This window comes from Mangifera indica, chromosome 4, assembly GCF_011075055.1.
Source record: "Mangifera indica cultivar Alphonso chromosome 4, CATAS_Mindica_2.1, whole genome shotgun sequence".
Taxonomy (NCBI): domain Eukaryota; kingdom Viridiplantae; phylum Streptophyta; class Magnoliopsida; order Sapindales; family Anacardiaceae; genus Mangifera; species Mangifera indica.
In genome coordinates, this window is record NC_058140.1 from 16,971,690 (window position 1) to 17,041,137 (window position 69,448).

The window sequence follows — 69,448 nt, forward strand, 5'->3', positions numbered from 1 at the left end:
TTATACGAAAACACAACCATCAAACTCTGTACATTTGAAATTCATGAAATATATAATAATTTCTTTGCATAAACAGTCAAATATCAATATCAAGCAGGAAAACATCATGATACACAGTTTATTAACATTTTTCTTATTTTTATAACAAAAATTAAGAAAATTTTTATAAATATTAATTGATATCTTCAGTTGGTTGATAAAACAACAGCATAAATTGATTATTTTTACCTAAACATATCTTAAATAATTAATCAGTATTATAATTATAATAAAATTATATATAATTTTTAATTATTTAATTATATAATAATGTATTATTATTTATATATAAAAATTATGGAAATAAGGCTACTGGTATAATTAATTACCGATAAAAGAAAGTGTTATAAAAAAAAAAAAGGGAAGGGTGTTGTGTCCTTTTCAATTGCAGTAGGCCCCGGTTAGAGTGATCTAGGAAAAGGGAATTGCAGTGGGCCTGTTTATCATCACGAGGCAATTTTTTCTATTTATGGGCTTTATTTCCCAGGTAAATTTATAGGTACGGACAAATAAATATGACATCATAAATTTATTGGGCCTGGGATCTTAGTCCCATCCAATGTTTTTTTTCTTGATAAAGTAACATTATTAAATTTTCAAAATTTAAATATTTGTCTGTTATTTACTTTTATTAATGTTATTTTGTCAATTTAATTATAAATTTATTTTTTAAAAAAATTGGTAATAATTAAATTAATAAAAAAACACGTATGAATTTGATAAGGAGAAAGTATTTTTTAGAATTAACAATGAAAATTTGTCAAAAACTAAATTTCGGTGGGAATAAATTTTTCGCCAAATTATTAAAACACCACCGCTTGAAAAACAGGGTAGGGTAGGTGAAACAGATTTAAATGAGAATGGCCGTTGAAGGCAACTATTCGTCCGGCTCCTTCACCTACTTCTATCCCTTCACAATTGTTACTGTTATTCTAGAAACTCTGGGTATTTTTTTTTTTTTTTAATGGCCAAAAGATCGTCATCACCAGAGGAATTATGAAATCTTGTGGTGACTACTCAATTCCCTCCCAATCAGGTGTTTTTTAAAATCTTGTGTTTCTCTATCTTTAGTAATTGTCTGGACGATTTTTGTATGAATTCATCAAATTCAGATAAAAATCATCTAGACAATGAGTCTTTGATTATGAGATAATTCGTTTTATGTCAAAGACGAAAATCAACTTTTTATCTCTTTGTCGGATTAAGATAATTCATCTTCATTTGACGAAAACTACAACCAAAAGAGAAGATTGGTTATTTTTTAAGATGGTGGGAAGGTGGTCGACAATCAAAGCAAAGATGTTGTTGAAGGAAAAGAAACCCTAAAAGTGAAAATATTAATTTTTAAACTTTAAATGAAGAGAAAATTGTTAATTTTTAATATTTAAAGAAAAAATGTAATAAATTTTTAATTTTTTAAATATTTTTATTAAATAATGATTTTCATTTGACCCTAACTAAAATATTTAATAAAAATTAGTTTATAAATAAATATTTAAATTTTTTAAAATTAAAAAATGATATTTTGAAATTCCATTGTGCATTGGGTGGGATATAATCTTTTGTCCTTCTTTCAAAAATTCTAACTAGTTGACGTGATACAAACCTTGTTGGTCTTTGGTATCTCTTTCGCACTAGTTTCTAAGCAAATCTAAATTTTATAAATTTTATTATTTGATTAATGAATCATTGAATTGAATTATATTGCTTTTTTTTTCTTAATAAGCAAGAATATTATAAATAAAACAAACAAAAACCTATAATGAAGAATCAGAAAACAAACAAAGTTTACATTAACAAAACGACAACATTATAATAAAATTTACAAACTTAACCAAAATTATATATTGTTACAATTACTCACACTTTATAAATAGATTCATTCTACTTAAATAGATAAATATTACTAAAACACATCAAGAAAAAATTAATGTAATAAAAAATGAATTTTAATTAATTTCAAATTCTAGCAATTATAATTTTACAAAATAACTTTAATTCACTTTTAAGAAAAATAGAGTTTTTTTAAAATAGTAAAAATCTTTAAAACTCTATATTATTTAAATAAAAATGTAACTGTTCATAATAAAAACTGCATGACAGTAAAATGCTTACTTTACTTAAAAAAACTTTAACAAAAGACACAAAATAGTACTCTAAACAACACTAATTAACATAGATTTCGAATTTTCAAAATTGCAATTTAGTCTCTAAACACGAGCATGTTGCAATATTATATTTTTTCCGTTAGGGTAATAAGTTTCTATTCAAATTTGTTGGGGCAAAATTATTTTTTATTGAAAATTAAGCTTATGTCCACTTTCTTCAGTTTCATAATTATTTGTGATTTTTATATAATTAAATATATAAATAATATATTATCATATGATCGTGTGTTTTAAAATTAAAATTAAAAAAAAAAAAAAGCAATGGGTATAACAGAAACTTCTCCACAAAATTTTTTTAGCACTGCTAAATGCCACCCTGAACAATGTAATACACGGCCACAATAAATTTCAGTATTAATACACAAATGCAGCAAGTGTCCCCTAAAAAACACCCAAAGAAGGAAAATTAGTGTTACAGTCACAGAACCTTCTTCAATAAACAAATCTAGCATTATATATGAAGGCAGTAATAATCTTTGCCATAAGATGGGTTGACTAAGCTCTAATAATTAGGTCTTCCCATGCACAAAACATAGTATTCCTCTTAAAGGAATTTTGTGATAGATATTGAAACCTCAAGCTCAGGAGGAAGGAACACGGGGGTGTTTTTCTGTTTTTTTTTGGTTTGAGAATTTTTAAAGATATGGGCCTATATCTGGCTGGGCCTGGATCTGGGTTTGGCGAGAAGGCTGAAACCCGAAATATGATATTGGGCTTTGTTAATTGCAGTTCATACTTTTAGAAGAACAGATAGTACAAGAGAGTCAAAGTCTCCTATATTTGTAGTGGAAATTTTGGAGGAAAATTATCTGTGAAGACAGAAGAAAATATGGTTCCCGCTTTGTCAATACCTAAAAAAATTCGGTGGGATGGAGCATTAATTTAATTATTTCAATTCAATGATGGTTAAAGAAGCATTTGATTAATTTTGACTGACAAATGTTATTCCAAAGTGCAAAAGCAAGCATCTTTTATAAAAGAAGATACGAATAAGAGGCCAATTATATTCTATAAACACACTGAAAATAAGCTGATATTGTAATAATGAACGCAATTCAACTCTCTCTCTCTCTCTCCCACACAAAGAGTAAGTGGGAGGAATGAGAATCGAATTATTTTGCCTGGTAAATGCAAGGAAAAAGTTTTATGTTGGCTTCATGAAAACGTGTTTCCTCATTAGTATTTTAGATTTTTTTTTTTTTTATGAGGTGTTCTTGATGTGAAAATTTATGGTTGAGACATATTAGATCATTTGAGAAATTTAGTGTAAGAATGTAATAAGGCATGATAAAATAAATAAATAAATAATTTTTATGTGGGTTGGATAAAAAATTCCAAAGTTTTTAGTCACGGTAATGATATTACAATAATATCATAATGTTTATGTGTTGATGGAATATTAGAGGTTTTTTCCTTTAGCCTTTTCATTGTCATCAAATTTATATTAGTGAAGGCTAAATTTACATGCCTGATTATTTAGGTAAAGTGTATATTTACATGATTTAATGAGCATAGTTACAATCATGATATAGTAAGTGAATTATTACCGTTTGATTGCAATTAGTGAAATTACATAAACTAATTTTAATACAATATAATATTGTTATTGATGTCAGGGATATTACGAAAATCATGATAAATAGTATTTTATGTCTACTATTTATATAATTTGGATAGAGTCATGTTTAATTTACGTTTTCTCTTAACATGTGGACTTATTTAACATTTATTTACTAATCATTAAACATTATAAATTTCGTATCTATAAATTTGATAGTGAAAGAGTTTTAATCATATAATAATTATTAGCAAATTGAATTAGATATAAAATCACTAGAACTCATTAATATGATTAAAAAAACAGATTAGAAAAACCACACTCTAATACCATATGCAATCTTCAAGCAAAAAGAGGAAAAAAAGAAAAAAGAAAATAAAAGGAGGGAAGGATTTGAAATTGAATTTGAGAAAGTCGGAAAGTTGTGGGATCGTAGAGAGTACAAAAAAAGCATGTGCATGGACGGGAAGCTTCACTCCCACCAGCACCGGCACCACAAGTGGACAGTCAATTTGCTTTTCCACAGTCCCCACACACACACACACACAAAGTTGCTTTCGATTAAGTCATCGTTTACTATAATGAAACCAACCAGCCGACGTTCCTTCCTTTTGGGTTCACACTCTTCTCGGCCCCCTTTGCCTTGACATTCCACAGAGCTAAAAAAAAAGACAATGACCTGTTAGAGGCACAAGTCACGCAACCCACGTCTCACGTTTACAATTTACCATCACAAATGCCTCGTACTCCGCATCGCCTTCCATCTGTTCCTTATATTTTTAAAAATGTTTTTGCCTTGTTAAATCATAGTTTTATATATCCAATTAATTAAGTTTAGCCATATTTAAGAATTCGTAGGGCCATTCATGTTGCCTGCATTCAACCTTTAATCATGCAAATCTAAACCATTCATTATGTGTTCTTTATTTTATGGCCGAAAATCAGACTTTTTGTTGCACGGTATTGGTATGTATAGTTTTTCCTTTTTTTTTTTTTTAAATATAAATTAATAAGTTGGACATATTGATTTCTTTATTTAGGAATATCATTACCAACAATAAAATAATATTATTATATTGGAAAGGCCAAAGGACTTATTCTAATCTAAAGTATTTTGTTTTTTCAAGTTTTTATCTTTTAATATTAAAAATTTTATTTATTAATTAAATTTTAATGGTAAAATTATCATTTCATATACAATATTAAAAATAAACTTAAATTTTATTTATTTTTCCTCTAAACTCTAAAAACTAATCATTTTCTTATTAGACTAAATTTTAAAAAATAACATTACTCTCCTAAGGTTTAGTTTTCAAACTCTAATGTTATCATTAATACTCTTTCCCTTTGATAATCTCTTACCTCTCACATGAACTTTCAGTCGGTGTCAATTGAAGTCAAAAAGATAAAGTTATTCATTTTTTCGGTTTCAATTGATACCAATCGGAGGTCCAAGTAAAAAGAAAAAAATCGTTGAAGAAAGAGAAAGAGAAAGGATTGAGAGGGAGAAACCATCGAACTCTAAGAAAAAAATATTATTTTTTAAAACTTAGTCTAAAAGTAAAATAGTTAGTTAGAATTTTAAAAAATATATATATAAAATTTTAAAAGATTAAGATTTTATGAACTTTAACCATCTATATACAGGTAAACAAAAATTTTAAAATTAAGGGTATATAAACTTAGAAAAACATGGAACTTTGATGAGAATAAGTCCTTTGGCCTATTGGAAAACTCTGCAATTTATTATAATGACATTTGTCACTTTCAAAATTTAAAAATTACTTTTTTCACTTTATCCCATTTTTTAATTAACTTTAACTGTAAGAGGGTATAAAAAAAATTTAAATGCACTGGACGTTCATCTTATTTCCATCATCTCTTTTGTCTTTTTTTTTTTTTTTAATATTTAAATTTATTCCTTTTCTTTCTCCACCGCCCCTTCCCCTGACACCTCTTTCTCATCAAATCAAAACACCAGATCTCCTCATCTCTTCAGTAAAAAACCCAATCTCAACCACCCCTAAACATATAAAGAGAAAATGCGTAAAATGATGCAATTTAACCGAATGGTATGATTTTAATCACAATTACATTAAAATAATACAATTTTGGTTGAATCATACTATTTTCATGTGTTCAGTTAAAATTAAACTAAAAAAATTTTACGTTTTACGATAAGATAACATTTATTGTAAAAATAGATGAAGATGATCAAACTTTAAAACAGTTTAATTCTAATTAGTGATAAAATTTGAATTAATCAAGCTTATTAATATTTGGACCAAGTCTCTAAAAGTGTTAGCAGCCATGTGACGATTAAATGATGGTGACAATGGTTAAGATAACGGTACTTGAGATTTGATAACAAGTGACTATAAATATGAATATATCTCATCATCTTCTTTTATTGAATTTATTTAGGGATTTTTATTTCTTCTTTCAACAATGATGATGAAAATATATTGATGACGATAGTGAAGACGAGGGCGATAGGTGACAAGAAATATAAAGAGTGAAATAAAATAAAATAATTATACTTAAATATAAAAAATAAATTGATATCTGATATTTCTTATTAAATATTAAGAAAGCCACTTTGGGTGGAAAAGTTATTTGATAAACGTTTGGGTGGAAGAATGCTCGCCTAAAAAGAGATCTAGGGCGGGTGGGGTTGGGGCATAGGGCAGTGAGCACATTGGCAAATGTGCAATCAAGGGCTTTAATTTTAAGATAATTACACAAAACATAGATATTCTCAAAACTTTTAAATTATAATAATTTTCTGACCAAAAAATGGCCTCATTCCAAAGTTCCTAACCCTAATCGAGAACCCTATCATTTTGGACTGTACTTTAAAGGGAGGCGGAGGGAATATGATATTATCTCTTTTACGAGCACGGAAAATGAAAGTAGTCTACAGAATCAGAATCTCGCGCATACTTTGATTCGCTCACCCGCGTCTTTATTAAGCCACATCTTCACTATTATATATTCGCTTCTCCCGCTTATTCCTTGTCTATATTTACATCACCCTACCCTTACATTGAGTGGCTTCTTTTGCCTTTTCTTTCTCCTTCTCTTTCAAATATGGCGGAAACTGCCTCGGATTTGCCTATCAAGAGACCTAGAGATGATGAACAAGAGATTAACGGTTCCGTTTCCATGGAGACTGAGTCTAATTCTATCTCCTCTGTTATTCCTGGCTGGTTCTCTGAGATCAGCTCAATGTGGCCTGGTTTGTCTTTTTTACTAAATTTCATTTTCGTTTGTTTGGCATATGTAATCATATCCTTCGGTTGACATGTGAGAGTTAAATATATTGATGTACAAATGGCGTCAGGATTTATATGTTTAATTTTATGATTATTGTTATGATATTAAGCCTCTGTTCAGTGACATTAATCGGAATGTTTCCTTTTAATTTAATTTTATACTCTTTGTTCTTCGCTGTTTTTAGTTTTCGATGTTGATAGTTGTATTATCATAACTTCTAATTTCAGACTTTTTTTGGTTAAATCAATACAGAAGTTTGCACGCATGTCTGTTTTGGTTTGTTTTCGTTGTGTTCTGCCTATGAGTGCATTTTATTGTGCGTTATGAACCGCCTGTGGTACTTTAATGGTTTTATTTTATTTCAGTTTTGTTTAAATAGGTCTTTATTAAAAAAAAAAAAATCAATACAGAAGTCTGCAGGCATGGTGTTTTGGTTTATTTTCATTTTGTGATACTTAAGACGGTAGTTTATTGTGCCACTATGAAGCTCCTGTGGTCCTTTAACGGGTTTTATTTTATATTTTTAATTTTGTTTACTTAGTAAATTGAAAACACATAAGGATTTGCATCAATATAAAGCGTGGTGGAGGGAGAAGAAAGTGTTAAGAGTCTCTTTTTGACTGTTTAATATATATGTGTAAATCTGTAAGGCTTTTTGGAACTTCTTGGAGCTGGAGACTTCTTATAATTGCCCGATGTACTTGTTCTTTGATTGAAATGTTGGTAGTTGAAGCTTTATGTGGCATACAATTTGAAGTTTGTTGTTGAAATTATGCAGGTGAGGCACATTCCTTGAAGGTTGAAAAAATCTTATTTCAGGGGAAATCTGATTTTCAGAATGTCATGGTCTTCCAGGTATTTTACCCTTTAGTTTTATTTCCTTTTGCAAGTCTCATGTTCTTTCTTAATTATACTTTGGCACATAAGTTGATAAGTATGGTGATTTTTGCAGTCTTCAACATATGGAAAGGTTCTGGTTTTGGATGGGGTGATTCAGCTTACTGAGAGGGATGAATGTGCATACCAAGAAATGATCACTCACCTTCCACTTTGCTCAATTCCAAACCCAAAAAAGGTACGAATGGGTTAGTCAGTGTGCTTTATATTTTTATTAAATAAGATTATCGTTAGCAATTTCAGTATGCTCTATATATTTTCTAACATGATTATCATTAGCAATTTTGTGACTGAAGCCTTTTGTGAAAATTGATTCATCTATTTCTTTGTGCTATCTTTTTAGTAAATGCAATGTTATAATTTGGATTTTACTTTGGCTCAAATGTCAAGATAGTCCAAACATGTAATATTAGGATGGAATTTAAATATTTCATCCTGATTTAAATAATCTAGTGTCATTTTTGGTGTGGCTTTCGTCAAGGCTTACCATTACTTTGATTTTCACTCCTCTAGTAGAGTTTATATGGGATGCATTAAGGCTTTATTATTTTAGTCCTTTTTCTCATCTCAATCTTCACCACATTGTTTTAATTCAGGTTCTGGTTATTGGTGGAGGAGATGGTGGAGTGTTACGGGAAGTGGCTCGCCATTCATCTGTTGAGCAGATTGATATCTGTGAAATCGATAAAATGGTTGTTGATGTAAGTAGTAAGAAAGAAACATAACATCTTCTTTCTTGGCTTTGATAACATGGTAGCATTTCCTTTTCTTTTTATTTAATACATATTTATCTAGATTTGCATTATGTTCTAATTGCATGAATAAAACTGGTTGGATACATTTTTCTTTTTGTACCAAAATGAATTTGGTTTTTTGACATTCATGCTTGATCCTTTTTACATGAGCACAGGGTTAATACATAAAATTCATGTTTTTATTTATGTCCAGGTCTCTAAACAATTTTTCCCTGATGTAGCTGTTGGGTTTGAGGATCCCCGTGTGAAACTTCATATCGGTGATGGTATGATCTGCTTTTTCTCATGTGTCCCTTCTTTTTCTGTTTCTCCCATGAATTCATTAAATGGTGGGACTTTTTAATATTGCAGGAGTTGCCTTTTTGAAGTCTGTTTCTGCTGGAACTTATGATGCAATCATAGTGGATTCATCGGACCCAATAGGTAATGATATATTTGCAATGGAGAATGCCCTTGTACTTCTCAATCGGAATTTGAGAACTATTTTTCAAATATATTGGAACCAAACATAAGAATCAATGAGGCAAGTGGCTTTGAACTCAGGTATTGTGTTTTGTTCACTCAGGTCCAGCACAAGAGCTCTTTGAGAAGCCATTTTTCGAGTCTGTAGCAAAGGCTCTTCGTCCTGGTGGAGTTGTGAGTACTCAGGCAGAGAGCATATGGCTCCACATGCACATTATCGAGGACATTGTATCAAACTGCCGTCATATTTTCAAAGGCTCAGTCAATTATGCATGGACCACAGTTCCCACATATCCAAGGCACATACTGCTTAACTTCTTACCATTACTTTCTTTGCTGTAGTTTTGAGAAAGTAGCTATTCCCCAGCCATTCCCCTTTCTTTTCTAGGAGTTGTAATTTGATTAGGACTTGCATTCATTGGTTTATTTCTGATGATTTTTTTTCTCCTTTCAGTGGGGTGATTGGTTTCATGCTTTGCTCAACTGAGGGACCCTCTGTTGATTTCAAGCACCCAGTGAACCCAATAGATGCAGATAACAGTCACAGCAAATCAAGAAGACCCTTGAAATTTTACAACTCAGAGGTTTGATTCTTATATAACCCAATATTTTTTTATTTGTGGAAGACTGATGCATGAGATTTTTCTAATTCACTGTCTGAAACAAAAACTTATTTGTTTCAATTCACATTTCAGATTCATACAGCAGCATTCTGTTTGCCAACTTTTGCGAAGAAAGTGATTGACTCAAAATGAGGAGGAAATCTGCAGTAGCATTGGAAGAGTCAGCTTCTTCTTGACTTTCCAGCTCTAGCCTCATAGAAATTTATCCATTTTGCCGTGAGTAATGGAATGAGCTGAGGTTTCAATTAATGTCTTGAGTATGTTTGATTGGGTAGAGTTAGGATATTATTGTTGGTGAATTTTATTAGTGCTATAGACTTTCTATTTGATAAAGAAATGGCTGTTCTTCAATGCATTTTTGAATTGCATTCACATATATATATGGGCTTCTTCCTTTTCTTGACATTTTGGATACTTTGAGATGGTTAGTGTCACGCCATTAATCCGTCCCTGCACGAGTTCATGCTGTCTTTATAAAGGACATCCATTATTAACAATAAAACTATTTACTCTTAATACTAATCTATGTGCTAATGCAAGATGGATGTCAATGGTTTTACGCAATTCTTTAATGCATGATGAAAAGATGGAAAATTGGAAGCGTATCTTTCTTAATTCATACCAATTACGATTACATGATGATTTACAACACATTCAACATCAGAGCGTAGAAAGTTGCACTTGCTGAAATTTCTTATTCCTGAAACAAAAGCATCTATTTTATTTTATTTCATCAATCAACTGCTTTCAACATTCCCTACTTCTTCATCAACTTTCTTCTCTAAAATCCTCGTTTTGCAGTCATAAAAGTAAACCATGCAGGCTATCCATTTTATCACATTCCCCAAGCTGTTAAAAACATTCTGTAAAACCATTCCAAACCCTCCTTCATAGCACCCTAAAACCAGGCATGGCAGCCTTAAACAAACTCCCCAAGCAAAGAAAACAAGCATCAATAGTCTCCCTCGTTTCTCACTTCCTCTACATAAATAAGCAGAGAGAACAAGAGCTTCAACCCCCTTTACCTTTTCTAAAATCGAAATTACAACACTCACGTTCCATTGAGCACTCCACTCCAAATACTTCATTAGAAGTGCTACAAAAGCTGCCCCATATATGACTGTAAACAACACATTATAAATGAAGTTCCTCAACATAATAGAGTAGTTTATTACTAACCATATCAATCCCAGTAGAGTACAGGTTGACAAGAAGAGAACATAGACTGACGTGATGAAAGTGCTACTCAGCTTTGCTTTGTAAATGGGTTTTTCAATCATCTCTTTGAAGGTCAGCGGTCTGTCTTCTGATGAGTATATCTTTGATGCTAAATCAATTGTGAGAAGCATGGTGAAGAGCTCCAAGAGATGAAGAGGAACTAGATAAAGGAGACCAAGTTGAATCAATTTATAAGCAAAATCTCGGTTCATGTTTTCGGTTATCAGCTGATACGGAAGTGGCCGATTATAGTTGGAATAATCACGTGGTGACAGAAGATCCCAAGTTTCAACCATCGTTTTAAAGAGGAAAGTTTCATAGTAAACCATGAAGCTCAACAAAGGGAAAGAGACGATGATGGTGAATATGAGGAAGTTGATGTTCTTGCAAAGGATGCTTACAGCTTCCTTGAGAATACCAAAGACCTCCAGCCTCAGATTTTTCCGATTATCTGTTCCCATGACCTGAACTACTAGACCCAAGAAGCTCAAAATCCAAGTAAAGTTTTGAGAGGTGAGTAATGGAGTTACCTTATTCAAGTTGTGTATTTTGTTTTGATGGGTGGACTTGACTGAGGAGACCTTGATCCCCACCCCATACTCACCACCATTGAAAATTTCAAAGATGCATTAATTTAATCGGTTATAATGTCACATTCATTTAAGGATACATTTTCGTCCCTAACAAAGTAAACATGATCTATAGGACACTGTTAAAGTTTAAGTCAATTGACTACCAATATAATTATATGTATATATTTTTTAGTATACAATTGAATATACAGATAATATATATTACTATATAATTAGATAATTTTGAATTAACGATAAACTGATATTCAATCATATGATGACATCTCATGTATATATTCAATTATATATTCAAAAATATTTTGGATTCTACTGTTGATACCTTTTTACTTGTTTTGCTCATGTTCTGTATGATGTCAAGGTATTCCATGTGACAATGCTATTGGTTTTACACAATTCTGTAATGCATAATGAAAAAGATGGAAAATAGGAAGCTGACCTTCCTTAATTCATAACAATTACGATTACATGAAATAAAAAACGACGATTTACAACGCATTCATCATCAGAGCGTAGAAAGTTCCACTTACTGAAATTTCTTATTCCTGAAACAAAATTATTTATTTTATTTTTCCAATCAACCGCATTCAACGTTCCAAACTGCTCCTTCAACTTTCTTCTCTAAAACCCTCTTTTTGCAGTCATAAAAGTAAACCATGCAGGCCATCCATTTTATCACATTCCCCAGGCTGTAAAAAACATTCTGTAAAACCATTCCAATCCCTATTTCATGGTACCCAAAAACCAGGCATGGCAGCCTTAAACAAACTCCCCACGCAAAGAAAACAAGCATCAATATTCTCCCTAGTTTCTCAGTACCTCTACATAAATAACCAGAGAGAACAAGAGCATCAACCCCTTTTACCTCCTTCAATATCGAAATTACAACAGCCATGTTCCATTGCGCACTCCACTCCAAATACTTCATTAAAAGTGCTACAAAAGCTGCCCCATATATGACTGAAAACAACACAATATAAATGAAGTTCGTCAAGAAAATAGAGTTTATCACTAACCATATCAATCCCAGCAGAGTACAGGTTGACCAGAAGAGAACATAGAGTGACGTGATGAAAGTGCCCCTCAGCTTTGCCATGTAAATGGGTTTATCAATCAGCGGTCTGTCTTCTGATGAGTATACCTTTGATGCTAAAGCAATTGTGAGAACCATAGTGAAGAGGTCTAAGAGATGAAGAGGTACTAGATAAAGGAGACCAAGTTGAATCAATTTATACGCTAAATCTTGGTTCATGTTTTCAGGTATAAGCGGATACGGAAGTGGCCAAATATAGTCGGAATAATCACGTGTTGACAGAAGATCCCAAGTTTCAACCATTGTTTTAAAGAGGAAAGTTTCATAGTAAATCATGAAGCTCAACAAAGGGAAAGAGATGATGATGGTGAATGTGAGGAAGTAGATGCTCTTACAAGGGATAGTTACAGCTTCCTTCAGAATACCAAAGACCTCCAGCCTCTGATTTTTCCGATTATCTGTCTCCATGACATGAACTAGTAGACCCACGAAGCTCAAAAATCCAAGCAAAGTTTTGAGAGTTGGGTAATGGAGTTGCATCATTCAAGTTGTGCATTTTGTATTAATGGGCGGACTTGACCAAGGAGACCTTGACTCCCACCCCATACTACCATTGAAATTTTCGAAGATGCATCAATTTAATTGGTCATAATGTCACATTCATTTAAGCAAACATTTTCTTCCCTAACAAAGTAGACGTGTTCTACAGGACATTTTTAATGTTTAAGTCAATTGACAACCCATATATATATATGTATACATATTTTTTAATATACAATTAGATACACGGATATTATATATCATTATATAATTAAATAATTTTAAATTAAAAGCAAATTGACATTTAATTACATGTTGATATATTATCTACATACGTAATTATACACTCCAAAGTGTTAAAAGAAAAAAGCTTAGATGCACAATGGAATACCTAGACAGTGTAACAATCACAGTTTAGCTCAATAATTTATACAACCAAGATACTTAGTGACACAAAATTCCTTAAATCATCCTTTAAAAATCTTTACTCGAATTAAAACTAACATAAAAAATATATGTAACAATAACTGATTAAGTTTTATGGGGACTGGGCGACGTCCATGCCCACTATTCAAATTGGAAGCTAAAAAAAAAATATATGCATATGTGCATATATATATATACAGGTTGCATAAATCCCAGCATCAAAGTACAGCAATCTTGGGGTAGTGGTTTAACACTATATTATTATTACCTGTAAAAAACCTGGGTGAAGAAATGCAAGACAAAAAAAATGTAAATAAATAAACTCACAATGATTGGAAAGCTTCCAGTTCCAATATTAAAGCATCTCTGCATGTCATTTCATATGGTGCTCCGATGGACTCTGTAACCTGCCCAATTGGAGCAGCAAATGGGCATTATTTCATTGGTTGTTGGTCGTTACCAATAACTTGGAATCAGTCATTACCATATATCCCTGCATTAGTTTACCTTTAACCAGATACTACAGAAGAGAAGGTCTTAAGTAGATCACAAGACTTGCCTTCAAGGTACATAAGGTGGGAGGTGAGCTAACAGGGGTTTCCACGCATTCAAATTCCAACATCTATTTCAAGCCGAACGAGTGCATAGAAGGAGACTAGTAGATGATGTAATGCAGAAAAGCAGAGATGGGAGCACAAAATACAACTTCCAACACCTTGTCGCAGAAGAACAAATTGCTCAAAATAACCATTTTCACATGGGACTCAAAGCTGACGATATGTAGGGGCAACAACTGCTAGATGATGTGGTGCAGATAAGCAGAGCAGAGATGGGATGCATTAAAGATGGAGTAATGCAGCAAAACGATGCTGTTTTAGCCCAAAATCACCCCTCAAAACAAAACATACAAACCATTTAGACATATCTACTTTATAGTTATCAATATTACTGCAGTTAATAAAGTTAAAAACATATGAACAGAAACTAAGATGGCAATTTAAAGTAGGAAAGAGACCTTCAAGTATGAAGATAACAAACCCACACAAAACAGCATCCACAGCAGCCCTTTTCGCAGGCGAAACACTTTGTAGAGCCATCCAAAACCAAGTTCATGACAAATCTCACAGCCATGGCATGAACACTACTACTATAAATCCAGTTCATTTGCATGATCCTATAAAGAGTACAGAACAACAGATGTGTGATCTGGTTCAAAAGGCATATGCTCCACTGGAGGATCCAAGCTTAGACTCTGCAAAGAGAGAAAAATTTTAAGCCAAGATGCAAATACAAATACTGCAAGTATCACAAAATACATTTCGTATCACCTTTCACAACCAAGAAAGGTTAGATTTGTTTACTTGAAGACACAGTAGCTTGAAAGAAGAAAAGAGCAATTGAGTGATAACTAATAAGCAGACTGGTATTAGTAGTGGAAACAAGAGCAACCTCAAAGTTTTAAATCCTGGTTATTCTTAGAAACATGAAACTGTAAGATCTATATTTTTCATTGATTAGAAACTGCACCATTCATAGGGCCTTGGTCGGGAACCATGACATACCCATTAGCATTAGATGAATGACGACGAGAATGGCGATATCGAGGAGACCTGCTGTAACTGTGACCATGTTGGGGTGATTTGCTGCGGCGACGTGGAGATCTTTTTCCTCGGGTGCTATAACTCCTATCAGAAGGCACAAAAATAACCAAGTAGCAAAAACATGAACCAAAAAAAAGGAAATCAACATACTGAAATTTAATAAAAATCATCATATATTACAAAGTCAAATTCTTAAACAGACTTGTGCACTGCCATATAAAAATTGAAAACACATATCCAAGTACTACAAAAGAATAGGAGGAAATAATGTTTGACTACACAGGAGAAGGAATAAAAAGGGGAGGAATAGAAGAATCTAAAAGATGCAATATTTTGCATAGGTTTCAAATGCCAGTCACTGATGAACATGAAAACTGAAACAAACACTATGAAATACCAATGCAGAGAAGATAATCAAGAATTAGAGTAGAAGCAACAACCTATTCCACAAGATTACTCCAACAGTAAAGGAACTTCACCAAAAAAAAGGGCATGTGTAAGAGAAAGTGATAAGAGTGATGGAGAAAACAGAAAAATTTTTCTATCAAAGTCTTCTGAAGCAAATGCCAATGTTCATATGTTCATGAATTGCAAAAATTTTCATGCACACATGACCTATAACTATATTACCTACAAGTCATTGCATAAAAAGAAATTTTCCTGAAAACGCACCTTCGCCCATACCCATAACCTGAACCACTATGGTGTCGAGGGCTAGGGCTATGACGTCGTCCACTTCCAAAGCCATGTGACCCAATACGCAAGCGACACTCCCGAGCAAAATGACCAGTCTCTCCACACTCATAACACTTCAAGTCATCACCTCCACCATGGCCACGTACACCACCACGACCTCCACCACCCTTACAATTATGAGAGAGCTCCACACGCCAACCATTCTTCCCTGTCAAAAGAACTTACTTCTCAGTAGAAGCCTCAAGAGTTTATAAAGCAAGATAGAGGATACGTTCATCTTCAAATTAATTGTGCGAAAAAACTGCCCAAAAAATTCTGGAAATAATGAATTGGCGATTCTAGAGAGGAAAAACTCATAATAAGCACAAAGCAGAAACTCATGACACTAAGCACACAAAAACACAAGATCCAATTTCTAACCAGCGTTATATTGTAAGGAAATCCTAAACATACTGACCATCCAACGCACGAATAGCATCTAGAGCATCTCTGTGAACATCAAACTCAACAAATGCATATCCTGGTGGCCTTCGAGCAACCCAGACACTGCATAATGTACACATTAAAATAATAATTTAACAGACCAAACACAAAATATTTGAACAAGAATTCTCGCGCCCAATAAAAGAAATCAAAAGACCAAAAAAGGAAAAAAACAACATGATACAGGAGAAGCGACCAGCCGGTTAGAAACGGCTAAAACCATCAATCGCAAAAAGCAATTTCATTCACAAATGTGAACAAGATCATTGGCATAATCATTTACTCGTTTGATATCCGATCAAATAACAGGTATTATACAACAATATCGTACCACACAATAGAATTCTATCAATTCCAATTATCTTAAAAACAAAAACAATATTGGCAATGATTGACGAAAAAAAAAAAACAGAAATTATAGCAGAAAGATACCTGCGAAGAACACCAAATATGCGAAATTCATCCTCAAGATCCCTTTCATTAACTCGAGGGTCCAAATTCCCAACGTAAACCTTCGACATTCTCTCAAACCACCTCCAACCTTTACAAGGAGCAAATAAATCTTAAAATCAAAAAGCTTTATGGCGCAAAAAGAAAAAAGAAATTAAGTTAAAATATTTTCAAATATCGGTGATCGTTGAAATTAAATATATAAAAGAGATCGAGAGAAGAAGAGTTGAAGAACGGAGCTACCTTTGTAAAAAATTCAAGGCGTGGTCAAGAAATGAGAAATCCCTGATTAATTCGACTTTTGATGGAGACTGGTGGCGTGGCATCATTTGGCGGCTTTGTTGTATTGAAGGGGACTCCATTCCACCCAAATTTCGATGAAATAACAAAAATATACCGTGACGGTGAAAAATCTTCATATCCATTAAAGTTTTAGTTTATTAATATACATTAAAATTTTTTTTGTTAGAATTAAATGATAAAATTATTATTTTATTAATAATATTAAAATTATATTTAATTTTTTAATTTAAAATTTTAATATTTTTATCATAAATTAAATTTTAAAAAATTTATTTTTTTTAAGATGTTAAACTTAAAATCTAGTTAATTTTTTTAGTGAATAACTAATTAACAGAAAAAAAATAAGACAGAATTGTCTAGAGGCCGACTATTATCCAAATCTTTAAACGATACTCAAAGTGTAGGGGTGTAATAAAAATGACAAAAAAAAATTATTAATATGTAATTTATTTATACTCAAAAGTGTCAGTAACATCATAATATTTAAAAAATGGCCAAGACTATTTCCCATCCAAGGTTTGATGTTTTCTCAAAAGTTTTCCTTTTAATTATGAAAACATCAAACACCCACATATGATCGGTTAGATTTAACAAAACTCTAACTGTGATAAAGGTAAAATTGTCATTTTTACTATAATATTAAAAATAAACTAAAATAGAATCTAATTTGCCCCCTAAACTTTAAAAACTAAAATTTTCTCCCAATCTAAGTTTTAAAAAATGACAGTTTCACCTTAGAGTTTGATTTTGAAATCTCCGATGACCGTTTCGGCTCTATTGCCGACGGTCTCTCCCTCCCGAAGCAGTCTCTCCTTCCGACAAATGCTTTCCTCCTATTTGGAGGTTCGATCGATGTCGAAAACACCTTGGAGGCTCGATCGTCTTCGTCTCCCAAGACGTTTCTGATGTCGATCGAGCCTCTAAATAAGAGGAAAGCATTCGTCGAAAGGAGAGGCTACTTCGGGAGGGAGAGGCCGTCTGTAATAGAGCCGGAACGATCGTCGGAGATTTCAAAATCAAACTCTAGGGTGAAACTGTCATTTTTAAAAACTTAGGCTGAGGGAAAATTTTTAGTTTTTAAAGTTTAGGGGGCAAAAAGAGATAAAAATTTCAGGTGTTAGGGTTTTGTTAAATCTAACCGGTCATGGGTGGGTATTTGATGTTTTCATAATTAAAAATAGGACTTTTGAGAAAAATCAAACCTTGGGTGGGAAATAGTAGTTTAGCCTTAAAAAATTGATATAAATTCCTTTGATGATTAAAATTTAGGCCAACTTTAAATGAAACAACAACGAGAATATGTTATTTCACATCAAGAAATTATTATTTAGTCCCGAAAAAATCCAAACATGGAATGTCGTACCGAATTTATTTATTAGCTAAAAGAGCCAAAAAGACATCTAACGGTAACCATGTTAAAGATTAAGAAGGGAAATTATTTCAAGAAGGGCAGAGGGTTATTTCTCACCTATGTTTTAATTTAATCTTAAGAATATACTTGTAATTGTTTAAAAACTTAAATATTTATTTATAAACTATTTTTTATTAAAAATTTTAATTTATTTTATCTTCTATATTAAAAAATATATCATTTATATAATTTTTTTTTAATTTTAAAAAATGATATTTTAACTCAGTTTTTCAATTTTAAAAAAGTAATAGTTCACCCCACAAACCCTTAGATTTTCTTCTCTTTGATAATAAAGATGATAATAACAACGGCGACAACTACTATTCTCCTCTATTCTCTGTTTGCCACCATCGACAACGTCTTATGACAAACGAAGAAGGACTATCTTGACAAATTGAAGATGAAAGAATTCGATTTCTCCAACATCGACACAACAAAGCATCGGCTTCGTTTTCAATTAGTTCAACTTCACAAGAAGATGAATCACACAATAGAAGTTTTGTTTGGAGTAGATTCAATGGAAAACGTGATAGATTGAGGGAAAAGGGAGGAAAATGTGACATATTTTTCGTCTTTGATTCGTCTTGTTAGTACTTCTTTGTCCATTATGGGACATAGTCAATGATGACATAGAGAGAAGGGAGGAAAATGTTATTCATCACACTGATGCTTCTTCGTCTATCATAGAACATAATCGATGGTGGTATAGAGAGAAGGGAGACGAATGGTGGTCGTTGTCGTCATTGCTGTTACTAGAGAGAAAAAAATGTAAGGGTTTGTAAAAGTGAAATGTCATTTTTTTAAAATTGAGAGACTAGATTGAAATATTATTTTTTAAAATCTTAAGAAAAATAATACAAATTATATTTTTTTAATATAGAAGCTAAAATAACAATTTTACTTTTTTTTATAACTAAAAATTTTAACAAAAATTAATCTATAAATAAATATTTAAGCTTTTAAATTATCATAGATAAGTTTTTGAGATTATATTAAAAGTTTAGTGTGAGCCTTTTCAAGAGTGTATAATAATAATAATAATAATTAAATGAAAGCATATGTTTCCTTTATTATTTTAATTATTTATTTATTACATTATTTTTGAAAAATAAACACCTTCACTCACTTACCGTCTTAATTTACAGTTCCCAAATCTCATCAGATTTTCTCAGTGAGAAGACCTCGCTATTTTTTTTTTTTTTTTTGTTCTTATCACCATTTGTAATTGTATAAGTCGCATGACAAATCAAAAACCCTTTTAATTAACTTATCAACTACAGAACAAACGAAACTCTTCACCTTCTAAATGCCTCACTTGAATATTTTTCTCTTATTTTAATCTTTTTCTTTCTTGTTTTGCTTTATCAACCTGTGTTTTTTATTTTTATTTTTAAGTTTTCGAGTTTGTTCTTGCCGTGTCTGTCTCTATCAACGGTGGTTCAAACTGCTGTCTACATTGACTCGTCTCAACCAATACTAAAATAAACAATCTTTATTTAAATATTCAGTTTTGTCTACGAAGGCCACATACTGAGGATCACGTTTGTTTGTGCATATCGCTAGTCTTTTTTTCTCAGCAAAAATGAATTTTTTCAGCTTTTGGGATTGCAAATGATGGATCTGGAAACTGGGGTCTATCCAAATATTGTTAAGGTGAGAGATGTCATGGATTAATCCTTCATTTTTAAAATAACTCTATTTCATTCTTTTAAACAAATTTAAGACTTTGTTTCATCATTGATTTTTGGTACGGTTTGTTTCTATTTTATGATCACAAAGCGTTTTTGGGTTGCAAAAACTGTTTGTGTTTGTTGCAAAATATGCATCGATTTTAACTTTTAACTTTTTTTTTTTTTACGTAAGTCCAGTTTAGTTTTGTGATCAGATTTTTGTTCCTGTTGCAGAAAGAATCATGGAGAACAGTGTTAATATTAGCCTATTAAAGTCTTGGCGTTGTGTACGGAGATTTAAGCACTTCACCGTTGTATGTATACGAAAGCACATTCGCTGAAGATATTCAACATTCAAAGACCAACGAAGAGATTTATGGAGTTTTATCATTCGTTTTTTGGACTTTAACTTTGGTTCCATTGCTTAAATATGTGTGTATAGTGCTTAGAGCTGATGACAATGGTGAAGGAGGACTTTTGCTTTGTACTCATTGTTGTGTCGACACGCCCGAGTCAACTCACTTCCTAATGTCCAGTTGGCTGACGAGGAACTCAGTGAGTACAAGAAGGATTATGTTGGTTTGGCACCTAAAAGTAGTTTTGGGTCAAAGTTGAAATCCATTCTTGAAGGGTATAGAGGGTTGCAGCGGTGCTTGCTTGTTCTGGCTTTGATTGGGACTTGTATGGTGATTGGTGATGGTGTGCTCACTCCAGCTATTTCTGGTAATTATACGATCATCTCTTAATTTTTTTTATTTCTTGATATTGGCTAGGTATTTGGTGTATTCAGTGTTTGAAGGGCAAATTTGATTGTTTCTTCTTTTGGGATTATTCGTGCAGTTTTTTCAGCAGTACAAGGGCTTGAGCTTTCCATGTCTGAGGAGCAACACAAATGTAAGATGTTCATCCTTGTCCAGGTACTTTTATGATTGTTTGTTGTTTGCTAAGACCTTAATAAAATGAATAGACAAATCATTGCCGCATAGTTTGAGGTTTTGGGTGGCATAGTTCTTTCAGGCAATTATTTTTTAAATTTTCTGATAGTGTAATGTTTAACTACACTACCCTTTAGTTGAAATTTTTAAATTTCAGAAGAATGTCAATTCTGAGTTCTTACTGTAGTCCAATTGTTCCATTTTCCAGTTTCTGTGCATTTTGTAGCTTTTTCAGCAACCTCATAACATGGTTTAGGCATATCGTCTCTAAGCCTATGTACCTGTCTTGAAGTCTTTGTGAGAGAGATCATATATACATATTTCTTAAAGATCATGCCACAACTATTATCCAAAAAATTATGTCCCATGTTGGTCCTTCACAAATTAGATTGCACAAACCTGTGTCAATCATCAAGCTATACTGGCATGCATATGGAGACATATGTTGAAAATCTGCAGAAACTGATCAAACTGAATTTATTTTTATGCTGGATCACTTGCCTCGACCGAGGGTTTTCTGTTTATAATTGTCCACAGATCTAATATTTGTCACAGCTATCTGGTTGTAACTTCCGAGTGTGTCAATTATGGTTTGAATTTTATTATCTTGCAGTATGTCTATATTTATTTGCGCTATTCAGAAGCCAGGGCAAATTTCATATTCTTCTTTCTCCCACTTTTTCCTCCTACTGAAATTACTTGAAGAGCAATGCAAAATAGAAAGCAGAAAGCTGCATTAGAAGTTTAGATATTTGTGGTGCCAGACAGCGACTACACGTGCATTTATGAGGGCCAGGGTAGTGAAGAGAAGGTGCTAAACCAATTGAAGACTAGAGTTATCTCTGTCTCATCAAAAGCTTTTGTTTAATTTCATGACTTGTTGGGTAGATGTGCAATTGTAGGAGGTTGGTTATCACTGCAATGGGCTTGGTTGGTGTGTGGTGGGGTAGAAGTGATTTCATAATGTGGTAGGTAATATACAAGTCAAAACCTAGAAATAGATGTGCCAACATTTGAAACACTTCAAAATCTGAACTTATTTAGATTATGACCTTCAGGATTGGGAGAAACACAACCTCAGATAAGTTGGGAAGTTTGGTCCTAAAATTGTTGCACTCTATATTAATCATGTTTAAGATGATATATTATACCCTTTCCTAAAAGAATAGAAAAAAATAAATTAATATATATGGTAATGGAAATTGTAACTACACCAGAATACTTCAATAGTGCACAAACCTTCTATACTTGAATAGCATCTTATTTCAAATAGGCCACTTCTTGTTGTGTTCTTAGTAGTACTAACCTATCTGCTGAGGCTTTTGCTGCTGTGACTATTTTAAACTTGCTAGAAAGTGAGATAATTTGAGTAAAGTCTGTATCATTAGAACTGTTTTTAGTAACAAAACCAGCAGCACTCTTAATGAATTGTAAAATGGTGTGCTTGCTTGTCTTTATTTTTTCTTTCTGCAAATCAGCAGTTTAGATTTTATGACATAAATATATCATATTTCTACTTTTGCTTGAAAATTCAATGTTGCAGATATAGAAGTTCCAGCTGCTTGCATTGTACTGATAGCCCTGTTTGCGCTTCAACATTATGGCACACACACAGTTGGATTCTTGTTTGCACTTGTGGTCTTAACATGGCTTCTATGCATCAGTGCTACTGGATTATACAACATCTTTCATTGGAATCCTCATGTATATCAAGCACTTTCTCCATATTAAATGTATAAATTTCTGAAGAAAACTCAGAGAGGTGGTTGGATGTCCTTGGGTGGCATTTTGTTGTGTATAACAGGTAATTTCATAGGATGGTTGTTTTAATTTGAAGCTGTTCACAGACATGGTAGCTTGTTCATTCATAAATCTAAATAATTTGTTTTCCAGGCTCAGAAGCTATGCTTGCCAATCTTGGACACTTTTCACACTTGTCAATCAAGTTATATATGCTTAAAATCTCCAAACTATGTTTGCAAACACTTCTACTAAATTAACTCAATTTATATGTTTTATAACAATGAGTGGACCTCTCTAAAGTAGCCTCTGGTCAGTATCTGATTGGTGAGCCCTTGTGTCAATTGCCTGTACTTAGTTATAATTAGTAGACAGTTCAAATCTCATGCACACAATCATAAATTGAATAGCAGTATTGTATGAGTGATGCAAAATCCATTTTTTTGAGGTCCCAGAATATTCAATAAAAATAAACGCCTCTTTACCTAGAAGATTCATAAATTGAACAAAGATAATTCATTGCCCAGTGTCATGGAGTCTGTACTGTAACCATCTTGCAAATTAGATTGACTAGGAATTCTCTTCATATGTTCTACTCATTACTCCTTGGAAATCTATTTGGTTAAATAGGTCATCTTTATTTCTTATTACTTTTCTAATTATATATTGCCATATATTTCCTTTGTTTTGTTCAACTTTACCATCAAATTCTGAGTTTCTTGCTAGCTGAAACTGTTGTCCCTTACAATTTTTCTGGTCAGTGGAAAAAAAAGGGAGACCAAAATGGAAATAAAATTCAAAAAAATTCATGCTTAATACTCTAGCTAAAACATGCATGCTCTTTTTATTTAATCCAGTTTCGTATTGCAATAATTGATTGATTTGTGCACATCTATGCAGATTGCTTTCACCTCCTTGGTTTATCCTTCCTTGATTCTTGCATATATGGGGCAAGCTGCATACCTATCTCAGCATAATGTTGTTGACAAAGATTATCGAATCAGTTTTTATGTGTCTGTACCAGGTAGGTTGATTGAATTTTTATCAGTGAAGGTTGTACACTAGAAATAATGAGTTCAGCTTATTGGAATTACCCCATTTTAAAATTGCAGAGAATTTGAGATGGCCAGTTCTAGTCATAGCCATACTTGCTGCAGTAGTTGGAAGCCAATCCATTATAACTGGCACTTTCTCAATCATCAAGCAATGTTCTGCTCTGGGTTGCTTCCCTTGAGTCAAAATAGTCCACACATCATCCAAAATTCATGGTCAGATCTACATTCCAGAGATTAATTGGACACTGATGTTGTTATGCTTGGCTGTTACAATCGGTTTTAGAGACACAAAATGCTTGGGCAACGCATCAGGTATGGCATTTACAGAAATGTCTTAATCTCTTCATATGTTGCCCTTTTGAATGCCTATACCTGCAATGTAGATGTGCTTAATGTTTGATTTGATGATTTTGTAGTTTCCATGGATGATATGGTTCTCTTTTATGTTCAATTGAATGCGGCTTGTGTCACCAATCTTAACCCATTGTGTGCTGAATCTTTTCTGGAAAAAAATTATATTCAGCTTTGATGATACACTGTGGTCTGTAGATTTTCAGTAAAAAATTTTACTCAATGAATTAAAGGGATCTGATTGCTTCAAGTGATTAAAGAGTCGTGAGATTAATTAGTTTCTCTGTGAGGGAGAAAACATGGAATTCTGTCTGTTTACTTAAGTCATTATAATTTGCTCTTTGTGCAACAGGTTTGGCTGTCATAACTGTTATGCTGTAACAACCTGCCTAATGTCGCCAAATGATCATGTTATGCTGGCAGAAGAGTGTCATTTTTGCAATAGCTTTTATTGTCTTCTTTGGCACCGTTGAAGATCTGTACTTCTCAGCTTCTCTTATCAAGTTCCCTGAAGGTGCTTGGGTCCCCATTGCCCTTTGTATTTGTCTTTCTGATAGTTATGTGTGTGTGGCTCTATGGCACGCTGAAAAAATACGAGTTTGATGTGCAAAACAAGGTCTCTATCAACTGGCTACTTAGTTTAGGTCCTTGTCTTGGCATTGTACGTGTCCGCTGCATTGGCCTTAGACACACTGAACTTGTATCTGGAATCCCTGCAATCTACTCCCACTTTGTTACCAACATTCCAGCATTTCACCAGGTTTTGGTTTTCCTCTGCATCAAATCTGTTCCGGTTCCTCATGTTAGACCTGACAGACGATTTTTAGTTGGTTGAATTGGTCCAAGAGAGTACAGAATATATCAGTGCATTGTAAGATATGGATATCCTGATGTACACAAGGATGACATGGAATTTGAGAGGGATCTTGTTTGTAGTATAGCAGAGTTTATTCGTGCAGGAGCCACCAAAGCCAATGGCAGTGGTGGAAAGAATGATGACAAAATGACAGTAGTTGGCACATGCTCAACCTACACAGAATGGATTCGAATGAGCGAGGATGATGCAAACAACCCAGAATCAGCGGGCACATCAGAGTTACGAGAGATACAATCACCACCATTATTGAAAGCAAAGAAAAGGGTGAAATTTATTGTTCCAGAAAGGCCAAAGATTGACAGGGAAGCAATGGAGGAGCTGCAGGAACTAATGGAAGCAAGGGAAGCCGGGATTGCATACATATCAGGTCACTCATATGTGAGAGCAAAGAGAGGATCCAACATGATAAAGAAAGCTGTATTAAATATTGGGTATGAGTTATTGAGAACAAATAGCAGGCCACCAACATTTGCAGTAAGTGTAGCACAAGCAGCTTTTTTCTTATTATAGACAATTATATAAAATTATAACTATGTTAATATTCCTTGATGGAGATGGGTCCCAGGAGAAGAGTTTTGGATAGGGACGAAAATCGGGGGGAAAGCGGCGACCAGATAAACCGGGTCCCGCTTTCCTCGCGTGTTAAATGCTAGTGTGTTGGGCTCCCTGTGGGGACAATGATTGTTACACGGTGATTTGTCGGAACGGGACGAGGAAAATGGAAGATGAAATACCAAATGATCCCTTTTAATTACGATTATGCTCTTTAAAACTATTATGTTTTGACATAAAAATCACTTTTTGACATTAAATTAATATTTGTTGTTCCTTTTAATCATTCAATTGGCAAAGCAAGCAACTAGGCATGACCCGGTAATTAAATAATAGACATGTGATTGAATATTCGGAAATATTCCCAGCCGGGGAGTGATGTGTTCTGATCTGACACTGGCAGCGGCGTGCTGTTCGGTTTGGGTCAAAATCGTCCAGTCAAATCTCTTCTAGTCATTTCTTATTTATTTTTATAAAGAGGTATTAATTAAAATAGTTATTATTTTTTTAAATATATATAGTTTTTTTATAATACATATATTTTAAAATATAAAATATTTAAAACGCTTTAAAATTTTTTATTTATTATAATTTCCATTTTATTTATGAAATACCAATCATAAACAAAAATCATTAAAATTATCAATAAATAAAAAGAAAAATTTAGAAAGAACAAGGTCCAAACATGGATTTCCACCATACGTATTAAAAATTACTAAAGTTGAATAGGCTTTGGCGTGCAATAGATATGCCTGATCTCAAGTTTAATTTTTTTTTTCTTTAAAGTAATGACAATTAAAGTAGTAAAAAATAGTGGTGGCCAAATCAAAAGTAGTGTCATGCTATGTCTACATTTCTTTAATAAATAGTAAGTAGAGGAAGAAATAATGTTTTTATTTTGGCAAAAACAACTTCTTTTTCATCCCTTTTTTGTCTTAATAATTTTTCCCATACTTAAACTCTAAAAAAAGATATTTTCCACCTTTCGGTTTCTATTAATGAATTTTAGTTAATTTTTATTATAGATTCACTAAAATACGAAAACACTATTTATGAATTTGTAATGTTCATTAAATTTAAATAGATTTTGGTCCATATACTTTATTCAATGTACTTCACTCCTGATTTATATTAATGTTATGGTTAATAATAAAAAATAAATAAATATAAAGAAATTGACAACAACATTCACCATCAACAATCTAGTCAAGTCTGATTTTGATGAGATTCTAATTGAATCGCATCATTCCAGGGCATTTTCATTATGAGATTATAGTTAGATTTGGGTTGAATTCGAGCTTGGTTGGAGTTAGGGTTAGATTTTTTTTTTCAATTAAATATATGGTATAAATGATGAGTTTTCATATTGATAAAAAATAATAATAATTTGTTTGTATTTTATAAATGTAATTGATGTTAACTTTATAACATATATCTTGCAAACAAATGAAAATACCTTTTGAATGTTTGAATTCTGATGAGAGGTGGGAAAACATTTTTTTTTTAATTTGAAGGTGTGAAATGACAGTGAGACAAATAGGAGGGGAAATTAATTTTGCCTCTCGTTTTAGGCAAGTCATGTGGTTGTTCGAGTTGGAATCATAAACAAACAAACAAACCATTAAAAAGAGATTATCCGTAGTTGCTTATCCACGTTTGACTTCGACCTAATCTTGTTCACTTTATCAAGTTATTTCACATTTGACGGGGAAAGCTGGATCCCCACGATTGGCTTGGATATGATAATATTAAAAAAATAAAATTATAATTATAATTTTTGATACAAAAAATGGTTTGGGCAAGTTTGAAATAAACTCTTAAATAACAGAATTAAATTTGAATTAATACGAAATTATTCTAAAATGACTCAAACTAAACTATTCTGAAAATTTTAAATATAATATTACTTAATATCAATATAATAAAAAATTTAAATATTTTTTATTTTTTTCATTTGATCAAAAGAATTTTAAATCACAAAATCCTTATTTTCTGATTTGAATTAACAAAAAAATAGACACGACATCACCAACTATTAATTTGGCATTATCCAATAAGATTCATTTTAATTTAATAATTCCTTTTTGGCAAACTTATAAAACATAATTTATAATTTATTTCTTTTTTGTGTGTTATAAGTATTATTAATTTAAATTTATTATTTCAGGATGTGTATGATTCAACTGAAAATGAAAAATTATCACTAAAATAAATTATTTAAAAATTTATTAAGTATAAATTTTTTACTATGTTTGATAAAATTAGTATATATAAATAATTATTATATTCAGTTAAAAGTAATAAAAATTACTAATATTTTATTTTTATTTATTATACGAAGGATTAATAATTATAAAAATATTTTTATATTATTTAATCTTAATTAAAAATTGAAGATATTTTTGTTCTAAAAATTTAATAAAGATAAAATAGTAATAAAATTAATATTATTTTGATAATCTTTTAATACTTAATATAAAAATGATAATCATATTACCTTATATATTACATAGGGTTGGACTCGAGCCGAGCTAGCTCGAGCTCGGTTCGAGCCCGAAACGAGTCAGGCTCTGCTCTGCTCAATCGAGCTCGAGCTGACTCGGTATATTTTTTTTTAAATTTCTATACAAAATGACGTCGTTTTGATCAATATATATACACAAAACGATATCGTTTTGATATGAAAAACGAGCCGAACCGAGCCGTAAACTAGCCGAGCTAAAAAACAAGCCGAACTCTAGCCGAGCCGAGTTCGGCTCGAGTCGAGCTCGAGCCGGCCATAAATAGACCGAGCCGAGCCTGAGCTCGGCTCAGTTCGAATCCAACCCTAATATTACATAACATATCAATTGGTAATGAAAGATTATTGAAATCTTTTATTACTTTATAAACCAAACAATATAATATAAATAATAAAAAATAGATTACTAAAATAATAAAAAGATAAACTAAACATCCACTTAATGAATTTAATTTTTATGACAGTCATATTCATCATGTATTGTAAATTAAAATTTTTGAATATTTGATAAATAATTATTAATTTTATTAATTATTAATTGTATTATTTTAAAGTTAAAATTATATATTTATTTTGGTTTTTATTATGATAGTAGACTTTTTTATCCATACAATAGAACGAGATAATAAATAAATTATTAATATTAATTTGAAATAAAACAATTTTGTTTATATAAAACGTCATTTAATATTAAAATATTTTTTTATATATTATTTTCTACCAAATCGTGTTATTCTTTGATATTTAACAGAATATATTATTTTATAAAAGATCATGTCACTATATATTATGTTTTGACATGATTTTATTTATTATATAATTTGAGTTAATTTAGATAAGATCGAATTAATTTAAAAATATTTTGATTTAGTTTAAAATTAAAAAATTTTAATATAATTATATTTTGGATGGTGTTAAAGTTCAAAACTTTTAATATAAAATATAAATTAATACAACTTGATAAGATTAACCTTTACTTCTGCTTCATCACGCTAAGAATATCCCAATGCTCTTTCTACACTTCAAACAAAATTTGTCTCTTTTACACTCTTAGCATCATTGTGACATATGTACCTATCAGCACTGTGACATATGTACCTACATCATAGTGACATATGTACCAAATAAAAAATAAGGCTGAATGGACATTCCACCCAAACTTTGATAAAGCGAATTTCGTACCCATTAAGTTTGAAATTTTTATTTTCCACCTATTAGATAAAATTGTTTATAATATTGAAAAACTTTTTATAAAGTTGATGAAAAGATAAAAATGTGTCTTCCAAACATTTATAAATTATTTATTCACCTATGGTTAATAATTATAAGAATTAAAGATTATAAAAACTTGGCAATGAGATTATTATACTAATGTTATCATCACAAACTAAATTTTTAATTTTTTATTATTATCTGATTGAGTTATTTCGTTGTTATTATATATAACTTATCGACATTGTCACTTTTACTTACTGCTAACTTAGTTTAGATTCGGTCAAATCTATCACTTTTCGTCTTAATCTATCATTAATGAGTTATGCTTTTGGTTGGATCTTGTTATTTCCGCCAATTTTGAGATGTCTCAATGCCTCGTGAGTCCCTAGCACGGCCAAATTTATTGGCTTCAACTGGACTTTTTTTATTGGCCAATAAATGAATAAAGAGAAGAAATTGAAAAAAAAATGTAAAATAGATTTTGGGGATGTGAAAGTAATTATATTAAATAAGATTATTTATATTATTATTTTTACATAATTTAAATATATCATTATATGAGTAAATAATTTTGATTTAAGATATAATAATATCTAATAATCTAATAATATATATTTGTGAATACAAAAAATGTGTAGAATTTTAAAAAAATAATTTTTTATATTGATCAAGTTAAATTCAATTTCATACATAATCTAATTATTTTAATTAATAGTTGATGGTTTAACAAATTAGATCAATCGATTCAATCCAAATTTTAAATTATATTTATTATTAATTGTTATATAATTATTTATTTTTTTTATTTTTATATTTCTCACGTGATAAATATGTAAATTTATCAAGAAAATTATTAAGCTTTGATAATTGACTAATTAATTAACACTTAACGTAACAAGTAATTGTTGGACCAATTAAAAAAGAGTCCAGAAATCCCAACCTAACAATAGGTAAGTTCATTTTAATTTTCCAAATTTCTTTAAAGAAAGTGGTCGTTTAGTCACAACCAACCATTCCTCCAATTCCTCCACTATGTCTTATCTTTCATTTTTAAATAAAGTGACCAACTTTGGATTTGTTTTGGACTTGTTTCCGAAAATCGGATATTGAAATTTATTTATAGTTCAAGGTTATTTTTGTAATTGCACAAAAGAAACCAAACCTTAGATGTGAAAACTACCAACTATTCTAGTTAAAACTTAACTGTGGTTAGCTTCATCAAAGTCTATCCATTACAGATAAATTAATATCTTAATATAATTCTTCTTTTGTCGCATTCTCTTTGGTTCATTTCACTCTGTACAAAACCGAAGCAAAGAAAAAAAGGCAATTTAACACGCGCGCCTACCTCTCTCTATCCGCCCTGTCGCCACGACGTAACGGAACTCTACTGCGTCTCCGATTCAACCGCCATATCTACATTACCGTGTCTTAACTGGTAGTGGTAACGGTAATGTTTAAAGTCGTTGTGTATTTGACCGTTGAAGTTCGTTCGTTCTCTGTGTGATCTGGTGTTCAATTCTCTTCGGCTTTTGTATTTTCTGTTTGGCTGCCGAGAAACTGAAAGATAATAAGAGGAATTGCAGTTGTGATTTCCGTTGTCTTTTTTGCTCTTAACTTGAGGAATTAGAATTATCAGTTTTACTGTGGCTGAAATGGCTCTTTAATGTTGTTCTTGTCATGTTCAAACTAAAATAGCATGAAATTTTGGATTTGAGAACATTTAAGTACACTGCTTTGGCGACACGGAAACGTAGGCTTTAGGTTGAACTTTTATCTATTTGTCGTTGTTCATAGCGTGTTGTAACGTAATTTTATTATTGTTTTTGTTTTTGCCAGGAAGTGTGTGGTTGTAGTGTTCTGATTGAAGTCTGATGATCTAGTTACTTCATCGAAATTCATTTGGTGGTTCAGGTGAGATCTCCTTTTTTTAATTTTGGATTTTTCTGGGTTTCTGTAGATCTAATGGTTTTGAGTTGTTGTTTAGGCCTTTATTCGTACACTTACTGCTTTTATTGTTTTTGTTTAATTTATTTAAGTGTTTGGCATGAGTCTGACTAGTTTTGTCTTATTTAAGTTATTTGGTTCTGTCATCTGTATTGGCATAAAATGGTTTATGCGATGTTCATATTATAATCAGGAAAAAATATGTTTGAACAAATTTCGTTTAGATTGTTTTAAGATAAGACAACTGAGTGACAATTCAGTTGTATTATTATTAACAATCCCATACTCATATTTTCGTTTGTTTATAGACCTTTCTTTTGAAAAAAAAAAAAAAATGTTGGTTTCATTGTCATCATTATTATTTATTTATTTTGAATCTTACAGGAGAAGTTCCATGGTCTGTCCCCCCCTTTTCCAATTTACTTGTGTACTACCACTATTTGAAAGCTATTTATTAGTCGTTTTCCCATTATCCATTTAGATTCAGCTTTGAAGATACATTCATGTTTAGTGCACGATGCTTCCCTCTTCGATGTTATTCTCATTATCTATTGTGCTTTTGTGAAAGCAGTTGGGTTTAACATGTTAGATAATCAGCAAATACCGCGGATTCATGGCTAAGCTAGACACACTCAGTGATTATATTTTATTGTTAACAGTTTTAAGTGTTTTGATAATCATAATCTCCGGCCTTGCCTATTGTTTTTCTAGACGGACTTATAGGGATATGCAACATCATTAGTGAATTAGGGCTTGGTTTGGTCTGGTTTTCGCTTGGTCAGGGAAAAAATGTGTTTCTTTCTTCAAAAACCTTAATATTTCTTTATTAAATCTTTACACTATAAGTTATTTATCATTGTAAAACCCACTATGGGAACAACCACAGCAAGCAATAGTGTATAATCCATGCTTTACTTTGTGTTCTTTCAATTCAATAAAAATAAATTTATTTTGTTCTGTGGGTGATGCTTTCCTTATTTATGTGAATAAACTCACTTTTTATTATGTTTAAATTGTTTGTCACTGCACTGGCAGCAATTAACTGTTTTCGGCATTCTCTTTATTCTGTAGATTCGTGGCTTCACTATTTTATGGTTTTCTACCAGTTGGAGGGTACTCTTTCGTATTAGCGAGTAGGATAAGTTTCATGATCCAGTAATGGCATCAAGATCATCTGTAAAGTTTTTAGACTTGGCTTCTGGAGATCTGTTGGATATTCCTCAAACTCCAAGAGGTCTTCCTCGGGTGATGACTGTTCCGGGAATTATCTCTGACTTGGATGGTTATGGCAATAATGAGGAGGATTCTGATGTTAGCTCATCTAGTGGTCATGAGAGGAAGATTATAGTGGCAAATATGTTACCATTGCATTCTAAAAGGGATACAGAGTCTGGCAAATGGTGCTTCAGCTTAGATAAGGATTCCCTTTTACTACACCTGAAGGATGGGTTTTCCTTGGAGACTGAGTTTATCTATGTGGGGTCTCTCAAGGTTGACATAGATCAGAGCGAACAGGAAGAAGTTGCTCAGAAGCTACTGGAGGATTTCAATTGTGTGCCAACATTTCTGCCTTCTGATCTGCAGAGGAAGTTCTATCTTGGTTTCTGTAAACAACAGTTGTGGCCGCTTTTTCACTACATGCTGCCCATGTGCCCAGAACATGGTGATCGTTTTGATCGTTTACTTTGGCAGGCCTATGTTTCTGCTAACAAATTATTTGCAGACAAGGTGATGGAAGTAATTAATCCTGATAACGATTATGTTTGGGTTCATGATTATCACTTGATGGTTCTCCCTACATTTTTGAGAAAACGGTTCAACAGAATTAAGCTTGGTTTTTTCCTCCACAGCCCATTTCCTTCTTCAGAGATATATAGAACCTTACCTGTTCGAGATCAAATCCTGAGGGGCCTGCTGAACTGTGATCTTATTGGTTTTCATACATTTGATTATGCACGTCATTTTTTATCCTGCTGCAGTAGGATGCTGGGCCTGGACTATGAATCTAAGCGTGGACATATTGGACTTGATTACTTTGGCCGGACAGTATATATCAAAATACTACCAGTAGGTGTTCATATGGGTCGGCTTGAGTCTGTATTGGATCTTCCTTCTACTGCTGCTAAAGTTAGAGAGCTTCAAAAACAATTTGATGGGAAAAGTGTGATTCTTGGTATTGATGATATGGATATATTTAAGGGCATTAGTCTGAAACTACTGGCTCTTGAACATCTATTACAGCTGCATACCAAAATGAGAGGCCATATAGTCTTGGTTCAAATTGTTAATCCTGCTAGGGGCTCAGGGAAAGATGTCCAGGAGGCAAGGAGAGAAACTTATTTAACTGCTGAAAGAATCAATGAGGTTTATGGGTCATCTGATTATGAACCAGTGATTCTGATTGATCGTCATGTTCCTCGTTCTGAAAAGTCTGCCTATTATGCCATAGCTGACTGCTGCATAGTAAATGCTGTGAGGGATGGGATGAACTTAGTTCCATATAAATACATTGTCTGTAGGCAGGGTACTCCAAGTTTGGATGCAGCTATTGGCAGATATGCAGAATCTCCTCGTACAAGTATGCTTGTTGTGTCAGAGTTCATTGGTTGCTCACCTTCTTTAAGTGGAGCAATTAGGGTCAACCCATGGGACATAGAGGCTGTAGGCGAGGCGTTACATGTGGCCATTTGCTTGTCTGATTCTGAGAAGCAATTGCGGCATGAGAAACACTATCGATATGTTAGTACTCACAATGTGGCTTATTGGGCACGCAGCTTTGCACAAGATTTGGAGAGAGCATGTCGTGATCATTATAGTAAAAGATGCTGGGGGATTGGTCTGGGCCTGGGGTTCAGAGTGGTATCTCTATCTCCTAGTTTTAGGCGGTTGTCTACCGACCATATAGTCTCAGCATATAGAAGGACAAGTAGAAGGACAATATTTCTGGGTTATGATGGTACAGTTGTTCCCGAAACTTCTATTATTAAGTCCCCCAGCCCTGAAGTCATCAATATCCTGAAAACTCTTTGCAGTGATCCTAAGAACACCGTGTTTATTGTTAGTGGGAGAGGGAGAAAAACTCTCACTGATTGGCTTGCACCATGTGAGATGCTGGGGATAGCAGCTGAACATGGATACTTCGTCAGGTATACTGGTTATGTATAAGTTTTGAGTATTTTGTAGTAATTTTAAATTCTTTTTAATTAATAAATGGAGTTTCTTTATGTAGGTGGAATAATACATCTGACTGGGAAACCAATCACCCAGGTGCTGACCTTGAATGGATTAGGATTGTGGAACCTATCATGAAATTGTATACAGAAGCAACAGATGGCTCTAGCATAGAGACTAAAGAGAGTGCTTTGGTATGGCAATATCAAGATGCAGACCCTGACTTTGGGTCCTGCCAAGCAAAGGAAATGATGGATCACCTGGAAAATGTTCTGGCGAATGAACCAGCAGTTGTTAAGAGTGGTCAACATATTGTTGAAGTTAAGCCACAGGTTCGTCTGTTCTTTCTTTTCCTTCCGTATCTATTACCTACTCTCTCTCACACACAGGAATTGGAGTGGGGCAAGTTTGCTCATTAATGACATGATCTAATAACTGCAGGGTGTAACCAAAGGTTTGGTTGCTGAAAAGATTCTTCTGCAAATGGTCAACGATGGGAGGCCTCCAGATTTTGTGATGTGTGTTGGAGATGATAAATCTGATGAAGATATGTTTGAGAGCATACTGAATACCCTCTCTAGTCAATCCTTGCCAACAGCTCCTGAAATCTTTGCATGCACTATTGGGCAAAAACCGAGCAAGGCCAAGTATTATCTTGATGATGCAACTGATGTTGTGAGAATGCTTAAAGGTCTTGCTGACGCCACAAATTCAAAGCTTAGGTATCCTTCACAAGACCAGGTCTCTTTTGAGAGTGCTGTTTGAGTGGTGAACTGCATGGTTCATACAGACATTTCTAAGTTATATTACCCATAAATAGGAATCATTTAATTTCTTCAAGGGGTTCTGCTCGGTGAACTAAGAAAAGTTTTGGTTGATAATTTCAGTGGAAGATGATGAAGGGTGGAACTTCGGTGATGTAATTCGGATTTTTGCCAAGCGCATGTTCCTGAAGACTGGTTTGGCTTGAAGAATGGCAATTGTGGTGACTTTCTCCAGTTTGAGGTAGACACAAGAATTCTTATTCTATAATGTTGTGTTGACATGGATTGTGTGCTCACTTGTGCCAGTCTTCAGGAACAGTTTTCCTTTGTCCATAACGCTTTTTTTATTTATTTAATTCACCGATTAGAATTAGAACGGACCATAACTTGTACAGCTACTACGTTGATATACATAAAATAAAAAGTCATTCTCCTTTGATTGACGACTAATTTAGCCAGTTTCAATGTCCTTGTCAATTAGTATATGCAGCATTTCTTAACATGGGTGATTGCGAAATAGGAAATTTAGAGAAAGCTTTAACGTTTGTGCTTCACTACTGTAATCGTGATGATAACAGCTAAAGTTCCAATCTAAGTTCTGGCATTGTAAGACTTACAGCCATTGTTCCTTAAGTGGGGAGCCTCAAAGTGAGATCTGTTATTATTTCTGTCTATTGTAATTAATGTTATGGTAGCACTGCTAGATTGCTTTGCTTTTAGATTTAATGAATTTTGTTAACTTTAATTATTGATGGATGAGTATTTGAGTTTTTGAGATTTGGTATATTAGAATTTAAGAATGAATTAAACCTTGGGTAAGAATAAGTCTTTCGGCCTAAAAAGCTGTTCAATAACAATGCTCCAACAATAGGCAAGCTGGATGATTGATTTCATTTTCCTCAGGCGCTATGCGTTCATTCTTTTGAGCCCAATATCGTACGAAGTCTAATTTGTTCATCCAAGGCTTGATTTCGACTTGAGCCAAAGACATTAAAAAATGTCAATCTTCTTTAAAGCTTCCAAAATGTCCATCACTAAAGTAAGTATTTAAGCTCAATAGGGTTGCCCTAGGATTCCTATTCCTGTTAATACTAGTTGCTCACAACTTTCACAAGCTTGGGAAGAGATCTTGTATTCTTAGTTATGGCCTTTATAGTCTTGCGACGCCTTGAAGACCATGGAGGCTAACCTAGTCAAGTTTAATAAAATTTCTTGATTTTTAAATTTTTTAGCGTCAACTGGACATGTCTATGGTCAGGCCAGGCCTTAGGCCTATATAGTGATGGCCCTTTAGGCAGGGTCCATGAAATTTTTAAGACCAACCTTATATATGGGATCAAGCCGAGTGAGGCCTTAATCTAGACAATCTATTTAAACAAACTTTTTTAAAAAATTTAAATATAAATTATTTTTCAATTATTAAAACTGAGAATAATATTTTAAATATTTTATTTATAATCTCTCATTTATGAAAATGAATACCGTAGTTACATGATGAAAAATATTATAGCATAATACAAATAAATTAATTTACATACTGTATAATTACAAACATAAATAAAATATATATACCATACCATTTATTTAAATAAACTGAAATGGATTGAGGATTGAATTCATTTGACATTTGATTCATTGATAATATTTTGTAATGATAAAATTGAAATAAAAATGAAATTATAAATACAGAGAATTATTATTTATGAATTCAAATAGTTTTTGAAAGAGAGTTGATAAGAGAAAATTAGATTGAAAATATAATGAAAGAATTGAGATGGAGAGATTTGTAAATAAAATTAAAAAAATTTGGATTGTTTGTATAAAAAAAAAATAAAACAACTTTTACTACATGGAGAAGTCGTTGGCTTTTGCATACTGCAAAAGCCAATAGTCATTTACTTTTATTTTTAAAATTTTCCAATAGCAATGGACTGGGTTGGGTCGGCTCATGAGATATAATATCTAGGCTCACAACTTGGTTTGAAATGTTTATAGGTCGGGTCCATCATGTTACAGTATCAGATTGAAGTCTTGTGAACCAAGCCTTAATTATGAGTTTTGAACTGAATCTTTATTTGATCTGATCTAATTAACACATTTAATGTCAACGTTATCTCAGATCCAATAAATATTATTTGTATAATTAAATATATTATTAATTATGAATAAATAAAATGAAATACTTATTAATACACGTGACAGAAAAAATTGAATTTTATTTAACAGCGATACAATATTCTTATTTAATTTTAATTAATATGTCATTGCTCTATTTATCAAATAGTTAGATAGAGTCAAGGTATAGTAAAATCTCAAATTCTCACTCTTTAACTTTTAAAAACCTAAATACTCATCTATAACTGAATTTTTGTTAAAAATCTCAGTTAGAGTTAGGAATAAAACCGTTATTTAGTAAAAAATTAAAGTTTTATCACATTTTTTCTTTTCGATTTAGAAATCTTATAATTTTCTCATAATCCAAAGTTTAAAAATTAACAAATATCCATAGGGTTTGTTCCTCTTCTCTCTGGTGTCGATTTATTGGTCTCTGGTCGTCGGTTGTCCTCTCATCTTATCTCTCCCTTCCCTCTTTAACGGTTTTCGATCGAGACAAAGACAAAATTATTTTCGTCTCTTCATTAGAGAATGAAGACAACGTGTCTTTGTCTCAGACAAAGACTGCTCGTCTTCATTTAAGATGAAAATAATTTGGTTTTTGTCTCGGTCTAAAACGACTAGAGAGATAAGAGAGAGTGATTGAAGGGAAATATAAGACATGAGGAAGGAACGATCGACTGTTAGAGAAGGCAAATTGGTGTCGAAGAGAAGACGAACAAATCTTAAGAGATATTTGTCAGTTTTCAAATTTTAGATTGAAGAAAAATTGTAATTTTTTTAAATCTGAAGAAAAGTATATAATAAAATTTTTAATTTTTTAATAAATAACAATTGTATTTCTAATTTTAATAAGAATTTGATTATAAATAAATATTTAATTTTTAAAAAATTAAATGATAAAAGTTTGATATTTTACTGTATCTTGAGTGGTAATAAGCCTTTCAACCTTTTAAACTGACCACACAACGGCCACTTGAAATCCTGAACATATTTTATACTCGCCTTCTGTAAGCACGCACTAATCTATGTCACATGGGTGATTTAGCTCAGAAAATAAAGCAAAAAGATCAATTAAATGTAATGATAATATATATATATATATATATATATATATATATATATAACAGCGAGTGAATCTAGATAGAGAATAAATGTATTGTCATTAAGAATTACAATTAATTACCAAAATTAACTAATAATATTATTTAATCAAAGAATATGATTCTCCTCATCTCCTTTCTCATCCCCGCTGGCCTACCCTTTCTTTTTCTCTCTTTTCTTTGTCTTGTCTCATCAACGTCTTTACTCTTTCTCATTGCACTGGGAAAAAAAAAACTTTTCTTTTTATACAGCATCTCAAAGGCCATTTACACTCCCATACTTTCACTCAGCTCAGTGGCGAGTGGCTTTCATAGTTGAGTAGTGGTTAGTCTCATTTTGATATTATAAAAATTCTACCTTTTTGAACAAAACCCAGATATGAACTAGGGTTCTTTTTTTTTTTTTTTTGGTTTGTGTAGCGCTTTAAAGTTTCAAAGCTCGAATCTTTTGTATCTAAGCTTTAGTTTGAGTTTCTGTTGGGAATAGAAGTAATGGGTAACAATGTGTGGGTTCTGGGTCTTGCTCTTTTGCTTCTCTTTGGCGGGGTGTCTTCAGCTCCTTCCACTACTTCACCTGCAAGTAAGTGAAGCTGCTGTCATTTAATGTGCTCCTACTTTTGAGCTTAAATTTACTGTTTTTATGGATCCGTTGCAGAGATTGTAAGTGGGTTTGTCTCAAGGGCTATGTCTTATTTCATGAAATGGTTGTGGTCACTCAAAACCACCACTAAGACAGGTTAAGATCTCTCATTCCACTACTAGTGTTTTTGTGTTTGTAAAGATTGGAATATAATGTGGTGGAAATCATGGGAGTTGTGTTTGCAGCTATTTCTGGACGTCCGATGATGAAGTTTGAGAGTGGGTATACTGTGGAGACTGTATTTGATGGAAGCAAGCTGGGGATTGAACCTTTCTCAGTTGAGGTCTTGCCTAGCGGGGAGCTTCTAATCTTGGACTCTGCCAATAGTAACATTTATAGGATCTCTTCTTCTTTGTCTCTATGTAAGTGGGTCTCTTTTGTACCTTGATTCATAATATTTTTTTGTTGATTTTTTATCCTTTTTTTTTTTTTTGTGAAATATCATAAATCATATTATCGGAAGTTAACTGAGCTTTGTTTGTGTGCAAAGGATCATAAATTAAAGTTCCATCTGTAATGTTCTGAATTTAGGAGTGCAATCTACTTGGGTCTCGAATAGTGTTGTCAATCTGACTAAGCACACTATTGCCTTGGAACTGCATTCCTATATGATCTTTCTAACATGATTAAGTATATTTATTTCGTGATGTTTGTTTCGTACTATTGTTTTTGATCAAATTATTGGGGGAACTGCAGATAGCAGGCCAAAGCTTGTTGCTGGATCCGCCGAAGGTTACCCTGGACATGTTGATGGGAAGCTCAGAGAGGCAAGGATGAACCACCCTAAGGGGCTTACTGTGGATGACAAAGGAAACATTTACATTGCAGACGCTATGAATATGGCTATCAGGAAGATAAGTGATGGAGGTAAGTTCTATATGTGTTTCTTTCAGCGATTCCACTTGCAAAATACAATTTTTTTTTTTTTTCCACTCTTGTATGTCAACTAAAGTATCTTGAATAATTTGAAGGATTTTCAGGGCAACATCAAATATAATGGTGTTTTTGGTGTTTGCATCGCAATTGGGATTGTAAATAATCTTCATTAATTGGTTGAAAATTTTGCTGCAGGGGTTACGACGATTGCTGGAGGGAAATCAGGCCGTGGAGGTAGTCATTTAGACGGACCAAGTGTAGAAGCCAAATTCTCTAATGATTTTGATGTGGTTTACATTGGAAGCAGTTGTTCTCTACTTGTCATAGACAGAGGGAACCAAGCTATTAGGGAAATCCAACTCAATTTTGATGACTGTGCTTATCAATATGGAAGTGGTTTTCCCCTTGGTAAACTGCTGGATCGAAATTTTTTCTTTCATTTATTTACAAAATGTGAAGGAGATTTGTAGGTGATTGTTCTCCATTATTTGCAGGGATTGCTGTACTTATTGCTGCTGGCTTCTTTGGTTACATGTTGGCTTTGCTGCAACGTAGAGTGGGTACAATTGTGTCTTCGCAGAATGTAAGTCTTCAATCCTTTTTGTTCTTCAGAGATTTTTGAGCATCTCCATTTGATAAGACATGTATAATTACATCATGAGGTCTGCATTTAAGCATAAACTTTTTAGTTAAATTATTGGGAACAGCAGTTTTTTGCATCTCTACTTTGTAACTGGCAGAGCATGTTAGAAAAGCTAAGAGGATTCTAAATCATATATCACATGGTAGTAACAAATTCAACACACATGAGCGAGTAATTTCTTAGCCGAGTCAAGGGACAGTTAAAGGCCATTGTGTTTTTTGTCTCTTGGCTTATTTTGCATTACTGAAATGGTGATGCAAGTACAAAATGACACTAGTTTAGATGTATTATTCCAAAGTACCAAACAGCTAGTGACCCTGTGACGCGTTGATGAAAATTGACATAACGTTTAACATGATGAATAATCTTTTGTTTGAAGGATCATGAGACAATAAGATCAAGCACCACAGCAAATCCATATCAGAAACCTATGAAATCAGTCAGGCCGCCTTTAATTCCAACTGAGGATGAACAGAAAACGCAAGAAGAAGGCTTCTTTGGATCCCTTGCACAGCTTTTTGTTAACACTGAATCATCTGCTATGGAAATTTTGAGAGGAATAATTCCTGGTCTTAGGAAGAAGCCACCAAGTCATCAATATCAAAGCTTATACCAGCACCCTCAACAGCAGAAGCACTCAACGGCTTGGCCTGTACAAGACAGCTTTGTGATCCCGGATGAGGATGAGCCACCTTCCATTGACACAAGAACTCCCACTCCGCGTAAAACTTATGCTTTCATGTCCAAGGATGCAGAAAAGATCCAGCAACTGCGGCAAAGTCGAGCTATCTATAATGGATGGGATAGTGATTTCCAGCAGCAGCAGCAGCAGCAGCAGAGACAGCAACACTATCATAATCGCTATCAATCTTCAGCCCCACATACTTACTATGAGCAGAGCAATGAGAAGACCAGTGAGATTGTATTTGGGGCTGTTCAGGAGCAGGATGGGAAGCGCGAATCTGTGGTCATAAAGCCAGTTAATTATGGAGATCCTGTTTATGATCATCACAACCTCCGCTCCCGAGCCAATTTTATGGGTTACAACCATGGCTATTGATTATATACAGGAGACATTTTTTGAAGTTATGACTTCTTTGGTCTTGATATTAGTCTTTTATCAGTTAGGATATAGTTTGCTTAGAGATTTCTTATTGAGAAGGGAGAAAATGTTGGATAGCTTTATGTAATGTAAGCTCTACCTAAAGCTGGCCAAAATATTGAAGGCCTCTATGTAATGCCATGCAGCAACTAAGAGTGATCAAATGATCTTTTTTCTGAAATATTAGTTTGTTTCCAAACTGTCTTTCTTTCTTATTCGCGCAAAGGCCAATGAAGTAGTATTAAATCCTTTTTTTATTTTTTTAATTCTTTAATCACGTTTGATAATAATGAAACTATGATATGGTGAAGTGAACAGTTGTGATTGTATTTTCTTCATTTTATTTTACAACATTTTTTAATCCTTCTATCGATGTGACATAAAATTTCACAGTCGGCTCTATACAATATTTGTATTTTATAATTATGCATGACTAGTGTTTCTCTTCCCCGTTAAAACATGAACTAATCTTCCAGGAAAGGTCAGGTGCTTTCATGTATTTTTCATATTTAAAAGCATTTTCCAAACCAATTGAGCAGAGGATTGGTTGCCCGTCGCCCGGCCAAGTCGAGAGAGGAAATGGTGATCTGGCGCTGGGAAGAGGAAAAACGACATCGTTTCATTATGAATTTAATGAAACGTCGTCGTTTGGGCCATTAGAAAGTTAGAAAATGCGGTGAGCGTGGATCGAACACGCGACCTTCAGATCTTCAGTCTGACGCTCTCCCAACTGAGCTATCCCCGCTTGGGGTTTCTGGCCATTTTATTATTAAATTAATCAACGTTAAAGAATAATCTTTTAATGCTCACCTAAACGATTTGGTTGAACTTTTCATTTATTCTTGCAAGATTAATTAACTATCTTGAGACAAGGGGGGTGAAAGTGCATTAAAAAAATACTATTTACAAAATTAATATACATATCCTATTGGGATAAAGTCAATCTTAACTAGTTTTCATTCCATTAAAATAGTTATCACATCGTTCTCTTTGTAAAGATTCAAGAAAACCTTAAATATGAGGTCAACCAATGACAAAAACTAGAAAAAGTAAATGACTCCATGGCCATACATTCAATAGTAGCAAGTGAGACATGTGAGTAAAGTGAAGATTCTGTTGTTAGTTGAGAAACATGGGAAGTTTGTTTAGAAGGGAAAAAGGGCTTGTGCGGGGAAAGGAAAAAACAATGGCTCCCTCAACAAATTTCTTTGATGGAATTGTTTGGAATGTTTTGTAACTCTTGTTTGATCGTTAGACAAATTGTATAGATAGACAGAATCATTAACAAAATTATGACAATTGAAATTAATATAATGTTGTGTTGTTAGAGAGCGAAAAGTTAAAACTGATAAATTTTATTAGTCTTTGTATTATATTAATACGATATTTATATATTGTGCTTCTTGTCTTTGTGACATATAATAAATAATATCTTATAATATAATAATAAGTTAAAATTTTGTTTATGTTTTAAATTAAAATCAAATTAATTTATAAATTAGAAAATAGTTGTCCCAGACCAGACCCATGGAGGTTGCAAATGCAAATAACAAAAACTCTGAGCCCATAATTGAAAATCGAAAAAGTGACTGTAATAACTGGGAGACACCTTATTAAAGTTTTAAAATAACTCGATCACGGCCTTGCCACACCGGTTTCTTGACGATTCAATCAAGTCATGCATCTCACAACCTATAAACATTTAATGAGCCAATCAGATATCGCAAGTGAGGCACTTGTATTACCTACATGTAACCCAATCACCACTTTTGAAAACAATTTTTAGTGCCGATGTTTTTCCGTTTCTCCCATTTCTTAACACAGCAAAAGAACGGGCATTCATCTCAAGGTAATAAAAAGAAAAACATTTCGATCAGATCTCTGTTCTCAGATCTTGAAACATTCGGAATTCGTTCCCTGATTTTCGAGTACGGACTATCTATACTTTGTTGCCAGAAAATAGATACGCGTAGTGACTGATTTAGTTTGGTCTTACGCGCGCTTTTGATTCGGTGTGAAATTGGATCTGATTGAGCTAACCCTAGAGCTTTACTACCGACCCAATTATGAATCCCTTCTCGTCTGGTACGCGTCTGAGGTAAGTTCACGAACCTTACTGTTACCTTACCGTTTTATACGGGATCAAGTGTGGCCTTATTTGGTGGTGTTGTGGATTGTTCATAGTGCTAAAATTTGGATTTAAGTTGATACATGGCTTGGTTAATTGTAGTTCTAGTAGATTGCTATTATATAGGTTGCTTTATTTCCATGATTGGACATGGTGTTGGGATTTAATCAGTCTTTTGTATATACTGGATACTGAAGAACGGCTCTTAGATTAAGTGTTTGGTGTAGAATGTGGAGAGGTGGTGTCTGTGTAAGTGTATTAGAGTCTAGAACTCGATAATTGATTGAAAACGCAGATATTCAGTCCCTTGGTGAACTGTTCTGTCTGGCAACCTGCAATTGGTCTTTACGTGAAAGTTTGAATGCTACCATAATTACATAAAGTGTTAAACATAGATCTGAAGACCAATAAGGCCTTTACTTTGTTCATTTTTGTGGGCCTTCTTTTAATGCTGAAAAGACTTGTGGATGAGGGTGATTCATTTTGTCATTTTTATGAACCGTATTTGGACACATCTGCATTGTAGAAGATCATCGAGGGAAAATGATTTGGATGAATCCTTTCTTTTTTAAGGAAAATAAAAATGCTGCTCTGGTGATAGATCTTAGTAGGCTTTTTAAGTGGACAGGATTTAATCATTCTCTTGAGATATCTGCTCATTGACGAGGTTCAAAAGTGCCTGCTTTCACCAAAGCTTTTGACACTGTGGTAGAAAAAAGGTTCCATTGGCTGGCTGGCTGTGAGAAACTGATGATATGAACAAAAGCCTATATCCTAGTCTACATGAAAATAGGTGGTATCGGTTGCTGAAGGGATGGCCTGTTTTTCAGGTCTATATGAAGCATCCTGGATATCAAATTGGTTTAAGCATATTGCAAGTGGTCTGATTGGAGATGCAATTGTAAAATGGTGTTGATAGATTTGATGGTTCAGTTAGTATTTTGGTGGTTGTGGCCTTAAAAATAGCATTTTTGCTTGATGTACACTTTTTGTTCAGAGTTAAGGTTTCCATTGTATTGTGATTTAGTTGAGTTGACTCAGTGCCCTTATCCTTGAAACTAGCCATTGATCCTTCATAGGGACATTTACTTGCAGTCATTTTTGGGAGCCTTTATAACTAAGATATCAAACACCTAATAATGTTGGACTTGCAACCCATTAGTATTGCCAAGTAAATCCTAACACACAAACTCTAGAAAATATTTTGAAAGAAATATTTGTAGGTTTTGGAAACATATTGCAAAACTTAGAGTAGTGGCAATTTTAATGTATGATATAAATTCAAGGTGCTTGTGTTGGTAAATATGTATACCACTAAAAATCTGACAATTAAGTGTTATCGAGGGAAGTTTTAAGTTGAGCTAATTAATTATGGCTTCTCAGATCTAATCTAAATCAAATTTTGAGAAGTTTGATTTTAAGATGGAGATGATTGTATTCTTGATTTATTTTCCTTAGATTGTGGGGAATTTGTTGTACGTCCCCTCTAATGGCATGTTTGAATAGTTTTCATTGTATTGTGATGTAGTTGAGTTGACCACATGGATAGGTACTCAGTAACCTTGTCCTTGAAACTAGCTATTTATCCTTCATGGGGACATTTACTTGCAGTCATTTCGGTGAGCCTCTATAACTAAGATATCAATCTCCTAATAACTTTCAACCCATTAGTATTTCCAGGTAAATCCTAACACAAACCTAGAAAATATTTGTAGGTTTTTGAAAGATATCACATAACTTAAAGAAGTGATAGTTTTAATGTATGGTATAAATTCAAGGTGCTTGTGTGGGTAGATATGTATACCGCTAAAAATTTGACAATTAAGTATTAGCAAGTGAAGTTTTAAGCTGAGCTAAAGAATTATGGCTTCTTAGATCCTTTCTAATCTTAAATTTTAAGATGTTTGACTTCAAAATGGAGGTGATTGTATTCTCAATTTATATTTGTTAGATTGTTGGGAGTCTGTTGCACCTCCCCTCCAGTGGCATGGATGAGTAGTTGTATCCAATGATTACTATTTGGAACTTTTATGTTCTTCCATTGCCATTGGGCTCTTATCTTTTTGAGGTAAAGACTTTATATAAAAAAGGAGGGTAAAAGGGGGCCTTACACTTCTGCGTAATGATTAGAGAAAACCATGAAAAATGATGTAGAAAAATCACTTAGTAGTATTAAATAATTCTTATATGCTTCTGGTATTACAATTTTATATGTTCAACATGTTTGGATCATTTAGAATGTCATCACTTGTAGTGGTGTAGATGATGTTGAGTTAGGCTTGACTCAATTATTAGATGAGCTCAAGCTGCTTGAGTTTGAGTCTTGAGTGGTTGTTAGTTTGCTCTGTGAGATTGGAGTTTACAACTTGACTTGAGTAAAATAACAATAAACCTCTGAAAGTGTAGAATTTTGCATTTACACCCCTAAAAATCTTACCCAATTGGCTTTGAATATGGGGGTGATTGATAAATATACAAGTTACAAGGTCTAAATGTAATTTTTTAAAGTTACAGGGTTTAGATGTAATTTTTTGTGCTGAGCTTGAGTCAGCCATTGTTGTCTCAAGCTTGAGCTTGAGTTAGCTGTTTTTATCTCAATCTTGAGGTCAAGCCAGACACTGCTTGGCTCGGCTTGGCTTGATTATACCCTAATCACTTTTAATTTTAGTTGGTGAAGATGCTGAAGCAATCTTTTTGTTGCATACTATTGTATTTTACTTGATGAAGCAGATTAAATCCATTTTTCTAAATCAATATGTGTTCCTAGGAGGGAATGCAAGTGCTTGTTAAATGGCATGTATTTGCTTCCATGCATGTACTTCAACGATTCTGAAATGATCTAATAAGCAGAATAATCTAAATGGCCGAAATATGGGAGAGTAGAAACTAAAGTTCTCCTCTCTTTTAGGTCCCTGAATCTGTGAATTTCTTGTTGTTGTTTATTACTGTGGGTTAACAATTGCCCCTGTTTATTTTAGGAAATGGGATGTGTTGTATATATTTTTATAACTCAAACAGTTCAAAAAAGGGAAAATATATATTGTATAGCATAAACCCTTCTTTATAATCGGTGAATGAAAGTAGGCTTTCTTTTGCTAACTAATGTTTTTGTCGAGGCTATTTATTCAATTTACTTGTTGTATACCTTATCAAATCAGTCAATTTATTTGCTTTGGCGTGTTTTCTTTCCTGGGTAATGGCAGATCAACTTACATTATTAACATTGACATTTTTTGTTTTTGCTAAATGGTATGGATTTCCATTTTGTTGCAGGGACATGATTCGGGCTGTACGTGCCTGTAAAACTGCAGCAGAAGAACGTGCAGTTGTACGAAAAGAGTGTGCCGCAATTCGTGCTGGAATGAATGAAAATGATCAAGATTATAGGCACCGCAACCTAGCCAAACTCATGTTCATTCACATGCTTGGTTATCCCACACATTTTGGTCAAATGGAATGCCTAAAGTCTATTGCCTCTGCTGGATTTCCAGAGAAGAGAATTGGGTATCTTGGCCTTATGTTGCTTCTGGATGAAAGACAGGAAGTTCTGATGTTGGTCACAAACTCATTAAAGCAGTATCCTTTTCCAAAGTAGACTTTTCTTTTTGGTCATCTTGGTTAAATATATGTTTTCTTTTTATAATCTTCTACATTAGAACACATGTTTTGTTTTAAAGTGGTAATTTTACCAGAACAAACCATTCTCTGCAGTGACCTTATCTTATTTTTAGAGATCTCAATCACTCTAACCAGTATATTGTGGGTCTTGCTCTTTGTGCTTTGGGAAATATTTGTTCAGCAGAAATGGCTCGAGATCTAGCTCCCGAAGTAGAAAGATTGCTGCAATTTAGAGATCCAAATATTCGGAAGAAAGTGAGCCTTCTGTGCCTTTTCTAGGCTCCTTTGCTACCAATGTCATGGTTTTAGGTTTTCATGAATTGGATCCATATTTTTGGCTTAACTTGTATCTGTTTTACAATGGTGAGATCTAATTGTCGTCAGTGCTCTTGTCAGCACTTTTTAAGCAGCAGCTGCTATCTTCAAACATTGTTTTTACTTTTATGTCATTAAACTGAACCGGATTTTTTAATAGAAGATTGTAATATCTAATCAATTAAGTTGTGGACATATGAAATTTATCTTAGTGATTCTGAACAGATGAACAGCTGTTGGACACTTGATAGAAAGTTTTGTTGAGGATCATTATCCCATTTGATAAAAGGGCACTTTACCTGTAATCATTGACATATAATCGTTTCTTCTCTCTACTTAAAAACCTGATCCATATTTCCCACTTAGGAGATAAACATTATATATTGACATTTCTTAAGATGTGTAATGGAATATAAAGAAAAAATTAATTTGATACTCTTATGTTTGCTGTGAGACTGATTCTTAGGTCTTTGTGATTTGTCTTGGAAATATTTGTGACTGGCTAATATTTTTTGTGTGGTCTCTGAATTGGTATTTACATTTTTGTTTTGATTCAAAGGATGATGTTGTTAAATAAGTCAATAGTAGACATGTTTAATCATTGTGTTTTTCTGTTAAATTTGTGCTGTGCATGTAACACTGCATTATTTTGTAATTTGATGTTCATCTTTAATTCTTGTTATTTATTTAGGCAGCATTGTGCTCCATACGGATTATAAAGAAAGTTCCGGACTTAGCAGAAAATTTTGTCAACCCTGCTGCTGCCTTACTAAAAGAAAAGCATCATGGAGTTTTAATAACAGGAATTCAACTATGTACAGATCTGTGTAAAGTCAGTAAAGAAGCACTTGAATTTTTCCGAAAGGTAAATTGATCGTTATTGCCTGATCAGTTTCTTGCTTATTTTGAAGTATGCTAGTAGGCTGTGTAGCATATAAAATTTATGCTTCTCTTTGCTTGTTATTGTGTGGAAAAGCTATCATCTTAGCTAATTGGCTGCATTCTTAGACTGCTGCTCTGATTCTCCCCGGGGCATTTGGGCTGTTATGCACACTTGAAATGTGGGATCTGGGTTATATTCCTGAATCATGATTAAAAGTAGAATATCCTTATTGCAGCATACATCTTGCAACAGTTGAATCAACTCCTGAATATTTTGGCTTTTGCTCCATTGTTTTCATTTTAAAAATTTTGGCTTTATGGTCAAGGTGCTATTTTGAATTCCTCATTCTACAATTTAGCTCTGGTAAAGCATATGAACTTGTTTTGTTTTCAATATTGCTAGATCTCTATAAATTGGTTCTATTATTTTATTACTTTATGATATATCATTTTTTGTGTTGTTCTATGATATGGTTATTGTTATAACAAGTTGCTCTGATTCAGAAATGCTTGGACAGTTTGGTGAGAACTCTAAGGGAGATTGTAAACAGTCCATATGCACCTGAATATGACATTGCTGGCATAACAGACCCTTTTCTCCACATAAGATTGCTTAGGCTTTTGCGTGTGTTGGGCCAAGGAGATGCTGATGCCAGTGACTGCATGAACGACATACTTGCTCAGGTTGGTTACCTCTCAGTGTTTTATCTCATTCTTTTTGGTGCTTTATGAAGTTCTGAAATAGTTTAGATTTACCAATGAATTTCTCTCTGGTATACTTGTGCCTGCACCAATCACAAGCTACATTAAGTGATTGCCTCACAGTATCTTAGCAACTGGAGGTGGCTTTCTTTGTACTTCCTTCCCATCATTAACAACTACTACACTTGTTAATCCTATTTTTTGTAAGTCTATGTTTCTGATGAGATAAACTCTTCCAATATAAAATATAAATATTGGGAAAGAAGAATAGAATTTATTTTGGATGTATTGCTCAGTGAACAAAAATTCCTTATGTTCTTACTAGCACAATAGTGGAATACAGTACTAAGAGTATGCTGATTTTTCTTTGAAAATTAGCAAATTGATCTTTGTAATTTTATTTTTTAAAACTGTATAATCAGCTTCATAATTGTTTCATAATTCCAAGTGCTGATGATTGTTGAAATTTGATCTTCTTTGTTTCTGTTATTTATTTCTTTTACATGCTATATTTTACCTAGGTGGCAACAAAAACCGAGTCAAACAAAAATGCAGGGAATGCAATTCTGTATGAATGTGTTGAAACTATCATGAGCATCGAAGATAGTGGTGGACTACGTGTGCTTGCTATTAATATCCTCGGAAGATTCTTGTCCAATCGTGATAACAATATCAGGTTACTTGTTTTTCTTATGAGTTATATCTTTTTCAGTTATGATGAATTCATTTTTTATGATAAGAAACAAAACAGTATTGATGCTTAGTTCCCTATGAGTAGATAGATATATTCTGCCCTTCTATTTTCATGATGCTGTTATCACGCCATGTTTGGGAATTATGTTTTTTGCCTATACTTGCAATGAGCCTCTGAGCTAATGGGAATCTAGAATAAAATAGTGTAGATTACTTGGTTATTAAAATGCCATCTTCACTTTGATAAAGGCCTTGTTATGTACTAACACTGAATTGTTTATCAGATTTTAAAACATTTAATCATGACCTTCAAATCTTTGATGCTTACTTTCATTGGTTGGTTGCTTTTGAAACTAAATTTTGTGTAAATTTCAGATATGTTGCTTTAAACATGCTGATGAAGGCTATTGTGGTAGATGCTCAAGCAGTGCAAAGGCATAGGGCAACAATCTTGGAATGTGTAAAGGTAATAGTGGACATATTTCATAAATGCCCATGGTCTTCTGGGTAACTAGGTGGTAGTGGCACAGCAATGATATATTGTTTGTGATCTATAAACAGCAGTGGTTAGTCTTTCAGTATTTTCTATTGTTGCTTGAATTAGAGAATTTTCTATAGTTTTCATTTATTTGACCATTTGTTTTGGTTTTGTTGGTTCATCTCTATGCACTTTTTGTTCTTTTCATGCTTTTCAATTTTTTTTGGAAATGGAACTTCATTTACTACTTTCTTGTTTGACATTGCACAAAAAGGTGATTCTTTGAATATTTCTTCTTTCAGGATTCAGATGCTTCAATTCGCAAAAGGGCACTTGAACTTGTTTATCTTCTCATTAGTGAGAGCAATGTGAAACCTTTAACCAAAGAGCTGATAGATTATTTGGAAGTAAGTGATCAAGAATTTAAGGGAGATCTAACGGCCAAAATTTGTTCTATTGTGGAAAGGTAAGTTATTCTGCTCTTCTTTCTATACGTGGAGTTCTTTTCCTTGTATGTACAAATACGTGACTGGGCTTATATTATACTTGCTGCGTTGTCTTTAATAAACTTGCGTGTTGGTTCTAAAAATGTTACCCATATTTCTTTTACTGTGAATGGTGCTTGGACTTGGCAGTGAATGCTATCTGTAGTCTTTAGTTGCAGTAGCCCTATACTATGCATATTAATTTACAGTTGGAGACAATTAAACAGTTGATAAAGTTTGCCAACTCCTTAGATAATGTGAATGGATTATTAAATTGATGTTGATGTTGGCATGCCCATGTGCTTCTATTGACAACTTTTTTTTTAAAATTTGTTTTGTTTTTGGTATGGGTGGGGTAGTTTTTAGTTCAAATTTAGTGTTATTAGAGAAGTATGTAGTAATGGTATGGGTGGGGTAGTTTTTAGTTCAAATTTAGTGTTATTAGAGAAGTATATAGTAACAACGGTTGTTTGATCAATTAACATTTACTCTTTCGTGATTTAGGTTTTCCCCCGAGAAAATCTGGTACATCGATCAGATGCTCAAGGTTCTTTCTGAGGTATAAATCAAAATGAAAATTTTTCTAAATAATATGTTATGTATGTTTGTAGGTTTTTCTAAAGCATTCCTTTGTATAGATACATTAATTGATTTGCTTGTTGACTTCGTGAATCTCTGCATAAACTATAAAAGTTATATGGATGTTGTAATGTGGTTGTGCAACCAGTGCCACAAGTATTATTGATCATAAGTGATTTCACTTTTTCCCACACTTATAGTTGTCTGCTTGACTTTTATGATGGTTCCTTTGTCTATTTTCCTCCCTGGATTGGTGGATGGCAAAGCACGTTTTATGGTTTCAACTACTGCCAACTAATCTTCTCTCATTTTTGACAGTGTTACTTCTAACTTCTCATGGATTCTTGTTTTCCTTTCATTTTTTCTCTCTGTGTCATGTTTGTACGTATACTATACAATTTCTAAGCCTTATGGTTATGGATCTAGGCACTTTGGATGGTTGAGATTTAATCCAACTTGCACACTTAGTGCACCTTGGAAACGACACAATTTTGATTCAATTTCTACAATTTAAATGCATTGATCAAATGGCTTAAATATTGTTTCAAAATGTGTGAAAGATGTGGAGCTCTTGATTCTATTATGTTGTGTTCTTTATTCCATTTGCTGGTTTTGGCATCTGGAGCAATTGAACCTACAAAATTTATCTTTTACAGTTATATGTATTCATCTATTTTCATGCACAAAATGACAAGATATCTGAGTTTTATTCAATGCAATCAGCTTAATATAATGAGTAGAATTTTCTCCTGATGTCTTTATCTTTCATTTGAGTTATTCTATGTGCATTTTGTTTATAGAAACTACTGATCTACATGCTATCATAGTAGGCTGGAAATTTTGTGAAAGATGAAGTATGGCATGCACTTATTGTTGTAATAAGCAATGCTTCTGATCTCCATGGGTATACAGTAAGGGCCTTATTTAGAGCATTCCAAACGTCAGCAGAACAGGTACTCTGCCTTTTGTTTCTTTTTCTTTTGAGTAGAATACATGGTCAATTTCAAAATCCTGTGAGTTTTTATTATTCATGCATTCATGTTGTTAGTGTATTATTATGAGAATATTGTTTTTCTTTTACTTTGATTCATCAGGAGTGCCTTGTTCGAGTGGCAGTTTGGTGCATTGGAGAATATGGTGACATGCTGGTCAATAGTGTTGGAATGCTTGATATAGAGGATCCTATAACTGTGAGTGCACCCTTATCTAAGGATTAGTTTGTATGCATCTGCTTTTGTCATATTCTAGTGTTCCAGTTGCAGTTTAGGCAGAAAGAGCATGGTCATGAGCAATTACCAATTATATGTGTGAGCAAGAAGATTTGTTAATGCAAAGTTGGAGTTTCTTACAGAAAAAAGAAGAGAAATAAAGCAAAGCAATTGTTTAGGATCCCTTTTTTCTACTGAGCAATAGTAATATGTTTTTTGCTTTGCTTTTCTTTTAGTCTTATCCTTTTCCTTTTAGTGAAACAATAGATATTTCTTATGTATCTTTGCTGGTGTGCTTTTTTTTTTTTTTTCTACCATTTCTTAGTGTAAATAATAAAGCAATCATTTGTGATCGCTTTCTACTGGCCTATGGTGAAATGTTACATGTTTGTCTTTTCTTTTTCTGTGTCGTTTCCCCTTTAGTGGAACAAAAGATGGTTCTTGAGTATTTTTGTTAGTGTGTGTTTTAATTTCTACATCCTATTTCTAAGTGTAAAACATTGTTACCTTGCTAAGGTGTAGAAATGCAATCCAAGTTTGAGTTACTAAAATCTAGAAACTCTGAAATCTCTTTCTTTCTTTGTTTACTTCTGTACTTTTATCTTTTGTTGTCATGAAAGTCCGCCTTGCCATTTGGTTTTTTCGTGCTTAGACTGAGAATCAATAAATTGAAGAGCAAGTTTGGCTCTCAAGTACTCCGTTGCTTTCATCATAGATCATTGCAATATGCTGCATTATTGGGCATAAGGGCAGAATGCTTATATCTCTCAGTTTGTGTATTTTAGTAACTTTTGTAAGTGCTTAGACAAATTGGTTTTCCTGATGCAGGTAACAGAGTCTGATGCTGTTGATGTTGTAGAGAGTGCTATTAAGCATCATAGTTCGGATCTCACTACAAAAGCAATGGCTATGATAGCACTTTTGAAGCTGTCTTCACGTTTTCCATCTTGTTCACAGTATGTTGTTCTTTTACATTCAGTGCTACTATTTATCACATTCTATTATGGGAATTGTTTTATGTACGTAACAGGGAGCTCTAGTTTAACATGAATTTTAGATCATTTCCTGATTTTATAGTTTTGGTTCTTGTAATTGTAGTTAATGTTTTATACAAAATTTAGCTTTTATTTCCATCTAATCTCTCCTTATGGCATTGTAGTATAATTGTTTATTGATTTTTTAATATAGGAGGATACAGGATATAATCATTCAACTTAAAGGAAGCCTTGTACTTGAATTGCAGCAGAGATCTATTGAATTCAATTCCATTCTAGGCAAGCACCAGAATATTAGGTATGTGGCTAGAGAGGTTTTAGTATTCTACCTATTAGCCTTGAGATGTTCCATAATAATGCTTACTTGTAAATTTCAAAAGCTGACTGATGAGTTATGCAGGCCTGCACTGGTTGAAAGGATGCCAGTTTTAGATGAGGCAACTTTCAGCGGAAGGAGAGCTGGTTCTTTGCCACCTACTGTATCAACTTCTAATGGGGCTTCACTTAACCTTCCGAATGGAGTTGCCAAACCTGCTCCAGCTCCACTTGTGGACTTACTTGATCTAAGTGCTGATGATGCTCCTGCACCAAGCTCCTCTGGTGGAGATTTTCTTCATGATCTTCTTGGTGTTGATTTGTCACCAGCTTTAGTGCAGTCAGGTTAGTTTTTGTATATGTAGACACATAATATGATCATGAACTTCTGGAAATTAAGTGCTGTTTCTGCATCTCTTTCCTGATCCATATGTCAATTCTCATGGGCATTCTGGAGTTTGCTTCTTTAAGGTCAACAGTAGCCATTTCCAAGGAATGACCAGATTAATGTCCTGATGTTGGGAAATATTTATCCTATTCAATTCTTTTTCTCAATCAATATCGCTACCTGGAATTGACAAAAGAATTTGTTGCTTCTAAAAGGACTTGTCTATCGTAAGCAGGCTTTATCTGGACTCCAGTAGTTTCTATAAAATGGTGTCCAGAACTATTCATCTTGAATCTGTCCACTGAAGACTCTCCTGCATTGTAATGTAGCTGTGCAATTAATATTAGTATTATAGTGTTCTGGAAGCTTGGAATGATTTCTTTATATTTTGTTAATTCATTTTATTTACCCATTTTATGTGAGGTTTAAGGATTGTTGGTTTGACTTGTGCGTATGAAAAGCTTGTCTTGGAGATAAAATATTTCAATGTTTTGATCTGAATTATACCATTTTTTAAAATCTAATCTTAATATTGATTTCAAGTGTCTTATCTCAACTTTTAGGCACAACCCGGGCTCCAAAAGCTGGGACAGATGTTCTACTGGATCTTTTGTCAATTGGAACACCTCCTGTGCAAAGCAACTCACCTACACTTGACATATTATCAACTAGTCAGGATAACAAAACACCAGTGGCCGCATTAGATGGACTCTCATTAATGCCTTCACTTCCTGCACGCACTTCTCCGGGAGGATCTGCTTCAATGAGGGATTTGTTGGATGGCTTTGCTCCCGCTGTCTCACCACCAAAACCTGGTAAATTTGCTGACCTTGAGAATTCTATTCGGTGTATATCTGGTTGCTAAAAGTATTTATAGCGGTATTTTCTATGAATAGAGGACAATGGTCCAGCTTATCCATCTATAGTTGCATTCGAGAGCAACACCATAAAGTTAACATTCAACTTCTCAAAGCCACCTGGAAATCCACAAACAGCAATGATTCTGGCCACTTTTACAAATCTGTCACCTGATATTTTTACAGATTTTATTTTCCAGGCAGCAGTTCCAAAGGTAACCTTGTTCATTTTTCTTTTTTTTTTTAATTTCTTCATTTTTGATTATATGATGACTCCTGATTGAGTTTCCGCTCCCTTTCCCTGATAAATGAGTTGCAGTGTCAATTTTGATCTTCTTTTTATCATATTATAGAGTATGAAGTTGATATCTTTTGTTGCATTATATCAACAGTTTCTTCAATTGCATTTAGACCCAGCTAGCGGTAACACTCTACCTGCAAGCGGTAATGGGTCTATCACTCAAAATTTGAGAGTCACCAACAACCAACATGGGAAGGTAAATTACTGATTTTTTATTTCAAATGTGCATATTCCATGTTCTGGGATCTCATTTCTTGACCTTAGTAAGCCATATTTCTGTTTTCTTGTACAAGTAACAGTTCTACTTATATATCTCACTTTCTTGGATGATCCTTAGTTGCTGATATAAAATAGTAAAATTTCCTACATGTATTTTCTATTTTAGAAGTGTGTTTTCCTGTAACATGTCTTTGTGGTGCTTCCCTGTCACCCTCTAAGTTGTGTTTTGTCATATATCTCCAAAGTTGGCATGGTGATACTGGTACTGGGTTTGTCTTTCCATGAAATATCAAATATGAATGAAGAATTAAGTTATTAAAATCCTGAACAATTGACAAGAAAATGTTTGTCCTTTTATCCTGTGGCCTTTTTTTGCAAGATATTGGTGGTTACCAAATTCATTTCATTTTCAGAAATCTCTTGTTATGCGCATAAGGATAGCGTACAAGGTAAACAACAAAGATACTTTTGAGGAGGGACAAATCAACAATATTCCTCGTACTTTGTAAGAGGTTGATAGAGTGGTTCAACATTTTTTAGCAGAAGACGGTATTAATTTATCAACTGAGAAGACTATGTTGATTGGGGTTGGGGGGTGGGGGGCAGCTTCTTGCTCTGGTGGAGGCACAATGGCTTGAAGCAATTCGGATGAGATTTTGAGATATGTTAATGTTTTTTATTTCCTTAAAAATTTTCCCATATTTTAGGTGCTTTCATGTACATTATATAAAAAATATTTCTATACGAAATTGTGAGTTGAATTTTGCCTTGAAAGTGGTTTTACATTGAAGTGAACTCTTGTTTATGGATGGTTGTTAATTTCAAATAGAAGTAGTCGTAAAATTATATTCTAGTAATTTTGATGGGATCCGTTTACATTAGTTGAGTTGATGAATTGAATAAACCGGTTTTGAACATTCACTGGCCAAAGCTGCACAAAGATTCCGCCCAATATCGCTTCAGTTTGAAGAAGGAGGCTGTGGGCTGTGGGCTGTGAAGGAAATCGAGGAATGTGATTTGCGTTATTAATATATTGTCCACGTGTTTCTGCTTTATAAATCATTCTTTACGTTTACCAGCTGGCGATATCTAAAGTCTACCCAAAAAAAAAAAACTTGGGGAAAACGAGAAATCCAATTGTACTTGCTTTATTATTAAATCATTTTTCAGATAATACATAATCCCAGGACTTTGTTCCATTATCAACCAAATTCCTACTCATCAGCCTATGCTTGCTCCACTTTCACTGTTAACTTGTTGGTGTGGAGCTGACCGCTTTGTTTACAGCACCTTGAAGAAGATTTACATGCATCACTTTATTGGAGTTATTATTACGATGTTAACTCACCAACTACTCTTGTATCGCTTCCATCAATCAAAATTGGGAAATATTTACAATTTCTCTAAGAAATCGTCAAATCCTGTTTGCAGGGTGTATATTGCAGGGAATTATCAACTTTCCAACTTCATCTAAGCTTCTTTCCAAGGACCTCTTTTTCTTTTGTTTACTTGACTGAAAGCACATGGTGAAAGGGAAAATATTTGTTTATGGAGATAGAAAGAGTGGGGCAGAACCCACACAATCCACTTGCTCATCTCAAAGATACAAATTATAGCTCTTCATCAAGCCACTTTTCAGTGGGATCTCATTGTCCAGCCACAAAAATTAAAATAAAATAAAAACACCATTCGAAGGTTGAAAGAAACTAAAGACAGCAGTTATATTTCATGAGAAAAAAAACAAATTAATTTTTCTTCTTTCTTCTTGGCTCTGATGAGGTGGGTCAGGACTCAGTATAAAGTCAATGCCTACCCCATGTAAAAGAGCTGCTTCATTTTCTTTTAATATGATATGATACATGGAAAAAACATGATATGATGGACCCATACTTCTTAGTCTTACAATATGCAATCTCCCAAAAAGTTGCTAACTCATCACATAAGCTACTGCTTTTGTTTCAAGGCATTTATAGCAGCATGAACACCACCCTTATGCATATAATATATGCTAAAGTTTAGCAAAAAGAAGAGCATTTTCTCAGACAAACAAATGTATGCAATTTCACTGAAAAGGTAATGTTCATTGCCATTAACCATCAAAAGTATAGAACATAAAAAGGACATAATTTAGAGTATTTGTACTAAAGAGAGAATTGAATTCCACAGAAAGAGAAAGCAAAAGCTAGGTCCATTCATTGTTTGATTAAAGTACAAAGTGAATACCTTCATGAACCCTAGGTTAAGTTGGTCTACGGTAAACCTCTAGTTACAGGATGAGAACCCATATGGGTTTCAGACGAACTTGGGTATTTGCCCTTCTTAGACCATTGCCATGTCTTAGAAACGGAAAAGCTCTCGCCTTTACTTCTAATGTTAATCTTCTTCCCCTCAACATCAACATCACATGAGGAATTCTCAACTTGTCCAGTTCTTCCTTTCAACAGCCTTAAACTAGGACTACCACCAACTCTAGTGGGGTATAACACCACTTGCAATTCTGAATCACCAACCACATATTGGTATGACCCCATTGAGAGACATCTTCTTCCATCCAAATTATTACTACTACAACTACTCTCACCCTCTCCATCTCTTTTCTCTACTCCTCCACCTCGACCTCCAACATTTGAGCTTCTAAACTTTCCAAGCCTAACAGAAAACACCCTTTTCTCACCAATAATTTCATTTTCTTCTGGTTTTGAGCCATTAGAAACTCCACTTCCTACGTTCCCGGAGCACCCATCTTCTTCCCTTGGATATTCAAAGTCAAAAACTGGGCTTTCAATGTCAAGACCAGGTGTGTATAGGTTCCATCTACAAAGAGGGCAAGTTGAGTTGGATAGTAACCATGTATCTATACAATCAATGTGAAAAGCATGACTACACATGGGAAGCAATCTCAACTTGTCTTCTTCCGAGAATTCACAGAGACAAACAGGACAATCAAACGGCTCTTTTAGACCCATTATTTCTTTATAAAGGAACACGGGGAGAGCATCTATAAACGCTTGATCTAGACCTGAATCATGAAGATGAAAAAGCTGTTGTAGCTGCCTCTGAAAAGCCTCAGACCCAGACAAATCTGGGTATCTGTTGGATTCAGATACTGAGGAAGAAGATCTATTTTTTATAAAAAATCTAATAAGCAATTGAAGAACACCTGATATGAAGAATATAGCAGCTAGAATAACTATGATAAAAAGGATAGCAGGACTTATTTTATTACCAGATGATGTTGATGGGGTTGATTGTTTTTGGTAGTCACTATTATAAGGCGGTGAAGAAGATGAAGATGGTACAGAGGAAAGCATGGAGTGAGAATGTTGTGTCATTGGACTATTTTTCAGCTTTATTTGGCATCGAGTCCAAGACACCTTAGCAACTAAGCAAAATAAAAAAATGCCATCTATTCCTCTTAACTTTGTCCGATCAAAAACAGCATCATCATCCTGCGTAATCTAAACAAACCCCTTTTTTCTTTCCTCCTCCTTTTGAGATAGAAACCAACGCATTTAATATGGGGAATAGACAGACGATAGCAATAGGGACATTATTATTGTACTTACAAGTCAACAATGTGTAGGAGAAAATTACAATCTTGACTATCAAGATTCACCATTGAGATGATTGGTTAAGAACAAGACTCACAACTTCCCTTGACATGAAACCCCAAGCCATTGGTGTGGAAGAGAAAATAGCAGAGCAGGGAAGCCCTGAAGACCTTCCAGAGATGCGAAAGACTGCAGTTTACGTACCTCAGTGCTTGAAAAATATGCCATTAATGGAGGCCATTGTACGTTTTGAAGAGTCTGGTGGTCTGGGTAAACCCTAAGAAAAAGAGCAGTAAGAGTAGCAAATCGTTTAAAGTGTTCATATGTTGAGAAAAAGAAGGCTGTATTGTCTTGTGCATAGAGTTACGAGAACAAGGAAGGCAGATACCAAAGTTCTGAGCTGAGGGGCCAAAAAAGAACTGCCGATGGGTGGGCAAATTCGTAACTTGGATGATTGATTGATAATTGATGAGACGATTTAAATTAAAATTGAAAATTGGATATTGAGTCATAGATTTGGCCCGTGAGTTGTTGAGTAGGCTACAGGTGTAAGTGTTTAAGACAGAAAAGGACCGTACAACTAACTTACAACGATTTTCTCCCTCAAACGAATGCCCCGTAATATTAAAAAAAAGGGCAAAGGATTATGCCCACCCAGATTTTAACTTAATTTTAAAGTCATACTTAGAGGAAATAAAAGTTCAAACTCTCAATTATGACGAAACAATTATTCAAATTTTTAGTTAGAGACAAGAGTAAAATCATCATTTTATCTATAAACTTTAAAACTTCAAAATTTTATCATTCCCCCTCCAGGTTTTAAAACTAACACTTCAACCCATCTTTCAAGTTTGAAAAGTTTAGATTTCACATTTAGAGTTTGTTTCTTCTCCGACCACCATGATGATCGACTCTTTTCACTGATCTCCTTTCTCCGGTTACAAAGGACGAACCTTCATCGTCCAAATTTAGAAGAATAGATAAAGGATGATGCGACAAACGATGAAGGACGATGAAACATTGTCCTTCATCATCTGGGTTGTGCGACAAAGAGATCGTCATCTTTCCATTGCACCGTGCGACAAGGAGATAAAGATCTCTTTGTCGCACCACCGCTATTGCACTAGGAAAAGAAAGCGGTCGGAGACAACGCCGGAAGATGAAGTTAAAGAATAAGAGTGAAACTACTGTTTTTGAAAGTTATGGGGGGTGACTGAGTTTTAAAAAATATGAAAACCCTTGGTTTGAGGATGAAAATGTTACTATTCAAAATTTAAAAACTTTAGGAAAAGTGAAATATTAGTTTTTAAAACCTTGGGGGAGCGAAAGTAATAAACTTTATAATTTTTAATATAAACAGTAAAATGACTATTTTACCCCTCTTTTTAACAGATTAAATTAGCAGAAGTTCGATCATGGGTGGGAGCTTGAGCTTTCATCTCCCTGGGGATGGGTTTGAGATTGGGCTAAAAGTTAGGTGAAAAATAGTCATTTTCTCTTTAAAAAAATAATAAATTATTTTAATTTAAAAAAATATATTTTACTTTATAATATGATATATTATAAAAATTTAAAAGATTAATATTTTTAACCCTCATCGGATTAATTTTAATCTTAATGAAAATTAATAGATATGGCATAATAATTTTTAAACACACTTTTGCTCGTTTTTATACTTTTTTGGTTTAATTTTCACATATAAATCATTGAAACAAATTTTTAATCTATTTTAAATATTTCCTTTTTAATGAAATTATATTACTAGAATTATGGAGAAATTAATGAAATCTATTAAATATAAAAATGGTTCATTTTCCCCTCCTTTCACGTAATGTTCACATTTTACACGTGTTTCATGTTTTCGGCTGGTCCATTTTTCATTGATGATATCGTAAAAGCCCATTCGTGTGGTGGAGTAAAAACTAAAAAGAATGGCCAGGTCCAGTAGAGACGTTTTCGGAAAAAATTTGTGATAGATATTAAATTTACATTAACTTGATGATGTTTATTGATTATTTCGTGTGCTTGTAGAATTCATAAAATGCCCATTTCATGGATAGAATGCCCGTTTTATATGACTACAAAGTTCATGGAACGCCCGTTCCATATGAAAAACATAAGAGCAAACTCGTTCTAGAGAAGGTCTCAAGTTGTTTCACTTTGGAACGACCTGTTTCAAAATTGGAATGCCTATTCCAAGCTTCAATCCTTGGTCCAATATATGGAACGAACGTTTCATCTAAGAAGCACTCATTCTGAATTTAAATATGTTTGTTCTATTAACATAAAACCCTCGTTTCTAGTCAAATTATCAATTATTTATGCCTTTTATTCTCATTTCAACGTAAGATTTGACTTGTATTAACATCATAAGCAAACATTATATCCAACAAGAATGGATGACAGGCCGTGCCGGGTCCATGGTGTGTGGTGTTCGATAATTGCCGTCAGATGCTTATTAAACTTTCTGGCATCAGGGGGGAAAGGTGTATATAAAGTCCATCTCAATGACGTGCCAAAATAGCATGTCAGCTTGTGGCACGCCTGGAATCTTGTTAGTACATATGTAAGATACCTACATTACAAATTGCTGGCGATGAAGGCTTGTGATGAGGAACGTAGGCCATGGATCACGTTCTTTGTTAAGACATTAGCGTTATACTGAATCTCGTCGCATCTGAATGAATTTAGCATTTTCTCTAAAAACCCGGCATTGGGATAGTGGCTTTAACTGCACCTCTTTCAATCCCTTCAGTTTTGTGGCTAATAATAGAGGTTGCTTGTACTGTGTACAGGTGGTCTGATTTAATGTTTGATTGGACTATTTTTATCTGGCTGCCGGGTTTAGATTGGTTCTATGTGGTTAAATTCAATCGTTGTTATATGCACTTTACGTATAACTAATTAGCCAAGCGACATTTTTGCTGGTGAAACATGTACAAAACTCAGTTGCATTTGCAATGCCACATTATATTCAACCACGTACTAGAATCAGTGACCTGGTGATGGTGATAGTAAGGTCGGGACAGTAGGATTTTAACGACTCAGAGAGCTTAAGATATATAATCCCAGGTGATGGTGATAAGCTGTAAACTAGTCAGAAGTAAAATGCATAATGAATCAAAATGTGAAAATAATATATTGTGTTAGGGCCATGCAACAACTAATTAAGGGAAACTTAGGCAACTATCTGTTTGGTTGTAATTAGAAGATTCGTCTAATGCTGATCCGTCAGTTAGATGAAGACGAATTATTTTTGTCTTTTTGTTGAACGAAGACAATTTATCTTCGTTTGGTGAAATTGCAATAGTGGAAAAACTGACAATATGAGGAGAAGATGGTGGGAAGGTTGGTTAACAACGGAAATGGGTTTCGATTGTCGGAAAAAGAAGAAAAAATCTTATAGGAAAAAGTAAAAATTTTAAAATTTAATTTAGGGGAAAAATATTAGTTTTTTAAACTAAAAAGGAAAAAATAATAAAAAATTTTAGAATTTAATAATAAACTGATGATTTTATCCTCTATACCTAATAGTTTTGTTTAAATTTAATAATATATGAATAAATATTAAAAATTTTAAAATCATACGAAAATATATTTAGAAATGGGTTAACCCTAAGGCGAGAACAAGTCTTTGGACCTCATAAATTTGATGAAGTGTCAAAAGAATTAATAAAGAAATATTGACAATAAGAAAACAAATTAAAATGACTTTTATTTAATGTAGAAATCACGCTCTAGATCCTATGAATTTGAGGGGAACTAATCATCATGACAAGAAATGGAGAGAGATGAGTAAGATCGCAGGATACTAATATATTCCAACTTGAGACTATGGGGTCTGACCTGAGAAAAGTTCCTCCCAGAATAGAGGAGCGTTATTAAAAAGTGTGAAAAACCCATGAAGATGAGGAGGTTTTCAGTGGAGTAAAATCTCATGTCTACAATTAACACCCACCTCCTGTCTCATCTACAGCTTCCTCTTTATCATGTTCGAAGGTTGTTCTGTTGGAGTCCATGCATTGCAGTATAAGCCATTTTACATATCAATATAATAACAAATCCACATATAGGATTCCCAAATTAACCAATAAATACTCGTAGCATATATATTAAGGATTAAGTTACACATATAATAAAATGATAATAAGATAGTAAATCTGAATACATGAACTGGAAATCATGGCTGGTAAATCTTGGAAAGAGCTTGCAAAACATTAACTTTCAACCTCAAATGCAAAATGTAATGCGCTGTCCTTAATAAAAGGAGATCCTGCTGCAACCCTTGTCCTCCCGGAATTAACTTCTGCAGTTTCCTCACCTTCGACTGTACCGAACCAACACCACGACCCACGGCGGAACGCCTTCGTCTACTCCTCCATTCTACTTTAGAAAAATCCTTACACGGAGTGCACTTCATTGATATTAATGTTGATATTAGCTACACAGCCTCGAAAACAAAAAGATAGGAAATTAAGAAAAGCATAGAAGCGAGCGAAAAAGCTGTAGCGAGGAAAGTGGAAATGAATGTGATTTAAGAAGAGTAATATTGCAACAGCAAGTTGGACTAGAACGGTGGCGTTTCTAATGTGCGATGGTGACGGTAATGTTGTCCAACCAGGTTCCAGGAAAGAGCTGAACTGCCAGTTTGTGGGTGATGTAGAGAGAGTGGCCCACTTAACAAGTTGGGAAAGATATTAACCGTTGGATGTAGGAAATAATCGTGTATGGCCATCTTGGTTGTCAACCAAAAAACAAATCAAATGAGTACTGTGATTGATTGGCTGGCAAATAAAATGGCTTCACATGAAAGGTAACCGATTTGATTGGAAGTTAATGTTTATGGCTTTGTAAAGTGGACCTTTTGACTCTCAACTCTACATCCATGGTCCCGACAAGGTATATTTGCTTGAAATCTCTTTACATTTTATGTATTAATATTATATATGATGGTTGCAATTTTTGTAGTCAAACCAGTTAACCAGATTATGTAGTTTTGCATACAGACGGTGTTCGTGTGTGTGTGTGTATATATATATATATATATGCATATATAAACATATAATAGAGGTGCTGCAGGTATATATAGAAAGTCAGCGGTCCCCTATTGATCAGAAACTTCCAAGGGTTAAGGATCACGAGGACAGTTTAAAAGGTGATGGCATGTGAAGGATGATGACGACTTTCTACATACGTACACATGTAATGCAGAAGATTTCTACGTATAATTATACGATATATATTAATTTATTATATATATACACGATGATGATGGCATATATGTGTGTGCGGGGTGAGTTAATTAGTGCAGAGAAAGTGGGGTGAAGATGACTCCACACTCTCATGTGCCTTGTCCATCCATCCATTCTACAAGCAGTACAGCTTTCATTCTCACCGAAAATGTCGGATATAATTCAAGTGAAATTACCCAACTGCATGCATATGCGTTTGCCTCTCAAGAAAATGTATTTGTTTTTCCGAATGCAACTGAAGGAGAAGTGTTATTGTCAGTGCGTTATTATTGTTCATGTGTTGTTGCATTTGCAAACTCACACAATTTCCTGGGGACGATGAACTGGAAAACTTAACATGCATGTGCACATGCATCAAGAAAAGTAGTGATGAAAAGATGGTTTAGTTTAGAGAGCATGATGTTCATCACTCACCTGTTGATTTGTACGTATGAAGGGTTACATGATGGTATGGGGGGGCCCTGAGTTCCACCATCCCACAACTCTCCGTTTGCACCCTAAAGCCCCATACTATGCATGTGACTCGCCAACTCATTGATCTAGAATATTTTTTTTTATAAAAGATCTTATTCGAACTGAATTATCACATTGAGTCAGAACTAATCACACTGAACAGAATAAACCCTGGATCCACAACCACTGATGATCTTGACTATTCATATATTATGCTCTTTTATATACTTAGTTTCTAGGAATGAAAAATGTTGAAAACCTGGGTGAACAAGTTTTTAGACAAAACCTTGGGTTGGAAATTGTGATTTACTCATAAAATCATGAATGACTTCCCTAAATTTAATCAGTCCATCTCAGGTATCTTGTTAAACTATTGGGCTTTTTTATTTCGAAAGCCCTATTTCTGTGCGAGACCATTCGAGCCACTCCAGTATCAACGAGAACGATTCCACCAGTAGCCCATTGCTTGATGTCCACGCCGCGCAACAGAAACTAAGTTGAGACTTAAGACCGCAGACGCAGAATAGAAGGGCTTAAAGGGTCAAATTTTATTCCTCCTAATCGTAATACATATGCGATGTGTTAAAAGCTTCTGCCGCCGTTTCTCATTTTCTTCTACTTTGCTGCAGCTTCAGCTTCAGTCTCAGCCCAATTTCCTAAAACCCTCGTCTTATCTCCGTTCCTTCTCTTCTTTCGCCATGGCCGCCCCAAATCACCCGAAGGACGAAGACTATTTGAAGAACGTCATACCGAAAAGAATTAGTCTCTTCGAATCCATTCAGTCACAACAACAGGCCCACATTCAGTCGCTACCTCATGACCCCATCCAGTTCGTTCTTCTTCCTGTATCTCTTCTTTTTCTTTTTAAATCTATTTTTTTTTTCTGATTAGTAATATCGGTGATTGTTTTTGAAAGGATTGTGTTGCCGGATGGGTCTGTGAAGGAAGGAAAAAGATGGCTAACTTCGCCCATGGATATTGCTAAAGAGATATCAAAGAGTTTGGCTGCAAATGCTCTCATTTCTATGGTGGATGGAGTTTTGTGGGACATGAATAGACCGTTGGAAGGCAGTTGCCAACTCAAACTATTCACATTTGAAAGTGATGAAGGCCGTGATACTTTTTGGCACTCTAGCGCCCACATTCTCGGACAGGTTTTTTGAATCTCTATGGTAAATCTTATGGCCTTTGATGGCTATATACTTGATTACATTGTTGTTTGTTGTGCTTCAGGCAGTGGAAATGGAGTATGGTTGCAAATTATGTATTGGGCCCTGTACCACACGGGGAGAGGTAAATTGTTGGACACTTTTCTTTTTTTGAGTTCGTTATATTATTGTGTTTTCGGGTATTATGAATTCCTTTATTTTGTACAAAACTAGATTTAGAATGACTAGAAAAATTAAGAAATTTCGGATTAGATTGTTTAGCTCCAGGTTTAGTTTAATGGTTTATCCGAGTGAGGTAGGGGGAACCCTTTTCTTCTGAAGCATAAGAAAATTTGAGCTGATTTTGGTGAGTTGCATTGCGGAGGAGCGAAGATTGGTTATATAGTAATTAGAGTACTTACAACGGTTTTGAACATTTGCTCAAGTTGGGTAGAGATTCATGTTAGGTTGATTGAGAGAGGTTTTAACTGGATGTATGCTGATGAACTTTTAGGGCAGTTTCAGGTTGTAGAAAGTCATAATTTAAATGTTCTTATATGTAAACAAATTGTTGGATAGTTGCTACCAAACTATCCTGAGAACTGGTCTCATCTCAGAATTAGTAGATTCTTTAATGTTTGGTCCTACTGGATGGCTCCTGTTTAGAAAGAAGCTGGTTGAGAATAAGAAGGCATCTATTAGCATGTTTTGAAAATATTTTAGGACCTATATGGACAGATGTGGAAACTTATTTATGATTTGGTGGCAGCTGAAATATTTTCTGGATTGCAAGCAGGTAGCATTTTCTTGTTTTGGTTAACTAGGAGTCAAAGTTTGTGAACTTCATTTATTCTTTTGGAAGATATTGATACTTATAGCTTGAGATTGATTTGATTATGTTATGATATCAAAAACCAGTGCTGGAGACAAATTGTTTTCTGTCCTCAATCAGTCTTTATAATAAGCCATAATTGATCTTCTCTTATATGTGTTACATTCAGCTTGGTTCCTATTGGATTCAAGTTTTACGCATCATTACTAGTATTTTTCACTTATCACATTACCTGTTGGACTGCCTCATTTGAGTTAAATTTTACATTCAAGAGCAGTATTCTTTATCTTGAAGTTCTATGTGTTCTTTACAATATCAGCCCATGATATTAAAGATTCATTGGTCAACATTACATTCATACAAGTCTTCTCTAAATTTGATGTTGTTGATGCTTACTTTTCTTATTCGTTTTTTTTTTTGTAAACAATATTACTGAGTTATTATTGCAGTTTATTGGCCATGTATAGGATATATCCATTAATAGCAACATGTATGGTCCAAGCTGGAATGTTACATATGAATTTGATTAAAATACAACTTTTTGCTTTTTTATTTTGGCACAAATATTTTGTTACTACTTTTGACATTCAAATAAGGTTCTGTTTTTACATGATGTGGAATACCTTTGCAGGGTTTCTACTATGATGCATTCTATGGTGATTTGGGCTTGAATCAGGACCACTTCAAGTCAATTGATGGAGGGGCAGCAAAAGCTGTTGCGGTATTTCTGTTTCCTTGTTCTTAGTAGTCTCTCTATATTCTTTTTTATTTATACTTGTGTATTAATGGAGAAAATGTTGTTATTTCCTTGTTGTGCATCCACTCTTTGTTCTTCTCATTTTAGTGTAATTGTGGTAGAAATTGATTTTGATGAATTGGGGCTTACCTAAACTGCGCAGCTTGCTAAATCTTATTTGTCAGCTCGCTGTGGAAAATTTGGAATTGCATCATGTAGTTTAATTTCTTCATCGTAGAAAATGATGAAGTTGAACTTTGTGTAAATCTGTAAACAAAGCTGAATTTATTTATATCATTTTGGCATCTACCTTGTCAAATATGTTTGCAATTTTATAGAAGATATGAGATTGGGTAGTGTACTTTCATTCACATCTTATTTTAGTAACCTAAAAGCCCCCCCAAATATATGTAGCAAACATAAGTTCGAGACTGGGCCTTTCACTGATCTCAGTTTCCACTAGGATCTCTGTTTCTCTCACGTATGCAGATTGCAGAAGCTAGGACATAGTAGGGTTGGTGAGAGTCACAAATGTTGTTTTTGCCTAATAATCGTAGGCCAATAAACTTTTTCTTTCATATTCTTAAAATGCTAAGGTTTGAGTTCAGTGGTTCAGTTTCCTGGTATGCTTCTACTTGAGAATGATGTTACTTGTAGGGTAATAATTTGATAATTCCATGTTTCAGGAAAAGCAGCCTTTTGAACGCATTGAAGTAACTAGAGAACAGGCTCTTGAGATGTTTTCTGATAATAGTTTCAAGGTGAGTGAAGCTGTTTGGCTTTATCATCTACATTGAATATATTTTAACCATATTTACTATTTAGTTAAGATTTTATTTCATTTAAAATTCACATCTGATTCCTTTTCTTTTCATAATTAGGTTGAGATCATCAGTGACCTACCTGCTGACAAAACAATTACAGTGTATAGATGTGGTCCATTGGTTGACTTGTGTCGTGGGCCCCATATTCCAAATACATCATTTGTGAAGGCATTTGCATGTTTGAAGGTGATACCTTGTATAACATGTTAAACCTTGTGTTTTTCAAATATTTGTCATGCTAATAAATTCATATTTCAGGCTTCATCTGCTTATTGGAGGGGAAACAAAGATCGTGAGAGTTTACAGAGAGTATATGGGATATCTTTTCCTGATAAAAAAAGTTTGTCGGTAATATTTTAATTTCAACCATTGTAGTTAGGTTTCTTCTTTGTTTGTGCTTGTTTTGATGCATCAATATGGGATATCTTTTTCTGATAAAAAAAAGTTTGTCGGTAATATTTTAATTTCAGCCATTGTAGTTAGGTTTCTTCTTTGTTTGTGCTTGTTTTGATGCATCAGCTCCTTTTGTTAAACTGCTGAATCTCTGTGGATTTTTCTTTCAAACTGGCTGATATATTTATTGGTCTCAGCATGCCCACTAAAATGAATTATAATTAAAAAAATCTAACAAAATGCTGTTTTCAGTGATTCTTTGTCAATCCAAATGCAATGATATACAAATA

The 69,448-nt window shown here is 33.6% G+C and overlaps 9 protein-coding genes, 1 non-coding gene and 1 pseudogene across 20 annotated transcripts in view; 6 read left to right on the forward strand and 5 right to left on the reverse strand.

Moving 5' to 3' along the window:
- The first annotated feature begins 6,646 nt into the window (after positions 1-6,646).
- On the forward strand, positions 6,647-10,183 carry LOC123214626 (spermidine synthase 1). The gene is made up of 9 exons (XM_044634505.1): positions 6,647-7,003; positions 7,820-7,896; positions 7,994-8,116; positions 8,535-8,639; positions 8,887-8,959; positions 9,045-9,116; positions 9,259-9,454; positions 9,610-9,739; positions 9,851-10,183. Exons 1-9 carry the CDS (start codon positions 6,856-6,858, stop codon positions 9,908-9,910), a joined length of 984 nt encoding a protein of 327 aa, XP_044490440.1. The 5' UTR covers positions 6,647-6,855; the 3' UTR covers positions 9,911-10,183.
- A 174-nt stretch (positions 10,184-10,357) lies between these two features.
- Positions 10,358-11,605, reverse strand: LOC123214627. The gene has a single exon (XM_044634506.1). It carries the CDS (start codon positions 11,455-11,457, stop codon positions 10,516-10,518), a length of 942 nt encoding a protein of 313 aa, XP_044490441.1. The 5' UTR covers positions 11,458-11,605; the 3' UTR covers positions 10,358-10,515.
- A 401-nt stretch (positions 11,606-12,006) lies between these two features.
- LOC123214742 (serine/arginine-rich splicing factor RSZ21-like) lies at positions 12,007-17,192 on the reverse strand. Of its 7 annotated transcripts, none has more exons than XR_006501889.1 (7): positions 17,059-17,192; positions 16,798-16,906; positions 16,340-16,428; positions 15,859-16,090; positions 15,148-15,270; positions 14,093-14,837; positions 13,604-13,992 (listed from the first exon to the last, which is right to left on the reverse strand). XR_006501889.1 is itself a non-coding variant. In XM_044634710.1 (5 exons), the coding sequence occupies exons 1-5, from the start codon at positions 16,884-16,886 to the stop codon at positions 14,831-14,833; spliced, it is 540 nt and encodes a 179-aa protein (XP_044490645.1). In that variant the 5' UTR covers positions 16,887-17,007; the 3' UTR covers positions 13,604-14,830. The 7 variants fall into 7 exon arrangements, 4 of the variants coding, with proteins under 4 accessions (XP_044490643.1, XP_044490642.1, XP_044490641.1 ...); XR_006501890.1 differs by lacking the exon at positions 17,059-17,192 and having other exon boundaries at positions 13,604-13,853; positions 13,913-13,992; positions 16,798-17,007; XR_006501888.1 differs by lacking the exon at positions 17,059-17,192 and having other exon boundaries at positions 16,798-17,007.
- Positions 17,193-19,818: 2,626 nt separating this feature from the next.
- LOC123213279 lies at positions 19,819-25,965 on the forward strand (annotated as a pseudogene).
- Positions 25,966-30,714: 4,749 nt separating this feature from the next.
- On the forward strand, positions 30,715-35,785 carry LOC123213037 (probable alpha,alpha-trehalose-phosphate synthase [UDP-forming] 9). 4 transcript variants are annotated; one of them, XM_044632364.1, is made up of 6 exons: positions 30,716-30,895; positions 31,285-31,359; positions 32,464-34,538; positions 34,622-34,895; positions 35,005-35,285; positions 35,451-35,785. In XM_044632364.1, the coding sequence occupies exons 3-6, from the start codon at positions 32,551-32,553 to the stop codon at positions 35,458-35,460; spliced, it is 2,553 nt and encodes an 850-aa protein (XP_044488299.1). In that variant the 5' UTR covers positions 30,716-30,895; positions 31,285-31,359; positions 32,464-32,550; the 3' UTR covers positions 35,461-35,785. The 4 variants fall into 4 exon arrangements, with proteins under 4 accessions (XP_044488298.1, XP_044488295.1, XP_044488297.1 ...); XM_044632363.1 differs by having other exon boundaries at positions 30,715-31,198; positions 35,005-35,785; XM_044632360.1 differs by having other exon boundaries at positions 30,715-30,895; positions 35,005-35,785.
- A 2,920-nt stretch (positions 35,786-38,705) lies between these two features.
- LOC123213038 lies at positions 38,706-42,005 on the forward strand. Of its 2 annotated transcripts, none has more exons than XM_044632366.1 (7): positions 38,706-39,125; positions 39,201-39,281; positions 39,371-39,547; positions 39,882-40,052; positions 40,257-40,295; positions 40,556-40,644; positions 41,084-42,005. In XM_044632366.1, exons 1-7 carry the CDS (start codon positions 39,038-39,040, stop codon positions 41,762-41,764), a joined length of 1,326 nt encoding a protein of 441 aa, XP_044488301.1. In that variant the 5' UTR covers positions 38,706-39,037; the 3' UTR covers positions 41,765-42,005. The 2 variants fall into 2 exon arrangements, with proteins under 2 accessions (XP_044488301.1, XP_044488300.1); XM_044632365.1 differs by having other exon boundaries at positions 38,707-39,125; positions 40,257-40,469.
- A 473-nt stretch (positions 42,006-42,478) lies between these two features.
- TRNAF-GAA lies at positions 42,479-42,551 on the reverse strand. The gene has a single exon. It is a non-coding gene; the product is annotated as a tRNA-Phe (tRNA).
- Positions 42,552-43,486: 935 nt separating this feature from the next.
- LOC123213039 (AP-1 complex subunit gamma-2-like) lies at positions 43,487-56,759 on the forward strand. Its single transcript, XM_044632368.1, has 18 exons — positions 43,487-43,904; positions 47,208-47,510; positions 47,666-47,807; positions 48,559-48,732; positions 49,254-49,433; positions 49,973-50,127; positions 50,520-50,610; positions 50,925-51,088; positions 51,612-51,666; positions 52,517-52,639; positions 52,781-52,876; positions 53,723-53,850; positions 54,083-54,187; positions 54,290-54,549; positions 55,156-55,407; positions 55,489-55,664; positions 55,842-55,946; positions 56,383-56,759. The coding sequence occupies exons 1-18, from the start codon at positions 43,873-43,875 to the stop codon at positions 56,476-56,478; spliced, it is 2,637 nt and encodes an 878-aa protein (XP_044488303.1). The 5' UTR covers positions 43,487-43,872; the 3' UTR covers positions 56,479-56,759.
- A 1,381-nt stretch (positions 56,760-58,140) lies between these two features.
- On the reverse strand, positions 58,141-59,972 carry LOC123213040 (RING-H2 finger protein ATL47-like). Its single transcript, XM_044632369.1, has one exon. The coding sequence runs from the start codon at positions 59,299-59,301 to the stop codon at positions 58,219-58,221; it is 1,083 nt and encodes a 360-aa protein (XP_044488304.1). The 5' UTR covers positions 59,302-59,972; the 3' UTR covers positions 58,141-58,218.
- Positions 59,973-63,603: 3,631 nt separating this feature from the next.
- Positions 63,604-64,140, reverse strand: LOC123213041 (transcription factor IBH1-like). Its single transcript, XM_044632370.1, has one exon. It carries the CDS (start codon positions 63,938-63,940, stop codon positions 63,701-63,703), a length of 240 nt encoding a protein of 79 aa, XP_044488305.1. The 5' UTR covers positions 63,941-64,140; the 3' UTR covers positions 63,604-63,700.
- Positions 64,141-65,752: 1,612 nt separating this feature from the next.
- The window catches only part of LOC123213043 (threonine--tRNA ligase, mitochondrial 1-like), a 10,263-nt gene continuing 6,567 nt past the window's right edge, over positions 65,753-69,448 (forward strand). The window contains exons 1-7 of the mRNA XM_044632371.1: positions 65,753-66,054; positions 66,142-66,379; positions 66,459-66,518; positions 67,837-67,926; positions 68,628-68,702; positions 68,823-68,951; positions 69,024-69,113. Coding sequence (XP_044488306.1) covers positions 65,798-66,054; positions 66,142-66,379; positions 66,459-66,518; positions 67,837-67,926; positions 68,628-68,702; positions 68,823-68,951; positions 69,024-69,113 — 939 coding nt within the window. The 5' untranslated portion in view covers positions 65,753-65,797. The remainder of the gene's footprint in view (positions 66,055-66,141; positions 66,380-66,458; positions 66,519-67,836; positions 67,927-68,627; positions 68,703-68,822; positions 68,952-69,023; positions 69,114-69,448) is intronic.

What these genes read in the sequence shown, in the direction of transcription:
- LOC123213037 (XM_044632363.1), top strand. Translation starts at nt 32,551, where the DNA reads ATGGCATCAAGATCATCTGTAAAGTTTTTAGACTTGGCTTCTGGAGAT. An exon ending in GAACATGGATACTTCGTCAG is followed by an intron (nt 34,539 to 34,621) that starts GTATACTGGTTA and finishes TTCTTTATGTAG; the next exon opens with GTGGAATAATACATCTGACT. An exon ending in TTGTTGAAGTTAAGCCACAG is followed by an intron (nt 34,896 to 35,004) that starts GTTCGTCTGTTC and finishes TAATAACTGCAG; the next exon opens with GGTGTAACCAAAGGTTTGGT.
- LOC123213040 (XM_044632369.1), bottom strand. Translation starts at nt 59,301, where the DNA reads ATGACACAACATTCTCACTCCATGCTTTCCTCTGTACCATCTTCATCT.
- LOC123214626 (XM_044634505.1), top strand. Translation starts at nt 6,856, where the DNA reads ATGGCGGAAACTGCCTCGGATTTGCCTATCAAGAGACCTAGAGATGAT. An exon ending in TCGATAAAATGGTTGTTGAT is followed by an intron (nt 8,640 to 8,886) that starts GTAAGTAGTAAG and finishes ATTTATGTCCAG; the next exon opens with GTCTCTAAACAATTTTTCCC. An exon ending in GAAACTTCATATCGGTGATG is followed by an intron (nt 8,960 to 9,044) that starts GTATGATCTGCT and finishes TTAATATTGCAG; the next exon opens with GAGTTGCCTTTTTGAAGTCT.
- LOC123213038 (XM_044632365.1), top strand. Translation starts at nt 39,038, where the DNA reads ATGGGTAACAATGTGTGGGTTCTGGGTCTTGCTCTTTTGCTTCTCTTT. An exon ending in CTCTTCTTCTTTGTCTCTAT is followed by an intron (nt 39,548 to 39,881) that starts GTAAGTGGGTCT and finishes GGGGAACTGCAG; the next exon opens with ATAGCAGGCCAAAGCTTGTT. An exon ending in CAGGAAGATAAGTGATGGAG is followed by an intron (nt 40,053 to 40,256) that starts GTAAGTTCTATA and finishes ATTTTGCTGCAG; the next exon opens with GGGTTACGACGATTGCTGGA.
- LOC123213039 (XM_044632368.1), top strand. Translation starts at nt 43,873, where the DNA reads ATGAATCCCTTCTCGTCTGGTACGCGTCTGAG. An exon ending in TGAACGACATACTTGCTCAG is followed by an intron (nt 49,434 to 49,972) that starts GTTGGTTACCTC and finishes TATTTTACCTAG; the next exon opens with GTGGCAACAAAAACCGAGTC. An exon ending in TCCAGGCAGCAGTTCCAAAG is followed by an intron (nt 55,665 to 55,841) that starts GTAACCTTGTTC and finishes TTATATCAACAG; the next exon opens with TTTCTTCAATTGCATTTAGA.
- LOC123214627 (XM_044634506.1), bottom strand. Translation starts at nt 11,457, where the DNA reads ATGGGAACAGATAATCGGAAAAATCTGAGGCTGGAGGTCTTTGGTATT.
- LOC123214742 (XM_044634708.1), bottom strand. Translation starts at nt 13,162, where the DNA reads ATGATGCAACTCCATTACCCAACTCTCAAAACTTTGCTTGGATTTTTG.
- LOC123213041 (XM_044632370.1), bottom strand. Translation starts at nt 63,940, where the DNA reads ATGAAGTGCACTCCGTGTAAGGATTTTTCTAAAGTAGAATGGAGGAGT.